This window comes from Xenopus tropicalis, chromosome 5 (assembly GCF_000004195.4).
Source record: "Xenopus tropicalis strain Nigerian chromosome 5, UCB_Xtro_10.0, whole genome shotgun sequence".
Taxonomy (NCBI): Eukaryota; Metazoa; Chordata; class Amphibia; order Anura; family Pipidae; genus Xenopus; species Xenopus tropicalis.
The window spans coordinates 158,096,026-158,168,114 of record NC_030681.2 but is presented as its reverse complement, the minus strand read 5'-3'; the positions used below and the strand labels follow the sequence as shown (position 1 = coordinate 158,168,114).

The following is a 72,089-nucleotide window of genomic DNA, read 5'->3' as shown; positions in this document are numbered from 1 at the left end:
ACATTCACATCAGTCCCTGCCCCAGTGAGCTTACAATCTAAGGTCCCTATCCCATTCCCATCAGTCCCTGCCCCAGTGAGCTTACAATCTAAGGTCCCTATCACATTCCCATCAGTCCCTGCCCCAGTGAGCTTACAATCTAAGGTCCCTATCACATTCACATCAGTCCCTGCCCCAGTGAGCTTACAATCTAAGGTCCCTATCACTTTCCCATCAGCCCCTGCCCCAGTGAGCTTACAATCTAAGGTCCCTATCCCATTCCCATCAGTCCCTGCCCCAGTGAGCTTACAATCTAAGGCCCCTATCCCATTCCCATCAGCCCCTGCCCCAGTGAGCTTACAATCTAAGGTCCCTATCACATTCCCATCAGTCTCTGCACTGGCGGAGCTTACAATCTAAGGCCCCTATCACATTCCCATCAGTCTCTGCCCCAGTGAGCTTACAATCTAAGGTCCCTATCACATTCACATCAGTCCCTGTCCCAGTGAGCTTACAATCTAAGGTCCCTATCACATTCACATCAGTCCCTGCCCCAGTGAGCTTACAATCTAAGGTCCCTATCACATTCACATCAGTCTCTGCACCGGCGGAGCTTACAATCTAAGGTCCCTATCACATTCCCATCAGTCTCTGCCCCAGTGAGCTTACAATCTAAGGTCCCTATCACATTCACATCAGTCCCTGTCCCAGTGAGCTTACAATCTAAGGTCCCTATCACATTCCCATCAGTCTCTGCCCCAGTGAGCTTACAATCTAAGGTCCCTATCACATTCACATCAGTCCCTGTCCCAGTGAGCTTACAATCTAAGGTCCCTATCACATTCCCATCAGTCCCTGCCCCAGTGGAGCTTACAATCTAAGGTCCCTATCACATTCCCATCAGTCCCTGCCCCAGTGAGCTTACAATCTAAGGTCCCTATCACATTCACATCAGTCCCTGCCCCAGTGAGCTTACAATCTAAGGTCCCTATCACATTCACATCAGTCCCTGCCCCAGTGAGCTTACAATCTAAGGTCCCTATCACATTCCCATCAGTCCCTGCCCCAGTGAGCTTACAATCTAAGGTCCCTATCACATTCACATCAGTCTCTGCACCGGCGGAGCTTACAATCTAAGGTCCCTATCACATTCCCATCAGTCTCTGCCCCAGTGAGCTTACAATCTAAGGTCCCTATCACATTCACATCAGTCCCTGTCCCAGTGAGCTTACAATCTAAGGTCCCTATCACATTCACATCAGTCCCTGCCCCAGTGAGCTTACAATCTAAGGTCCCTATCACATTCACATCAGTCTCTGCCCCAGTGAGCTTACAATCTAAGGTCCCTATCACATTCACATCAGTCCCTGTCCCAGTGAGCTTACAATCTAAGGTCCCTATCACATTCACATCAGTCCCTGCCCCAGTGAGCTTACAATCTAAGGTCCCTATCACATTCACATCAGTCTCTGCACCGGCGGAGCTTACAATCTAAGGTCCCTATCACACTTCTCACACTAGGGTTACTTTTATCAGAAGCCAGTTAACCACCTGCGATTGTAATTGCATAGTTTTGGAGTGTGGAAGGAAAACAGAGTACATGGAGGAATCCCACTCTGAAGCGAATAAACAAAATACTTCCATATATTGTCCAGGCCAGGACTTGGGTAAGTCTCAGCTAGATAGTTGGACGGCCCAAATTAAAAGTCCAGGACAGAGGTGGTGGCTTTATCAGGCTGTGGAAGGAGAACCAATGACCTGGTCATGTTCACTAAAACCCACCCACCCAATTTAATACATGTAGGGAACGTTCCTACTGCAATGTGTGTTGCCAGTAAACATTCAGTGTGGCAACAACCAAAAGCCATTCTGGAAATGTAAAATCAATGGTATCGGCTCTATGGTCCTCATCCCACTGTTGATTCTATGTTTGCTGGCACTAACAAGGATAAAAATACTGTAAACGATGGGCCTACTGTAAAACTTTGGGTTACTTGGGTTGCTTGGGACATTTGCTACTTCTCAATAAAGTGCTTTTAAAATCTAACTTATAACAGGCCTATTGAGTAACTCCCTACAAGTCCCAGTAGAGCATGGGTTACACCCAACTACTGCTATCATTTGGGCCTTTACTGTAGGATTGGAGAAAGGGATTCCACTCTGACTTCCAACACACTTCAAAGATCATGTAATAACTTGGGCACCAGTGGTTGCTAAAATAAAATATACTGTTTATTTGTTAGATCTACATAACAGACTCTTATCAATAGACTCTTAGATGTTACAGTGGAGCTACCAAAAGATCTCTCTATCACTTGTCCTATACACTTGACCCCAATGCTCTAAGTTGATGCTTACTTAACACTTGCTCCTTGTTGGAACATCTGGCTTCTCTACTATCTACGCTCTGTCTGGCTCTCACTCCTAGAGGAGTTGTTACTCCTAACTTTTCAAGTTTCTTCTCCATCTGAGGCCTCCTAACTTAGGCTGTAAAGCACCACCCAAGTGGAATCTAGAGAGAGACAGAACCTTGAAGTTTTTCCTGTTATGGCTTAAGGAACCACCACATTCCTGGCTACTAAAAAAAACTCTCAGTAACCCCAAGGCATGCCTCACCCATAGATGGAGGAATACCACCCTTTTAAACTGTAAACAATGCCAGCCCATAGCTGGAGTTAGATGTTACAGTGGTGCTACCAAAAGATCTCTCTATCCCTTTTCTTGTCCACTTGACCCCAATGCTCTAAGTTGATGTCTACAGTATGGTACTTAACACTTGCTCCCTGTTGGAGCATCTGGCTGCTCTACTAGCTACGCTCTGTCTGGCTCTAGTGGAGATGTTACTCCTACTTTTCCAATTTTCTTCTCCATCTGAGGCTTCCTGCCTCAGGCTACTTCTGGCTACTAAGAAACTCCAAGTAACCCCAATGAATGCCTCACCAATAGATGGAGGAATACCACTCTTTTAAACTGTAAACAATCCCAGCCCATAGCTGTAGTTAACCATTAATGGGATTTTAAGTAAAAAAAAAAACCTCTTAACTTTATACCCTTACACTAACCTAGTCTGTAGTGCCAAGTGCCTTAAAGAAATAAATGCAAACCTTAAGGGTCATCACTATTTACTTCCCAACCTATATCCTTACAGATCTTACCCAATCACCCCAATGTTCATCTAGATTTCAAAACAAATGCAAAAACTAACAATTCAATGGGTGAGCTGGAACAGAACCTTTACACTTGTAAATATACAAATGCGTTGAAGACCTGCAGTACATGGTTTTGTTTCAGTGAAGCCCATAAAGGAACACATTGCAGACATTACCTCTGTAGCCGGCCCTATAGATACAGATAAAACAATGTTAAACTACTACACATGTTTGGTGCATATCCAGGTTTTAGAAATATCGGTTTCTTTAGGGTAGGGGTCCCCAACCTTTTTGAACACGAGTAACATTTAAATATAAAAAAAACTTGGGGAGCAACACAAGCATGAAAAAGTTCCTGGGGGTAACCTAAAAAGTCTGTAATTGATTATTTTGTAAACCCCATGTGGACTGGAAGACCACAGGAGGCTCTGTTTGGCAGTACCCATGGTCTTTATGCCTCCAAAACTTGCCTCCAAGTTAGAAATTCAAGAATGAAGACCTGCTTTTAGGCACTGTGAGCAACATTAAAGGGGTGGTGAGCAACATGTTGCTCACGAGCCACTGGTTGGGGATCATTGCTTTAGGGATTGAGTAGATTTAAAAATTGAATGTGCTGATCTACCTCTACCATGTCAGCCAGTGCACTCCTCTTCACTTATTGCCGCTCCAATCATTACTGCGCTTTTCAATTACAATTGGAACAATAGAAAGCGGCCATGTCATGTATGGCCTCTTGTACAATCTCCATCTTCTCAGCCAGTGGGCTGGTTGGACAGAGATTGTACCCGGTCGCCCCTTGCAATTAAGCAACAAAGGAGATCCCAATTCCGAGCTGGTTCTGCTTAGTTTCATTCTTGCATAGGTCTAAGAACACAGCTGAGCTGTCTCTTGGATCATTAGTAGTAATGAGCGAATCTGTCCTGAAAAAAAATGTGAAACTCATTGAAGTCATAGGTGACTTTTTTATGTGCTACAAATTTTTTATGTGGGCGAATTCATGCCTGCCAAAAAATACACTCATCATTAATCATTATTTAACCCTTTTACTGCCAGCCGTTTTGGTTAAAGTGGAACTTGTATTGCCAGACAGTTTTTGAACATTTTGCACTGTTTCACTTTAGGGGCCTTTCCTTGGGGGGACTTTTAGTTTACCCAGGAAAACAATATATTGTTTTTTTCAGAACAACCTAAGCTTTCAAAATATGGTAGAATTTTTGTGTAATTCCAATTCTGTAACAGGATATAGGCTTCTAAATTTCTAAAAATGCAAAAAAAAATCAAATTTTCCATAATATAAACACACATACTAGAAACAAAAATTATTTTATGCATGAATATACAACTGATTTGGAAAGTCCCATGTCTCCTGAACGTGCCAATACCAAATATATGTAGTTTTAAGGAGATTTGTCACTTGTATAGGCCACAAACTCCCAGCAGTACACTACCAAATTTCCAAAGCACTGCTCCAGAAAGCTGCATACTTTAGATTTCAAGGACAAAAATTCCACTAACAGAAGGTTTATTATGTACATTTTTGGAAAGAACAGATTCTGGGGAATACAGAATAGGCACAACTGTCTGTTTACACCAAACTATCAAGTCGCAATGCTTTCCTAAAGTTATTGGTTTTTATCAAAATTTGTGATTTTTTTTAAAAAATCGCTTCAAAGCTTCCAGTCTATAGTATCTTATCTCCTACAGGTCATAAAGTAACCAAATAAAATACCATAAATATGAACACCAGGGGTCCACTGAACAGTTTGATGCCCAATATGTATAGGTTTACCTAAGTATGTGGCATGTAGGGGCCCAATGGGAACATACCCCCATATGATCTATCATTTCTGTCATTTCAGCTCCTGCAAAATCAACACATTTACATCATTTTATGTGGGATAAAGCTAGTAAAAAGTATGCTCACCCCAGAAAGTCATATATTTTTGGAAAGTACACATTCCCCCGAATCTACAATAGGTACCCATGTCTTTCTACTCCAAAGTACCAAGCCACACAGCTTTTCTAAAGTTAGCAATTTTGATGACATTTCCAAAAATCCCCTCAAAGCTTCCACTTTGCAGCATCTTATCTCCCACATAGTGTTAGGTACCAAGATAAAACACCCTAAATTTGAACACCAGGGGTCCCCTGAACAGTTTGATGCCCAATATGTATAGGTTTACCTAAGTATGTGGCATGTAGGGGCCCCAATGGGAACATACCCCCATATGATCTATCATTTCAATCAACACATTTACATCATTTATGTGGGATAATACTACAAAAAAAAGTACACTCACCCCAGAAAGCCATATATTTTTGGAAAGTACACATCCCCTCGAATCTATAATGGGTAAACATTTCTTTTTGCTCCAAAGTACCAAAGTACAGAGACCCCCAGAAAACCATATATTTTTGGAAAGTACACATTCTGATGAATTCAAAATAGGTAAAGTTATTTTTCTACACCAAAGTTACACCTGGCAAAGCTACGCTAAAAACAGATCAGGAATACTTATACAGGGATAAAATGCGATTAAACCACAAAAATTGTGCAAATCAGTGAAACAACAAAATAAGTCACATGACAATGTAATTAGTGGTCAGAATATCTGATCCAATAGTCACGCTGTCAAAATAAACAGTTTTTAGGTAAAAGAAACTAAAAACAAAGTGGTAAAATTAAAAAAAAAAACAGTGTTTGTGTATAAATGTGTGTACATGTGTAAAAGTTGTGTGACAGTGTGTAAGTGTGTATATGAGTGTAAATAAGTGTATAAAAGTGTGAAAAAAAACCTGCTAAATTGTGTGCTGTAAGTGTGTGTAAATGTATGTAAGTGTGTATAAATATATGTAAGTGTGTGTGTAAGTGTATAAATGCAAAATTAAAAACCAAACACCTTACCTGTCTGGAAGCACCCGATCGCCTCCTCCTCCAGGCTCCAGCGAAGCGATCGCGTCTGCTGCTTCCAGGAGGGTCCTGCGACAATCAAGTCACAGGAGGCACATGCCGCCACTGCAGAGAGAAGCCTTTAAATACCGATGACGTATGGGACACGTCGTTGGCATTTAAGCCCTTTTACTGCCACGACATATCCCATACGTCGTTGGCAGTAAAAAGGTTAAAAAACAAAACAGTACTACAAACCTACCTGCCAGGGTTTTACTTTATTTTTGAGGCTTTGTAGTTTGTCCCAGTGATTGGCCGGTGGCTGAGCAGAGTAGAGATTGTGCAGGGCGCGCGCCAGTGCATAGACTGCAGTGTAAACTCTATAAGTGACTCTGTAATGGTGATTCCCATACACTGATACATCTGCCTCACTCATAGTCTCATTCCCTGTGCAGTCTATGACTTTTTCCCCTGGGGCAGCCTTCAGCCAGCTGGGGGTATCCAGGAAATAACAATGAAACAATCCCTCCCATGTAGTTTGTGTTAATTCATTTTTAGGATTCTCGTTAGGAGAAAATGTAGAAAAAAATTCTTCAAAGCCGGGGATCTCTCCTTCCTGGATCAGCACCGACAGAGAGCCATTACATGTGGTTTCAATCTTCTTTTCTCTAAAATAAAATGTATTTGGGAAAAAGGATGATGTGATCCAGACTTTCCTTGGCATTTGATTGAATGAGAATAGATTAAAAAAGGCGAAAGTGTATTTAGTGCTAATAAACAAAACTATCACGTTAGCGCTGGTTCTTTCAATTGTTTCAATAACTGTATTTTGATAAAAGTTATCCAACCAAAATGTGTCATTAATTAAAGTATAAAAAGCTACACAGCCCCCAATATCAGAAAGCCCTTTACTTATCCTTTCCCGGGCTCTGTAACCAATGGCATCATCTGATATAATGAGTCCGACCCATTTCCAGCCAAAGTGCTTCAGTATCTGCACAATCCCATCCATTTCTGCCTCCTCATTGGGGATAGTTCTGTAGAATGATGGGAACTGGGTTCTATCATTGAAAATTGGATCCATGGAGCCGTAACTGATCTTTAAAAAGAAAAGAAATTACTGAAAAGATTCCAAAACAGTTTCAAAATGAGTGGATGTTGCCAATAGCAGGATAACTGGTTCCATTACATCTGTATCCTTATTACAGGCTAAGGGGGCCAAGCCTGAAGGCCAGTTAGGGGGGGATTTGGGGTGAGTGCTTATTTGTGCCCTGGGTACCCCTGGAACTATAGCGGGGTGACTGTTACCCCAATGTTTCTATATATCTGTAACCTTGTTATGGGCTAAGGGGGCCCAGCCTGAAGGCCAGTTAGGGGGGGATTTGGGGTGAGTGCTTATTTGTGCCCTGGGTACCCCTGGAACTATAGCGGGGTGACTGTTACCCCAATGTTTCTATATATCTGTAACCTTGTTATGGGCTAAGGGGGCCCAGCCTGAAGGCCAGTTAGGGGGGGATTTGGGGTGAGTGCTTATTTGTGCCTTGGGTACCCCTGGAACTATAGCGGGGTGACTGTTACCCCAATGTTTCTATATATCTGTAACCTTGTTATGGGCTAAGGGGGCCCAGCCTGAAGGCCAGTTAGGGGGGGATTTGGGGTGAGTGCTTATTTGTGCCCTGGGTACCCCTGGAACTATGACAGGGTGACTGTTACCCCAATGTTTCTATATATCTGTAACCTTGTTATGGGCTAAGTGGGCCCAGCCTGAAGGCCAGTTAGGGGGGGATTTGGGGTGAGTGCTTATTTGTGCCCTGGGTACCCCTGGAACTATAGCGGGGTGACTGTTACCCCAATGTTTCTATATATCTGTAACCTTGTTATGGGCTAAGGGGGCCCAGCCTGAAGGCCAGTTAGGGGGGGATTTGGGATGAGTGCTTATTTGTGCCCTGGGTACCCCTGGAACTATAGCGGGGTGACTGTTACCCCAATGTTTCTATATATCTGTAACCTTGTTATGGGCTAAGGGGGCCCAGCCTGAAGGCCAGTTAGGGGGGGATTTGGGGTGAGTGCTTATTTGTGCCCTGGGTACCCCTGGAACTATAGCGGGGTGACTGTTACCCCAATGTTTCTATATATCTTTAACCTTGTTATGGGCTAAGGGGGCCCAGCCTGAAGGCCAGTTAGGGGGAGATTTGGGGTGAGAGTCAGCAGGTTTGTCCATCTTTAGTCTTGAAAAGATCATGGGCAGACTTAATTATTCACCCATATTTTAAAGACTAGAGATGGATGCAAACATTTTTCAGCTGAAGGACAATGACACAAGGTATTTGTATCACTATGGCTCACCATACTGGCACAAATATCTGATACAAATGGTGTATTTCCTTTTTGAATTCTTTAATAATGACTGGTGGTGAATAAATGAATTCAGATAATGGCAATTACTTTTGTATCATTGTCTTAAGAGCTGGAGCGGTAAGTAGAGAGAAGAGAATATCACTGTTAGCATTAACATTAGCTGTATGTTATACATGAAATAATAATAATACCTGGGGGTATTTAAAAAGTCTTACAATCTGGGCAATGACATACGTTGTACTGGTGGAAAAGTCTCCCAAAAAGCCCAGCAGCTTTCCATTGTTCCAACAGTTATAATTAGGAACTGTACGTTGGGTTCCAGACATGATGCCCAGGGTGCCGGAACCAGCCCGAACCTCTGCTCCGCAGGAGTCATATATTTGGTAACCCAGTGAAATATTCGGTAAAATCTGTGGGTTCTTATTTATCTCATCAATCGCAAACATGAAGGCCAAGTAATGGCGGTAATACCGGAAAAATGGCCTGTGTGATATCATTAAAATATAATTTAAAAAAAAATTACCAGAAGGAAGACATATCATAAAATCATAGGCAATACATTATTGTGTCTTAGACAAAAATCATTGCGTTTTATAAGAAGGCAGATTTTTTTGTGAATTAAATCACATTGACTCCAACCGCTTGCAAGTGTAATTGTGTATTAAAATATAATTATGTATATAACAATATAAGACACAGGCAGGAATCATTCACCTTTTCACTCACCTTTTCTGTTTTCTCATCAAATTCAATCTTTCCAGTAGCAGGACAATTTTTTGGACCAAAAGAATATTAAATCTGTCATATTTTTGTGACATTACGAAAACATGCTACATACATTTCTACCAAGGCAATTAAATCAGCTCAATGTTACCTTCTCCCCTTTCCAAAACACACACAATATTTTACTACAGATTTTTAATTTTTGGCAATTTTTGGACAAATTGAGATACAGAATCCTGAAGAACACAAACTGTAAAATGTATTGGTAAATAGAAACATATAACTAGTATATAACAGTTAGTAGACAATAATAGTACATAGAGAAATCAGCTGAGAATGAGAGTATATATATATACTGCATCTTGTATGTGACTGTATATAACAGGGATATTACTGTACTTACATTAAGGAGAAAATGTACTTACGCTGCACATGAAACTCTTTCTGGATGGAAGTTAAATAAATGTTGAGGCCTCAAATAAGCTTCATGTAACTGGATAAAGGCACCGATAATCAAGTCTCCAGCTTTGAAGTTTGTTGAGTAGCTGTGAGCCTGTAGGGCACATCCGGCTCCAGGAAGGGGTTCAGTTTCGGACACCACCGGCAGTATATGCAGGAGAATAACCATAAGGAACATGATACGTCTCTCGTGGGCACGCAAGGTGGAAATGAATCACACACAGGGAACATCACAGATATTTATGCTTCCTGCGCTGATTGTTTTTTAGCAACCTAAACTGTATTTTTAAATCCAGCAAATCATGATAATTACTACTTTTCTTTTTTGGATGCAAAATGTGCTCCATTGAGGTTTGTTGTTTGTTGATGAACTTTTTCCATCAGCCTATTCACAGCTCTATAGCCCCACTGGCATTGGGGCTACTAATAGAATTTGGATTGAAGATATGATTGAAAACCTTTAATATTTTCAAGTTCAGATGTTCTCTGTCTGGGGGTCTGCACACCCACTTGAAGCATTACAGATAATATTTGGGCTAAAGCTTTTCCCATAAAATATATAAATTCACAGCAGCGCTGCAGAAGATTTACCATTAAATAATATGTAGTTTAGTATAAATATAAAGTTGTAAGGGGTACCGGGGGTCCGGCACGCTTTCCTACCTTGATGCACGCCAGTCCCCGTCTCCTCTGCTGAGGCGCGCTCCTGCACGTGTCCTTCCTAGGTGCGTACTGGCCTTAGGCACGCATGTGCAATAGCGCTGGCTTCACTCGCCGATGCCTCGTGCTGTCAATATTGATTGCCTGTTTTTTTACTTTTTGCCTGAATTTTGACTTTGTATCTCTGCTGCCTGCCACCGACCTTTGCCTGACATGACTTCGCCTCCGCCTGATCCCTTTCAGTACCATGTTCACTGGAATACCTTGGATGTGTGTAGGATCCCTGTCTGCTCTGCCACAGAAAGTCCGGGGCCCCAAAAGGGCATTGGTGAATACCAGGGTCGGCAGGGCTCTCCTGCAACATCTAAAAGGTACTCCTGGAAGTTTCCTGGCTCCTAAGCATACAGTCCATAACAGTTAGCTTAGGCCAACATGGAGCCCTCTCACACTGCCGCTACTGGTTCCTTGGAAAATGTCCTGCAAGTGCTCCTCAAGCATCTGGAGTTCCAGGAGGCTCAACAAGCTCATCTGTCCCAGTCCTTTCAACTTCTTGCCTCTTGTATGGATGCCCTCCAAGGGGTGCAAGGTGCTTCTGCTCTGTCTCCTCCAGTTTCCACCTAAGTGACTCCTTCACCTGTGGTACAGCATTCGGAGCCAAAGATTCCTGCTCCTATGTGCTATGTGGGGGATCCTGAAGTTTGTGTTATGGACTGTAGGGTAGAGAAGCCCATAAACTGCCAGGAATACCTTTTAGGTGTAGCAGGAGAGCCCTTCCAACTCCAGTGTTCCCCAATGCCCTTTTGGGGCCCCGGGCTTTCTGTGGCGGAGCAGACGGGGACCCTACACATGGGCGATCGCTCACGGTATAGCGCCACGCATAATTGCACGCACCCAGGAACAGTGCGCGCCGGGGCGAGCTGAAGAAGGATGCGCCGTGAAGCTCGCCTACATGGAGGAGCATGGGGACCGGTGCGCATAGAGGTAGGAACATGGGCCAGACACCCAGGCCTCCTTACAGTACCCCCCTCTCAGGAGCACCCACTGGGAGTTTTCCCGGGAAACATTTTGTGGAAGAGCTTTACCAAGCGTGGAGCATGGGTATTTTTAGCTACCACCCAACATCTCTCCTCAGGAGCAAACCCCTTCCAATGAATAAGGTATTGAACATTACCTCTAACCTTATGGCAATCTACAATCTCCTGGACCTCAAATTCTTGATGCCCATCAACAGAAACCAGTGATGGAGGAGGAGAGGCAGAAGAAAAGGCATTGCTAACTACTGGTTTCAGGCATGGAAGGAGTTTGAAATATTCATACTTGGAAGGGAGCTCGAGCTTAACACAAACTGGATTGATGACCTCCCTAACTTGGAAAGGACCAATATAACGAGGACCCAACTTGGCACAAGGGACACAAAGCTTAATATTCTTAGAAGATAACCATATGGAATCTCCGACTGCAAACAAGGAGCGGGTCTACAGTGCTTATCTGCTGCCTTCTTTTGACAAAGAGATGCCTTCACCAAAGCCTGATGAGCTGAGGACCAGATATTTTTGAAATCATGCACCGCAGCTTCAGTGGCAGGAACATCCACTTTGAGCACAGTAGGAGGTAGAGAAAGAGGATTCCATCCATAAACAAAAACAAATGCAGAAGAACCTAAAGCTTTGTGTTGGAGATTATTATGAGCAAACTCAGCCCAGGGGAGAAGTTCAGACCAGTTATCATGATATTGAGAGATAAAACAGTGAAGAAACTGCTCCAGGACTTGATTGGTTCTTTCAGTTTGACCATTACTCTGAGGATGATAAGCTGAAGAAAAATTTAGGCCAATTCCCAACAATCTGCAAAATGCACACCAAAAGCGGGAGACAAACTGGACCCATCGGTCAGATACAATGGAAGACAGGAAACCATGGAGATGGAAAATCTCTTTAACGAAGATATTTGCCAGGAGAGCTGCAGACAGGACCTTCCTAAGAGGAACGAAGTGGGCCATCTTGGTAAATCGATCTACGACCACCAGGATAGTGGTAAATTCTGCTGACTTTGGGAAATCTACAATAAAGTCCATTGATATATCTGCCCAGGGTCGGCTTGGAACAGGCAGCGGATGGAGGAGACCACAGGAGAGACAACGAGGAATCTTCTGCTCTTCACAAACAGAACATGCAGCCACATAATGGGAAACATCTTGGACAAGAGAAGGCCACCAGAAGTATCTGGAAATTAGTTCAAGTGTCTTCTTAACTCCCGGATGACCTGCAATCTTAGAAGATTGTCCCCACCCGAGGATCAGAGAGACCTTAGCCTGAAGGACGAAAGTCTTACCAGACGGGCACTTAGGAGTACTTTCAGAAGCTGGCAGGACTAGGGACCCTGGAGCCACCACATGTTCAGGAGGAATAATAGGACAAGGAGGAACTAAAGGAGCTTCTTCTGAAGACAGGGATCTGGACAGGGCATCAGCCTTGACGTTCTTGGACCCAGGTCTTTACAAAATAATGAAGTTGAACCTAGAAAAGAATAATGCCCATCTAGTTTGTTGTGGGTTCAGTCTTTTAGCGGAAGAAATATGTTCTAGGTTCTTATGGTCAGTAAGAATGGTAACAGGCTGAGAAGCACCTTCTAGGAGTTAACCTCATTCCTCTAAGGCCAACTTAATGGCCAATAGCTCTCGATTGCCAATATCATAGTTTCTCTCGGAAGACAATAATTTCCGAGAAAAAAAGCACAGGGGTGAAGAAGACCTTGGAAATCTATTCACTGGGATAAAATAGCTCCTACCCCGGTATCAGAAGCATCAACCTCCAAGGTAAATGGACGAGAAGTGTCAAGATCAGGACCGGAGCTCAGGCAAAGGCTGATTTCAGAGATTCGAAGGCCTGTTGGGCCACAGTAGACCAGAGTGACTTAGAATCCTTATGAGTGAGAGCTGTGATGGGAGCTATGATCTGAGAAAAACCTTTAATAAATCTTCTGTAGAAGTTGGCAAAGTCAAGAAATCATTGTATGGCTCTTAGGCCTACTTGAGTAGGCCATTCAGATACTGCAGAGACTTTAACAGGATCCATATCAAAGCCTGAAGAAGAGACAGTATACCCAAGGAAGGAAATCTTAGACTTATGGAACTCACTAGTGATGAGCGAATTTTTTTGGCAGGCATGGATTCGCAGCGAATTCCTGCATTTTGCCATTGGTGAATTGTTTCACAAAAGTTCCGTGAAAATTTGGCGCGGAAAAATTTGTTGTACAGAATTTTTTTGGCGCGCGTCAAATCTGGCGCAGTTGCAACAAAAATGGTCTCGGTTGCATCAAAAAAAGGGAGCGGTCACATCAAAAAACGTGGGTGACAAAAAAATAGACGCGAGCAACAAAAAAGGACATTCGATGATTAAAAAAGAAATCTCCTCGGAGTGTAACCACCTCACCCGTAGGTGGTCAATGAAGTTCCCCGCTGCCCCAGAGTATGCTTGACAAGGGGAAGACTTGGAGCAAAAGGAAAGGGTAGCAGGGACAAAGACTCTTGAAGCTTGAGTGTCTGGGAGTGAAACAATTCTGCCTAGGAGAGACTCCCAACTCGGACCTAGGCGGGAGCTTTCCCTGATGCTGAGGCTTTACAGGGCAAGCCTTAAGTAGATGACCATTCTGACCACAATAGAAACAAAGGCCCGCTGACTTTCTGTTCTGTCCTCCCTACGTATTACCCTGGGGCAGTGTGTAGTTTGACATACAGGTAAACTCCTCCCTCCATCAGTTCACTGAGACAGGTTGGTAGGCTTCAGTTTATTAACAAAGGGGAAGGTGTGAAACTGGGGAAACAGAAATATGGCAGTATTTACTATACAGCATAATAAAGTACAGTAAACAAACATTATGGTTCATATAATGTACAATCATATAAAGGTGAGAGGCATCCGAGTGGGGGGTAAGGCCTAGATGCCTGGGCAAGAACAGATGTGCAATGAGGTAACTGCACATAAACAGTTATAAACGAGATTTAAGGTATATACAAGGAAAATATATGCTTATATTAATGATCTAGGGGCTAGAGATGGATAATACCTAACAACAATGCTTCCACAGGGCTGGATGGGGTAGGATTTATGCAGGATTGCTATTGCACTGTTAACACTGCTAAGATGGCAGCTATAATGAACCTTTTCCTGTATTACACACGGTCACATGGTAAAGTATGGTAGGCTGAAAAGGACATTTTTTTAAGCAATCACAACCTATACCTTAAGAAACCACAAGGTGGTGCTATGAAACAACAAAACAATGCTGGAGGCATAACACTTTCTACGGTTCCTTTCTTCTGGGGACAGGCGAGTGGCTCCTAGTTGCATGGTCTCTTCGGCCTGAAAACTCGGTGTAGAAGAGGATTCAGGAAGCAGCACCAAGGAAGCAGGTGACCTACGGACTCATGATTTCTGGGACTGTCTCTCCATAATTCTAGAGTCAATGCGAATAACAAGAGACACTAACTGCTCAAACTGTGTAGGCAAATCCCTTGCGGCCAGTTCATCCTTGATACCTTCATTCAGACCTTGCCAGAAAGCTGCGACCAGCGCATCATTGTTCCAGGAAAATTCAGCCGCCAATGTACAGAAATCAATGGAATATTCTGCAGCAGACATAGTGCCCTGTGTTAACCTTAAAAGGAGGGTAGAGGCGTTTATCTTTCAGCCAGGGGCATCAAAGATCTCAAGGAAGGTGGAAATGAAAGCCGAAGCATTGTGAACTAAGGGATCATCTCGCTCCCAGAGTGGTGACACCCAGGCCAGAGCTTTGCCATGGAGCAGTGCAATAATGTATGCCACAAAAGACTTCTCAGAAGGGAACATGAAAGGAGACAGTTCAAATTGAATGGAGCACTGGTTTAGAAAACCACAACAAACCTCGGGATCCCTGGCATAGTGCATAGGAGCAGGAATTTTTGGCTCAGAGTAATGTACCACAGCAGGAGGACTGAAACCTGAGGAGGTGGAGCAGAAGCACCTTGCTCCCCTTGGAGAGAATCCAGGCAGCTGGTGAAGAGCTGAAGGGACTGGGAGAGATGAGCCTGTTGAGCCTCTTGAAAATACAGGCGCTTGAGGAGTGCTTCCAAGACATTCTCCAGAGAACCAGTAGCGGCAGTATGAGAGGGCTCTATGTTGGCCCAAGCTAACTGTTATGGACTGTAGGGTAGAGGAGTCCATAAATTGCCAGGAATACCTTTTAGGTGTAGCAGAAGAGCCCTGCCAACTCCGGTGTTCACCGACGTCCTTTTGGGGCCCCGGGCTTTCTACGGCGGAGTGGACGGGGATCCTACACACCGCCAAAGTATTCCAGTGAGCACAGTACAAGAAGGGATCAGGCAGAGGCGTAGTCAAGTCAGGCAAAAGTCGGTGGCAGGCAGCAGAGATTCAAAGGGTCAAAATACAGGTCAAATACATACATACAAGTCAAAACCAGCAAAGCAAATGATTAATCAAAACAGAAAGCCTTTTTAAATTCAAATTTGGCGCGTAATTGTGCATGCGTGCGCGCCCAGGAGCAGTGCACGCCAGGGCGTGCAGAAGAAGGACACGCCGTGAAGCACAGCTTAGTGGAGGAGCCCGGGGACCACCACGCATATCGGTAGGAAAGCGCGCCAGTTCTCCTTACAGTTTGCCACAGTTTCTTCTCAGTTGCCTCTCAAGTTCCCCTCAGAGAAATCCAAGGTGGCATACTTTACTGTATTGCATTGCTCCATGGTAAGGCACAGGCATTGGCATCACCTCTGTGGGTCCAGGTCCTCAAGCTGAAGAGCCTATGCAACTAGGGGCCACTTGCTTATCTCCTGAAGAGAGGATTTGTAGAAGGACTGCTGGTCTTTGTTTGTATTGTGGACAGAGAGGGCATCTATTTAAGGCCTGTCCTGTAAGGCCTCAATGTCAGAAAATGCTCCCACCTAGTTCTGAGTGGGGAGACTCTCATAGACAGTATTGATTCACTCCCAGATACACAGGTTTCTAGAATTTTTGTACCCACTACCCTATCCTATTGCTCTAAGTCCTTCCCCTGTCAAGCATTCTTGGACTCTGGGGCAGCAGGTAATTTCATTGATATTTCCTTTGCCAGGAAGTGTGGCTTTCCCTCTACATGCCACTTTCAGCTCATGCAGTTGACGGTCGACCTGTATCTCCAGGGCTGTTAACATCCTCCACAGTTCTGCTGCAATTACAGGTGGGGTGGTTACACTCTGAAGAGATTTTGTTCCTCATCATCAATGTCCTGCTACTCCCCTTATCCCTGGCCTCCTGTGGCTTAGACTGCATAACCCAGTCATTGACTGGACCACCGGTGATCTCACGGCCTGGGGATCCTCCTGTCATTCTAAGTGAGAATCTCTAGAGGTTTTATTAGGAAATCTAGTTCTCCTGCTGGTGCTGGCTTCTTCTTCGTATAAAAGAAGGATGGGAGTCTCAGACCATGTATTGACTACCATGGCCTCAATAAAATCACAGTAAAAAATCACTCATTCTAGAACTCTTTGACAGATTAAAGGAAGCTAAGGTTTTCTCCAAACTTGATCTTCAGGGTGCTGCAGTCGTATGTTGTGGTATAACTTGACGACATCCTGGTGTTTTCCTCTTCCTTGGCCGAACATATTCTTCAAGTCAAGTCAGTTGTACAACGTCTCAGAGAGAATAATCTTTATGCAAAACTGGAGAAGTGCGAGTTTCACAAGTCCAAAATCTCCTTCCAAGGCTATATTGTTTTGTCATCTGGCTTTGAGATGGATCCTACCAAGGCTTCTGTGGTTACCAAATGGCCTACCCCTGTAGGTCTGAAGGCCATACAATGTTTCCTTGGCTTCGTCAATTTCTACAGACGGTTCATTAAAGGTTTTTCCCCATATTGTGGCTCCCATCATGGCTCTCACGCATAAAAACTCTAAGTCACTCTGGTCTCCTGAAGCCCAAAGAGCTTTTGTATCTTTAAAGGCAGCTTTTGCTTCTGCTCCAGTGCTAACCCATTCAGATACGTCTCGTCCATTTACCTTGGAAGTTGATGCCTCTGATACGGGAGTTGGAGCTATCCGATCCCAGTGAATTGGATTTCCAAGGCCCCCTTCATCCATGTGACTTTTTCTCCCGGAAGCTGTCACCTGCTGAGAGAAACTATGATATTGGCAATCGGGAGCTACTGGCCATAAAGTTGGCACTGGAGGAATGGTGTCATCTACTTGAGGAAGCTTTGGTAAGGTTACAATCCTTACCGACCATAAGAACCTGGAATACATCTCTTCTGCTAAAAGACTGAACCCCCGACAAGCTAGATGGGCATTATTCTTCTGAAGAAGCTTCTTCAGTTCCTCCCTGTCCAATTATAGACCTGAGCGAGTGGTGGTTCCTGTGTCTTTAGTCAAGCAGGCTTCTGAGAATTTGCCGGAGTGCCCATCTGGTAAGACTTTTGTCCCTCAGGCCCTCTGGTGGGGTCATTCCTCTAAAGTTGCAGGCCATCCGGGGGTTAAGAAGACACTCAATCTCATTTCCAGATACTTTTGGTGGCCTTCTCTTGTCCAAGATGTTTCCCACTATGTTTCTGCATGTTCTGTTTGTGCCCAGGAGAAGGTTCCTTGGTGTCTTCCCTGTTATCTTCTTCATCTGCTGCCTGTTCCACTGTCAAAATAAACAGATTTTAGAGAAAAACAAAAGACAAAGGTGTAAAATGAATAAAAAAAGGCCACTTACCTGGAGGTAGAAGGATGCAGGGAACACATGGGGAGTCATGGATGGTCCTCTATACAGAGTCCTGCACAGCAGGAAGTGAGTGGGCAGCGCTGTGGGGGCAAGGAAGGAGCAGGACTTGGAGGTTGGTCCTGTGACAATCACATTGCAGGACAGACATGACAGCCCCCCTGGCTCATTGCTGCCTCTGCAGAGAGAAACCTTCCAAAGAACGTATGCCATATGGGCTTGGCAGATAAAGCCTTTTTCTGCAAGCACATATGGCGTACGTGCTTGGCAGTGAAAGGATTACATGGTGAAACAGCTTTTCTAGAACAAACACATGACTTTAGCTAAAAAAAAAACTAATCACACTTGAAAATAAGAGGCTGCAATTGAAAACATTACTTAATGATAAAGTTTGCAAGCTTACATGAGAAGAAATTTATTAATTCATTAAAAATTACCACAGATGCCGAAAAGGCCTTTGACAGAGTATCCTGGGATTCCTGGACAGAACATTAGCCGACTTTGGCCTGGGACACATAATGAGACATAAAATATTAGCTTTGTATGAAAATCCTTCTGCAAGAATGAATGGCTTTCTCCTAGAGTACAGATCTTCAATGGGACAAGACAAGGTTGCCCTCTTTCAACTATATTATTAATTTTAGAAATGGAAACACTGCTAGCTCATAGCAGGAATAATCCTAACATTTCTGGTCTCATAACCACAGGCAGAGAATTTCCCTCCCCAATGTGATGTCCCTCATTAAAATGTTTGGAGACCTGTCTAACTTTAAAGTAAACTACTCCAAGTCGGAGATATTAAACATTAACACCCCTGACTCTATGATTAAAACCCTAAAGCAAAACTTTCCATTTAAATGGGCTCCACCAAGCATTAAATACTTAGGGGGTCAAAATCCAAGCAAACTTGGAAAAGGCATATCAAGACAACTATATCTCTGCTGACTACAAATGAGTATTAATTATTGTAGAAAAATACAATTATCATGGTTTGGGAGAATTCAGGCTGTAAAAATGATTCTTATTTCCAAAATAACATCATTATTTTACTGTGCAATGAAGGATCAGTCACTTTCTTCTTCTGTATAATTGGATATATAGGAACTTTGGCCCTACTAAGTTTCATTGCTGCATTTCTAGCCAAGGACTTCCCTGACCGATTTAATGAGGCTAAAAACATTCCAGTAGTCCAGCTCACCTATTGGAGTTTACTTTCCCCAGGAAGGCTGTCCTGTGAAAAGGTATTTAATTGTATGGAAAGGTGTATAAGGGTCTCTCAGAGCAGGAAGGATACCTGTCTGTGTTAGGAATCCCAGAGGGGCTGGGGGTGCTTCCTGACACTGCAAGGAGCAGAGGGAGCCCAGATTGAGAAAGCGACCAAGAGACTGAGGATCTAAGGAGCTAAGAGGAAAGCCAGGAGGCTGAGCAAATCCCCAGAAGTGTTGTGAGTACAGGGGTGACCCCAACCATTGTGTTTCCTCACTGGTAGTCCACAAGGGGCCCAGGTTAGTGAGGGAACTCTTCTAATGTGTGAAGGTAGCACCCAGAGGGCAGGATTTATTTTTATGATTTGTTTTGTATGCTGAAATGGGCCCCCCTGTGTATATAAACTGCCTTAAATCTAGGAAAGTGTCTGTCCTGTCATTTCAGCTCCTGCAAAATCAACACATTTACATCATTACATGTGGGATAAAGCTAGTATAAAGTACGCTCACCCCAGAAAGTCATATATTTTTGGAAAGTACACATTCCCCCAAATCTAAAATGGGTACCCATGTCTTTCTACTCCAAAGTACCAAGTCGCAAAGCTTTTCTAAAGTTGGCAATTTTGATGACATTTCCAAAAATCCCCTCAAAGCTTCCACTTTGCAGCATCTTATCTCCCACATAGCATTAGGTACCAAGATAAAACACCATAAATTTGAATTCCAGGGGTCCACTGAACAGTTTGATGCCCAATATGTATAGGTTTACCAAAATATGTGGCATGTAGGGGCCCCAATGGGGAACATACCCCCATATGATCTGTCATTTCAGCTCCTACAAAATCAACACATTTATATCCTTTATGTGGGATAATGCTACAAAAAAAGTACACTCACCCCAGAAAGTCATATATTTTTGGAAAGTACACATTCCCCCAAATCTATAATGGGTACACATTCTTTTTACTCCAAAGTACCAAGAAGTAAAGCTTACCTAAGTTTGACAATTTTTTTGACATTTCAGAAAATTGCCTCACACAATTTCTTGCATACAAAGGCAACTCACCCCAAATAGGAACACCTAAGGTCTACTGAACAGTTTGATGCCCAATATGCATAGATATACCAAAGTCTGTGGTATGTGCTGAACCCAAAATAAAAATAGCGCATATGGATTTCTCGCCTGCCAACTCAGCTTTTGCACACAGAGCCACTGACAGCGTATTATGTGCCATAAGACCCCCTAACTATATAGAAAAACCCAGAAAACCATATATTTTTGTAAAGTTACTCTTTGAACGACTTGGAGCCGTGAGTGCTTTCTTTGGATATTATATGCATGCGATTTGGTGAGCACCCGGAATATGACTTACAAGTATGTATGTATATCTTTGTATTTATATGTTTATTTATAAAGCGCTACTTATGTACGCAGCGCTGTACAGTAGAATACATTAATACAAACAGGGTGTTAATAAGATAATAGATAAATACAAAGTGTAACAATAAATACAGATATATACAAGATAAATACAGCTGCAAGAAGTTAAGAGTCGAGGACACAAGAGGAAGGAGGTCCCTGCCCCGTAGAGCTTACAATCTATATGGGAGGGTAACTTACAGACACAAATAGGCAAATGCGGTATAAGTGCTGTAGGTCACAGTGGGTGACATTACAATATAAGTGCTGAGTGCCGTCAAGGAGAATTATATATATATATATATATATATATATAATATATTTTATAATATATATATATAATATAAGTGTGCTAAAGTGTGCAAAAAAACTGTTCTAAACTGTGTGCTGTGTGTGTGTGTAAATGCATGTAATGTATGTAAGAGTGTGTGTAAGTGTGTATAGTACTGTAAATAAAGGGCACTTACCAGTCCTGGAGGTAGATGGATGATCAGATCACTTGGAGGGGTCCTGCAGTCTTCTGGAGGGTCTTCTGTGCAGTGCTCCAGCAGCAGGAACTGAGTGGGCATCACTGGAGGGACAGGGGAGGAAGCAGGGGAGAAAGTTTAGAAAGCCAAAGGAGCTTGGAGGTCAGTCCTGTGACAATCGCATTGCAGGGCGGACATGACAGCCCCCCTGGCTTGTTGCCCAGAGCCTGTCATAGCTAAAAACTCTCTGCAGAAGCGGCACATGCCTCTTCTGCAGAGAGAATCTTTATCTGCCAAACAACATGTGAGGCATATCGTTGGCATTTAAAGCCTTTTTATGCAATGACGTGCACGTCCTTCTGCAAGGACGTGCCCCTCAGCATACTGTATCAATAATACATGTCAAATTATTTTTTTTGCGAAGTGCTTGCTGAACTATCTACACAATATAAAGAAGAAAAAAAAGGAAGGAAAGGCAGTAAGCAAAAATTCATGAGAAAAGCAAATCAGCAAGTGTTAAATTGAAATCAATGTAAGATATGTACCTACAGTATATTTGGATTCATCAGAAAGTTTTTTCTTGAGGACCTTTTTATGTCTTGGTATCTTTCCTTGCAATGCTGCTTCTTGGACAGACACCAACACTGTTGGCATGGTCAGCTATGTCCTTCCAGTATTTAGTTTTCAGGGCAGTAGCAGTTTTAGCAGAATATTTACCAATTATTCGGTCAAACAATGGCCCTAATTTTTCAATAAGAGCTTCATTTTCAAACTCTTTAAATTTCAGATTTCTCAGTCCATTCTCATGCTGTTTTTTCTTGGTTTGTTTTGGTGAGAAGGGGGTGTCAAGTTCCTCACTTTCCACTTCACTTAGTTTTGTAAGTCTGTAAGTTCAGTATCAAATTCAAAGCATCATATCTCCCACATAACATTAGGTAACAAGAATAAACATCCTAAATATGAAAGCCAAGAGGCCACTGAACAGTTTGATGCCCATTGTGCATAGGATCAGCACTGTATCTGGAACTTAGAGACCCCAAAAGGAAGTTAGTACATACAAATTGCCCCGGAGATCTCTTCAGCTTCTGAAAATTCGACACATTTACATTTTTTGTGGGGTAAAAACACAAAAAATACATTGACCCCCCCAAAATCATATATCTTTGGACAGTACACATTCAGGTGAATTCAAAATGGGTACCCATGTCCTTCTACTCCAAACAAGTCGCAGTGCTTTCCAAAAATTGGCAGTTTTGATGAAATACCTGAAAATCACATGAAACCTTCCACTTTCAAGCATCTCCCACATAACATTAGGTACCAAGAAACACACCCTAAATATGAAAGCCAAGGGCCCACTGAACAGTTTGATGCCCCATTGTGCATAGATTTACTAAACTATATGGCATAGAAAATCACCCAAATACACACTGACAGATGCTCAAATATTTGGGAATGTTTCTTAAGTATAAAACAATGACACAACCATTTGGATACACATGGGACTATCCATACTGCTGTGTTTTTCTTGCCTGGAACTCCCTTTCCCCCTTTTCCCTTTCCTTAAAAATTTCCAACTTATCATTTAAAACTAGCTAGTGACGGCAGACAGTTGACAGCGGATAGATAGCTCGAAAAGGGGCACGTTTGAATAGTTCTTGTTTTACATTTCTTATATGTCTATAACTTATGATTCACCAAACAAGTGTATAACTCTACGCTCGATACTGCATTATGTAAAATGATGGTAATGATTAAGTTGGATTATTGTTAAAACCCAATAAAAATAAAAATTTTTAAAAAAAAAGAAAATCACCCAAATAAAATAGTGCATTTGAATTTTCACATATGACTCTCTGGCTCATGCAATTTTTGCATCTGGTTTGTGTATAATGTGCCACAAGACCCTCTAAAAATATGAAGACCCTAGAAAACCATACATTTTCCAAACTATGCTAAACAGAATGGTTTTATGACATTTCTGAAAATTGTCACAAAGCTTGCATTTACCCCATTATGTACCCCCATATTTTGTAATGTATCAACTTAAAACCTTCTAAATATGAACGCCAGGGGTCTACTGAACAGTTTGATGCCCAATATGCATAGATTTACCAAACTATGTGGGGTACAGGGGCACCCAAATAAAAATAGTGCATTTAAATTTTCACATATGATGCTACGGCTCATGCAGTTTTTGCACCCGGTATGTGTATTATGTGCCATAAGATCCCCTAACAGTATAGAGACCCTAGAAATCCTATCATTTTCTGAAAGTACACATACATCTTTCTAAGGCAAACTAGCAAACTACCAAACTATAAAGCTATGCTAAACAGTTTTTTATAATATTTCTGAAAATCCTCACAAAGTTTGCATTTTGCCAGATTATGTACCCCCACATTTCGTAACGTGCCAACATAAAACACTCTATATATAAACGCCAGGTGTTCTACTGAACAGTTTGATGCCAAATATGCATAGATTTACCAAACTATGTGGGGTACAGAGGAAGCCAAAATTATTTACAGCAGACAAAATGTCCATGGACAAAGACAAGTAATAAAGAACAATGTGAAATGCAATAAAATCCCTAAAATCCCCCAAAAAATACTAAAATCAATGGACCCTAGTGATATCTGCAGTCAGAATCACAGTGTGAGTATTTTGGCTTGGACAAATTTGTTTTACAGACAAAGTCAAGCAAACAACACCTATGCATAACGGAAAATGCAATAAAATGACTAAAAATGCACCAAAATCACAGAAAATGTAATAAAAACACCAAAATAATACACAATAGGTATTGCACAGTGTGGTTAGAAAATACTCTATCCGTAATGGTAATAAAACATTTTTTTCAGGCAAGAAAAAAACAATGCAATAAAAAAATCCACAAAATTGTGTAAGGGTGTGTGTGTACACTTGGCAAAATGCATGGTGTGTGCATGTGCAAGTAAGTGTGAGTGCTGTAAGTGCTATGAATGTGTGAAACCCCCCCAACATGTATGTGTAAGTGTGTATTAGTGTAATAAGTGTGTGTTTGTGCATTTATGTAACATTAACCTTGGACAAGCAGGCTGGAGATTGCAGGTGGGATGCAGGAGGGACCCAGGGACAGCATCAGATGTCTTGATGTGGTGAGTGGGCGTGCAGGAAGGAAGGGGGGAGAACAGGAGAAGGCAGACGGGTCCTTCCAGGGGCCACTCATTCCCCGCCTCTGCTCATTGCCTAGGGGCTGGGGAATGAGCGGGGAGCAAAGGAGCGGCTTTAAAAGCCGGGAGACTTCCTTGACTTTAAAAGGACCAATGTAATGAGGACCCAAGTTAGGGCAAGGGACACAAAGCTTGATATGCTTAGAAGATAACCATACAGAATCTCCAACTGTGAAACAAGGAGTGGGTCTACAATGCTTATCTGCTGCCTTCTTTTGGAGAGAGGGCGCATTCACCAGAGCTTTGATGAGCTGAAGACCAGATAGACTTGAATTCATGAACAGCATCTTCAGCAGCAGGAAAATCCACTTTGAGTACAGGAGAAGGTAGAAAAAGAGGATTCCATCCATAAACACAAACTAATGGAGAACCTAAGGCTTTGTGTCAAAGATTATTATGAGCGAATTCAGCCTAGGGGACCAGTTTTTATGGTTTTGAGAAATAAAACAATGAAGAACTGTTCGAGGAGTTGATTGGTTCTTTTCAATTTGACCATTACTCTGAGGATGATATGCTGAAGAAAAATGTAAACCAATACCCAACAATTTACAAAAGGCACGCCAAAAAGCGGGAGACAAACTGGACCCCTCGATTGGATACAATAGAAGACAGAAAGCCATGGAGACAGAAATTCCCTTTAGTGAAGATACTTGCCAGGAGAGCTGCAGATGGAAGCTTCTTCAGAGAAATAAAGTGGGCCATCTTGGAAAATCGATCTACAACCACCAGGATTGAAGGAGACCACAGGGGAGACACAGAGGAATCTTCTGCTGGGAACAAACAGAACATGCAGAAACATAATGGGAAACATCTTGGACAAGAGAAGGCCACCAAAAGTATCTGGAAATGAGATTGAGTGTCTTCTTAACCCCCAGATGGCCTGCAACCTTAGAGGAATGACCTGAACAGAGGATCTGAGAAACCTTAGCCTGAGGGACAAAAGTCTTACCAGACGGGCACTCCAACAAATTCTCAGAAGCCGGCCCAACTAAGTACACAGGAGCCACCACTCACTCAGGAGGTGTAATTGGACAGGGAGGAACTGAGGACACTTCTTCCAAAGACAGGGATCTGGACAGGGCATCAGCTTTGATGTTCTTGGACCTAGGTCTATAAGAAATAATGAAATTGAACCTAGAGAAGAATAATGGCCATCTAGCTGGTCGTGGGTTCAGTCTTTTAGCGGAAGAAACGTATTCCAGGTTCTTATAGTCAGTAAGAATTGTAACAAGCTGTAAAGCACCTTCTAGGAGATGACACCATTCTTCCAAGGCCAACTTAATGGCCAATAGCTCTCGATTGCCAGTATCATAATTTCTCTCGGCAGATGATCATTTCCGGGAAAAAAAGACACAGAAGGGTGAAGAGGACCCTGGAAATCAATTTTCTGGGATAAAATAGCTCCTACCCCAGTATCAGAGGCGTCAACCTCCAATATAAGTGGACGAGAAGTATCTGGATGGATCAGGACTGGAGCAGAGGCAAAAGCTGCCTTTAGTGATTCAAAGGCCTTTTGGGCCATAGGAGACCAGATTGACTTTGAATCCTTATGAGTGAGGGCAGTGATGGGAGCCACAATCTGGGAAAAATGTTTCATAAATAGTCTGTGGAAGTTGGCAAAGCCAAGAAATTGTTGTATGACCTTTAGACATACAGGAGTAGGCCACTTAGTAACTGCAGAAACCTAGTCAGGATCCATCTTAAAGCCAGAAGAAGAGACAATATACCCAAGGAAGGAGATCTTAGACTTATGGAATTCACACTTTTCCAGTTTAGCATAGAGATTATTCTCTCTGAGGCACTGTAACACAGACTTGACTTGAGGAATATGTTCTGAGAAGGAGGAGAGGAGAACACCAGAATGTCATCAAGGTATACCACACCACACGATTGCAACATATCACAAATATGTCTTGGAAGACAGTGCGGGCATTGCACAGACCAAAGGGCATGACTAAATACTCATAGTGGCCATCATGAGTATTAATTGCAGTTTTCCACTCATCCCCCTGGCAGATGAATGCCAATGAATGGACAGAGTTCTGCCTTTTGCTTCAACACTACTTCCTGTTACAGTTAGAGCTGCATCACTTCCTGTCAGCTGATCTCTGAGGGAGCACACAGCCCATCACTAAATGGCGGCTCAAGGGAAAGGATGTAAAAGGGCAATATTTACTGATATATATATTCCAGTTTGGGGAGATTCTTTAATAGGCCACTTAACATAATATAAACTGTCTGTTGGTTACGTATTCATTCTGGGGGTGGAGTTTTCCAAAATAAGTAAACAACACATGATCTCGCACATGTATAATATACTTTAATCCTTATCAGTACCCTCCCTGGCATAGCATAGTAACTGAACCACCAATTGCATTCCAAACAGCAGGAATGGCCCATTTTTGGGGGTGCAACAGATGTTTAGGGAACATTCTCCCCCACAATAGTGCAGACAATTCTGGACTCTGAACATAAGACATAGGCAAACACTCTTTAATGCATTGATTTTTTTGTGCATTTTATTTTCTTCTCACTGCTGCCCACGGGGCATTAACGTGTATTATTTAGTGCTGACATTCGCCTTTGGGCCCGTTTTAACTCTGATGAAAAAATAATCTCCTCACTGGAATGGACTTTGTCTTAAAATTCACACGTGAAAATGATATTTAAGCATCGGCTAAAGCTGTTGGATAGTGACATTACTGGGAACCGAGTGCTGCTGTACGTGTCTATTTCTACCCAAAGGAGCCATGATCATAATGCTGATCATATTGCTGCTTGAATTGTTACTGGTTTGGGGCAATCAGCTCATTCCCAGACCCGGATGCACATTGAGAGGCCACAGTTATCCAACCAGATATGAAGCCGGGGACTTTGTTATTGGAGCTTTTATCCAGTTAAGTGATTCCACTATTACACCAGTAAAAAAGTAAAAAAGGTGATTGACACAACTTCATGTTCAATGTCATGTTGCACCCAGATGACCAAAATACATCACGGACACCTGGTCCATTTTGCACCCAAAGTGACACATCTTTTTCCCATTGAAAGGACAAATGCAACATTGAAGGCTGCTCTTATAAAACACCAATTCATAAGAAGTAAATTACAGTTCTTCAGCTGTTGTTGAACATCAAAAATCTCACCATTTGATTAATATGCTCCCAGAAAATTGGTGAGCTTTATTTGAACTTATGATAAATGTACCTATACATGATGTCCATATCACCCCAAAACAAGAATTATTTGTCCATATATTGCAATATACTTCAAGCTTCAGTGGCCCAGACCCAATCCCCACAGGGTACTCTCCCTCCCCCGTCACACTGAAGGTAAGTTTAATTTACACATGCTCGGGGGAGGGGGGCAGACGGGTGGTGGTGGCCCCTGCGGGGGGGTGTGAAGTACACAGCAGGATCCACTGGGGGGTGCATGGGCCCCTGAGACAGTAGCCTTGCTAGCCCAGTCCCATTACAGCTGATGAGGGAGGGGGTAGGAGCAGGAGGTACGAGTGTGGGAAAGTGAGTGTGCAGGGGGGCGGGGCTTGGGGTGCTATTGCAAGCACATGCAGGTGGGCAGCAGGGATGCGAGTGGCCTAGGGATGCTCAACTGTCAAATCTTGCCCTGGTGCTATTACCTTCAAGGTACAGTTTAACCCCAGGTGTTGGTTGGTGCGAAAAATTTCTGAAATGGACCCCACACAACTTTTTTCTCACTCCAAATACTGTGTCTTTTCTCACTCCTACCGCGCTACTTTTGTTTTACACACTCTACTTATTTCTTATTCCAAATACATTGAGGTGAATTTGGTGTTTTTTTCTTGTAATTTTTTTGTAGCAGAAAAACTTTGCCGACGACTAAATGACGGAATTTTGCGGCGAAAAAAAATCTAGCTATGGATATCAAACCTGGTACAATTTCATAGCTATGTTAGTAAATAAGCCCCACAGAGACAGAATATACAATTCCCATGCCATTTATTAATCACAGTTAGGTTAGGGAAATGTTTTATGGTTTTGTAAATTTAAATAAATTGGAAAGAATGGCATTTGGCCAAAATGTTGCCAACTCCAAAAATCTATTAAACTATTAGCCTTCATTTATTTTTAAGTTGCAAATAGTTTTGAACACATTTTATTGAAATTAACATTATTTGGTGAGAACTGTAGAACTGTATATCGGCAGATTGATAAGGTGTTAATAAGCTTTATTATTTTCTGATAGTGGTTTTTCTTGAATTCAGTTCAGGTCTAAGATAAATAATGTAACATTTAGGGGCAAATATACAGCCCAATAACCCAGCACTGGAGGCTAAGATGGCAAATATCTCAACTGCCACCATTCTACTGCCCTTACTGCTCAGGTATGCAGGGACAAATGCCCCCCACACGCTACAGAACCCCAACATACTGAAAGTGATGTTTTTAGCCTCATTAAATCGGTCAGGGAAATCCTTGGCTAGAAATGCAGCAATGAAACTCAGTAGGGCCAACGTCCCTATATATCCAATTATACAGAAGAAGAAAGTGACTGATCCTTCATTACAAAGCAAAACAATTGTGTCCATTTCAGAAAACATATCAGCTTCCAGGAATGGGGGATTGGAGGCCATCCACACAGTCGAGATTAACATCTCTCCAAAAGAACATACAATGACTAATACAATGGCCAGTTGGGTTCCTACATACTTCTTCAGCTTGCTCCCAGGCTTTGTGGCATTGAAGGCAATAATAACTGTGAGAGTTTTAGCCAACACAGAAGAAACAGAAATAGTAAATACAATCCCAAATGTCACTTGTCGGAGGAGACAACATATCTGAGTTGGGCGCCCAATGAATAATAAAGTGCAGAGGAAACACAACATGAGAGAGATGAGGAGGAGACAGCTGAGATTTTGGTTATTGGCTCTCACTATAGGAGTCTCCCAATATTTCACAAAGATTCCCAAAACTACAGAAGCTGTGATGAAGAGGATGAAGGCAATGGCAGTTAAACTGGTCCCCAGGGTATCTATATAGGAAAGATAGTTTGTAGCTTTTGGGATGCAGGCAGTTCTTTTTCTATCCGGCATCTGATATGCAGGGCATTTCAAGCAGATCAAAGCATCTAAAAAAATAAAATATTCATGTAACTGATATATTTGTTACTTCAAAAAACTTGGTTCAAACATTGAAAGGCACAGGGATATTATTCAGTTGTGTTATAAATAAAAGTATGAGGCCTGTTATCCAGACTGCTAGGGACCTGGGGGTTTAGACATTAAATAAACCCAATAGGATTTGTCTGCCTCCAATAAGAAATAATTATATCTTAGTTGGGATCAATTACAGGTACTGTTTTATTATTACAGAGAAAAGGGAATCATTTAACCATTAAATAAACCCAATAGGGCTGTTCTGCCCCAATAAGGGGTAATTATATCTTAGTTGGGATCAAGTACAGGTACTGTTTTATTATTACAGAGAAAAGGGAATCATTTAACCATTAAATAAACCCAATAGGGCTGTTCTGCCCCCAATAAGGGGTAATTATATCTTAGTTGGGATCAATTACAGGTACTGTTTTATTATTACAGAGAAAAGGGAATCATTTAACCATTAAATAAACCCAATAGGGCTGTTCTGCCCCAATAAGGGGTAATTATATCTTAGTTGGGATCAAGTACAGGTACTGTTTTATATTACAGAGAAAAGAAAATCATTTAACCATTAAATAAACCAATAGGGTTGTTCTGCCCCCAATAAGGGGTAATTATATTTTAGTCGGATCAAGTACAGGTACAGTTTAATTTTTACAGATTAAAAGTAAAAATGTAAAAACATTGAATTATTTGATTATAAAAAGGAGTGTATGAGAGATGCCCTTTCCACAGTCCAGAGCTTTGGGATAATGAGGTTTCTGGATAAGGATCCCATACCTGTATTTACAAATACTTGCCAGTGTTTCTCTCCTCTTACACTCACTTTAGTTTCCTTGCTTAGAGAATTGTTGCCAGATGAGTGAATAATAAAAATAATGTGCCAATTTTGCCAAAATGTGCAATTTGATTCCATCCTGGATATCAAAGCACTTCTTTTAATAACAATGGAGCAAAGTCAACCAACCACCAACCAACCAGCCCAGCCAGCTGTACACACCTAGCTCAGAGGGTAAGATCAACTGACCACTTACCATGCTGCACTAGTAACTGCCAATCCACTCTGTGGAGATCTCCCTCCAGCTGTACATACTTACAGTAGTTCAGAGAGTAAGGTCAACCAACCACTTTTTCTTAGGCTTTGATATTATGGGCACTGTAGTGACAACTTGCCACTCTACTATGCTGCTTCCATAGCAGCCCTTCCAAGCATGTGGAGACCCAGCTCAAAGACCCCAGCTCCAAGCAAAGGCCAACTGCCCACTCTGCTATGCTGCTTCCACAGCCCATCCCTTTGTGTAGAGACCTTCCTCCAACCACGCAAGCCCAGCTCACAAGGGCCCAGCTCAGGGAAAAGGTCAACCAACCACCTTTTCTCAGGCTTTGATATTATGGTCACTGTAGTGACAACTAGCTACAGAAATAAATAACTGATAACCTTGTCATGAATGGGGGCTATTAGTTTCTCGCTTGCTTGTACCCCTACTCCTTGATTGCCCTCACCCCCCAGGTGATCATCAAATAATATATTGACAATGGGGAGCTGCTTTTTGCCCAGAATATCAAAACTAAGCTCTATAAATTAAAGGCTAGCATTGAGCCAGGGAGCTTAGTGATCAGCTTAAATATATAGATATAATAAACCTACCTCTACCCCCCGTGCAAAGGGAAGCTACAAAAAGCAGGCCTGTATGATATAATCTCGGGGGTTGCTAATTTTTATATATTTGAAATTACATCTACTTCACAATTGCAAGCTGAGTGCCATGAAGCTGCAAGAGACATTTTTATACAAATCTTTTTGCAGAGGAAATGCTTGCCAATAATCAGCCACCATCTGCCTTTCTGAGCTACCTGACATGCCAGCCACCCAAACGCTAGGGGTTGGGTGGGAAAGTGTAACCAGGCAGCCAATTGTCACCACTTCTTGGGGACCCATACCCGTCAAGCACCTGCCTCACTATCCGTCTGCTACATCCCAACCAAGCTACAAACAGCAGGCTCTTTTTTTTTCTAAGTACCCATTAGTATCTGGACACCTACTAGACATAATAACAGAGGATTATACTATATGTAGGTTCTGTCCACAGTAGCAGCAGATGGTCCTCTGAGCAAAAGCTGAAGTCCATGACTCAATAAAGCTCAGTAAAAGGTAAGAATCCAACTACAGGCTGCTTAATCAAGTAACTATATCTATAGAAATACCATGCAATGCTGGCTTTGCCCTATTCTGACTCTCTGACTAAGCTCGACCTCCCTCTCTGTATACCCCAACTACAGCTCTCTGTATACTCTAATGCAGGGATCCCCAACCATTATTACTCATGAGCAACATTTCAATCAAAAAAAGGCTGGGGAGCAACACAAGTACAACAACTTTCCTAGTAGGTGACCAATAAGGACTCAGATTGGTTAATTAGTAGCCCAATGTGGCCTGGTTGACTAGAGGCTCTGTTTAGCAGTACACATGGCCTTTATGCCTCCAAAACATGCCTCCAAGTCAGAAATTCAAAATTTCATGTTGCTCACGAGCCACTGGTTGCTCTAATGAGTTGCAGTAGCTGCAGCTCAGTATCACAGCCTGGATTTCTATATATATGTCTATGAGTCACAACAACTCCTTGCTTCCCACCCAATTTTGCGATGCGAAAGTGAAGCAAAACGGGAAGCGAAGCGAAAACAGGACAGATTTGCTCATCACTAACAGAGAGAGCTCTGCTCAGAAGATAAGGAAGTGAACTGCCTCTTCTTTGAATGTTTTACACTGACTCTGACTTTAATTCTCCTTCATATGAAGCTTTCTGCTTTATTTATTCCCCTTCACTTTTAAATATTTCTTCTGTTTTGTTTTCGGCTCTTTTTTCTCCCCATTGTGAACTCCCCTTTTCTATTTGCTTTCCAAGCCCAATATGTATTTCATATATTTGACCTAATATGTAGTTGATATATTTTCACTGTTGACTTGTTCAGCTATTATTTTGCTTACCGGTTGTGTTGGACATTTCCCCATCTGCACACTTGGCACAGTCATAGCAACAAGATGGCTTCCCTTCTATTTTAGCTTTCCTGTATCCTGGGGCACAGGGCTCATTGCACAGAGACTGTGGGATCTGCATTTGTACAATAAAAATATTAAATCTTGGACTATAAGGAACACTGAAAACCAAATCAAGTTTCCACAGTAAATTGTGGGTCCTTGTCAAAATACAATATATATATTGGAACATTTTCTAATTGGGCCAGTGTGGTTAGTGGGTACCACAGGGGTCAGTCCTTGGGCCTTTGCTTTTTAACTAGTTTATTAATGACCTGGAGGGGGGCATAGAGAGTACTGTTTCTATTTTTGCTGATGACACAAAATTGTGCAAAACTATAAGTTCCATGCAGGATGCTGCCGCTTTGCAGAGCGATTTGACAAAATTGGAAAACTGTTCAGCAAACTGGGAAATGAGGTTCATTGTTAATAAAGTGCAAAGTTTTGCCCTTTGGTAGAAATAATAGAAATGCAAGTTATACACTAAATGGGAGTGTGTTGGGGGTATCCTTAATGGAGAAGGATCTAGGGGTTTGTGTAGATAACAAGTTGTCTAATTCCAGGCAGTGTCATTCTGTGGCTACTAAAGCAAATAAAGTGCTGTATTATGAACAGAGAAGCAGTACTTGGCTTCACAAGGTGTTTTTCTTCTACTTAGTTCCCACCTTTTCCTTGACTCAGGAATCCATTTGGCACACAGGTGCCTGGCCTAGAATGAAACACACACCTCTTGTATCTAATCCTTTCAAGTCACTATCACTGTGGCCCTGACTTATGAGGTACCACTGGGGTACCCTTTACTTTCTCCTGCTGCTAAGCTAACTGGTCTACTGCTATCTCTCACCATCTACAATGAGTTCCAGTGAATGTGACCTACCCACTACCTCGCTAACTTATGTTAAAATATAAGGACTTAATTTGGCTTGAAGGCTTTTATACAGGTCAAGGGACGGCAAGGTGACTCCTAATATCCTCATATTTCTTTATTCATTATAATACACCAGTTTATAAGTCATGTGACAGAAATTACATTACACTATGCACCAATTATAACTGATGACATCACTAAGCAAAATTTATAAGAATATCATTTACAGAATATCCATGACTTTTTGTATTATAAAGTGAATGAAGTACCCCCCATTGTAAAATATAGGGATATTATAAGTCCCCGAGGAGTTCCTTATAATATATAGTGAATAAAGTGCCCCCTATTGTAACATATAGGGATATTATAAGCCCCCGAGGAGTTCCTTATAATATATAGTGAATAAAGTGCCCCCTATTGTAACATATAGGGATATTATAAGCCCCCGAGGGGTTCCTTATAATATATAGTAAATAAAGTGCCCCCTATTGTAACATATAGGGATATTATAAACCCCCGAGGAGTTCCTTATAATATATAGTGAATAAAGTGCCCCCTATTGTAACATATAGGGATTATAAGTCCCGAGGAGTTCCTTATAATATATAGTGAATAAAGTGCCTCCTATTGTAACATATAGGGATATTATAAGTACCCCGAGGAGTTCCTTATAATATATAGTGAATAAAGTGCCCCTATTGTAACATATAGGGATATATAAGCCCACCGAGAGTTCCTTATAATATATAGGGAATAAAGTGCCCCCTATTGTAACATATAGGGATATTATAAGTCCCCGAGGGGTTCCTTCATAATATAATAGTGAATAAAGTGCCCCCTATTGTAACATATAGGCATATTATAAGTCCAGAGGAGTTTCTCTTACCATTTTTGAATGTGGACCAAACAAATCATCGCTGCTGTTGATGTAAAAATGTGTCCCGTTTTGATGCATAGAAATTTCCAATTTTAGTTTTTAACATATACTTGTTCGGTAAGAAAATCCACTTTATAATGTCAAACCTGGCTGGTGGGTCTCCATATTGGACTGAGCGAAGTGGGTGCCACCATTGGTTATAAAACTTACATTCCGAACCGAGGCATTCAGCTGGAAAGAAAGAACTAAAATGAAGCTAATAAGAAAGAATAATTACTTTATGATCATTTTGTCACGGATATTATCTGCCTTAACTGGACGTGCATGTATAATTCAGCTCGTTAGGTAATGGATACACACAGACATAAGTATCCATGAACATTCTTTTATTGATTGGATGTTTCTGATAAAGGCTGAAGGGCACAGGGGTCTGAAAAAACAAATCCACAGGAGTAAGGTCAGATTTTATGCAATACACGAATATGAATTTGCTACTATGCTTGATACTCCCCCAAATCGCTATATAATTAATCATAAGCAAATGTTTTGCCAGGCATGGTTTCGTTGTGAAATTCAGCATTTTGCCATTGGTAGATTTGTTCGGGAAATGGGTGCAAAAATTGGCGCAAATAAATTTTGCTGAGTGAGGAAAAAAGTTGCGGTTGCATTAAATTCATCACAGTTGCAGCAAAAAGTTTGCAGTCGCATAAAAAAATGGCGCTGTAGCTGCAATTTGCCAATTTTTGGTTGTTTTGTGAATTTTCCGGATGAAACGAAACAAGACAGATACACTCATCACTAACAAAGAATAGTGATGTGCAAATTTTGTTCGCCAGGCATGGATTTGCAGCGAATAAAAATACTGTAAATGATGGGGCTACTGTAAAATGTTGGGCTACTTCAACTGCTTGGGACATTTATTTACTTCTCAATAAAGTGTTGTTAACAGGCCTATTGAGTAACTCCCTACAAGTCCCAGTAGAGCATGGGTTACACCCAACTACTGCTATCAGTTGGGCCTTTACTGTAGGGTTGGAGGAAGGGATTCCGACACACTTCATAGATCATGTAACAACTTGGGCACCAGTGGTTGGTAAAACAAAATGTACTGTTTATTTGTTAGATCTACATAACAGACTCTTATCAATAGACTCTTAGGGGCATATTTATTATGCTGTGTATAACTAATTCACCGTAAAAAGCTGTATAAAATAAATGGAAAAGATCGCCATCTGAACGCCGGATATTACGCCAGATATTACGCCGTTATTTTCCATAAGTTCCGGAGGAAGAAAAAATGTGTAAAAATTACGCCAATTTTATGCCGGTTTTACGCTGTTTTTACACGGCGAAGCCTGGCGATGTGTGGCGCATTTTCTCACCGTTTTTTACACAGCATAATAAATATGCCCCTTCGATGTTACAGTGGTGCTACTAAAAGATCTCTCTATCCCTTGTCCTATCCACTTGACCCCAATGCTCTAAGTTGATGCTTACGTAACACTTTCTCCTTGTTGGAGCATCTGGCTTCTCTACTATCTACACTCTGTCTGGCTCTCACTCCTAGAGGAGTTGTTACTCCTACTTTTCCAATTTTCTTCTCCATCTGTGGCCTCCTGCCTTAGGCTGTAAAGAACCACCCAAGTGGGATCTAGAGAGAGACAGAACCTTGAAGTTTTTCCTGTTATGGCTTAAGGAACCACCATACATTCCTGGCTACTAAAAAAAAAACTCTCAGTAACCCCAAGGCATGCCTCACCAATAGATGGAGGAATACCACCCTTTTAAACTGTAAACAATGCCAGCCCATGTTACAATGGTGCTACTAAAAGATCTCTCTATCCCTTGTCCTATCCACTTGACCCCAATGCTCTAAGTTGATGTCTACAGTATGGTACTTAACACTTGCTCCTTGTTGGAGCATCTGGCTGCTCTACTAGCTACGCTCTGTCTGGCTCTCACTCCTAGAGTAGTTGTTACTCCTACTTTTCCAATTTTCTTCTCCATCTGAGGCCTCCTGCCTCAGGCTACTTCTGGCTACTAAGAAACTCCAAGTAACCCCAATGCATGCCTCACCAATAGATGGAGGAATTCCACCCTTTTAAACTGTAAAGAATCCCAGCCCATAGCTGTAGTTAACTATTAATGGGATTTTAAGTAAAAAAAAACCTCTTAACCTTATACCCTTACACTAGCCTAGTCTGTAGTGCCAAATGCCTTAAAGAAATAAATGCAAACCTTAAGGGTCATCACTATTTACTTCCCAACCTATATCCTTACAGATCTTACCCAATCACCCCAATGTTTATCTAGATTTCAAAAGAAATGCAAAAACTAACAATTCAATGGGTGAGTTGGAACGGAACCTTTACACCTGTAAATATACAAATGCTTTGAAGACCTGCAGTACATAGTTTTGTTTCAGTGAAGCCCATAAAGGAACACATTGCAGACATTACCTCTGTAGCCGGCCTTATAGGCACAGATAAAACCATGTAAAACTACTACAAACACATGTTTGGTGCATATACAGGTTTTATAAATATCGATTGCTTTAGGGTTGGGGTCCCCAAACTTTTTGAACTCATGAGTAACATTTAAATATAAAAAAAACAAAAAAAAGGCTTTAATTGATTATTTTGTAGACCCTATATGGACTGGAAGACCACAGGAGGCTCTGTTTGGCAGTACCCATGGTCTTTATGCCTCCAAAACTTGCCTCCAAGTTAGAAGTTCAAGAATGAAGACCTGCTTCGAGACTACAGGGAGCAACATTAAAGGGGTGGTGAGCAACATGTTGCTCATGAGCCACTGGTTGGGGATCACTGCTTTAGGGACTGAGTAGATTTAAAAATTGAATGTGCTGATCTACCTCTACCATGTCAGCCAGAGCACTCCTCTTCACTTATTGCCACTCCAATCATTAGTGCACTTTTCAAAAACAATTGGGACAATAGAAAGTGACCATGTCATGTACGGCCTCTTGTACAATCTCCATCTTCTCAGCCAGTGGGCTGGTTGGACAGAGATTGTACCCGGCCGCCCCTTGCAATTCAGCTACAAAGGAGAACGCAATTCCAAGCTGGTTCTGCTTAGTTTCATTCTTGGATAGGTAAGAACACAGCTGAGCTTTCTTTTGGATCATCAGTAGTGGTGAGTGTATCTGTCCCGTTTCATTTGGCCTAAAAATTTTGCAAAACTGCTGAAAAATTCACGAAATGACAAACAAAAAAATGCAAAACTCATTGAAGTCAATAGGCGACTTTTTTATGTGCTACAAATTTTTTACATGGGCGAATCCATGCCTGCTGAAAAAATTCGCTCATCACTAATCATTATTTAAAAAACAAAACAGTACTATAAACCTACCTGCCAGGGTTTTACTTTATTTTTGAGACTTTGTAGTTTGTCCCAGTGATTGGCCGGTGGCTGAGCAGAGTAGAGATTGTGCAGGGCGCGCGCCAGTGCATAGACTGCAGTGTAAACTCTATAAGTGACTCTGTAATTGTGATCCCCATACACTGATACATCTGCCTCACTCATAGTCTCGTTCCCTGTGCAGTCTATAACTTTTGCACCTAGGACAGTCCTTATCAAGCTGGGGTTATCCAGGAAATAACAATGAAACAATCCCTCCCATGTAGTTTGTGTTAATTCATTTTTGGGATTTTCGTTAGGAGAAAATGTAGAAAAAAATTCTTCAAACCCGGGGATCTCTCCTTCCTGGATCAGCACCGACAGAGAGCCATTAAATGTGGTTTCAATCTTCTTTTTTCTAAAATAAAAAGTATTTGGGAAAAAGGATGATGTGATCCAGACTTTCCTTGGCATTTGATTGAATGAAAATAGATTAAAAAAGGCAAAAGTGTATTTAGTGCTAATAAACAAAACAATCACGTTAGCGCTGGTTCTTTCAATTGTTTCAATAACTGTATTTTCATAAAAGTCATCCAAACAAAATGTGTCATTAATTAAAATATAAAAAGCCAAACAGCCCCCAATATCAGAAAGCCCTTTACTTATCCTTTCCCGGGCTCTGTACCCTGTGTCATCATTGGATATAATGAGTCCGACCCATTTCCAGCCAAAGTGCTTCAGTATCTGCACAATCCCATCAATTTCTGCCTCCTCATTGGGGATAGTTCTGTAGAATGATGGGAACTGGGTTCTGTCACTGAAAATGGGATCTGTAGAGCCGTAACTGATCTTTAAAAAAATAACAATTACAGAAAAGATTCCAAAATAGTTTCAAAATAAGTGGATGTTGGCAATAGCAGGATAACTATATCTGTTACAGGCTATATTACAGGCTAAGTGAGCCCAGCCTGAAGTGTGCCCTGGGTACCCCTGGAACTATAGCGGGGTGACTGTTACCCCAATGTTTCTATATATCTGTAACCTTGTTATGGGCTAAGGGGGCCCAGCCTGAAGGCCAGTTAGGGGGGGATTTGGGGTGAGTGCTTATTTGTGCCCTGGGTACCCCTGGAACTATAGCGGGGTGACTGTTACCCCAATGTTTCTATATATCTGTAACCTTGTTATGGGCTAAGGGGGCCCAGCCTGAAGGCCAGTTAGGGGGGGATTTGGGGTGAGTGCTTATTTGTGCCCTGGGTACCCCTGGAACTATAGCGGGGTGACTGTTACCCCAATGTTTCTATATATCTGTAACCTTGTTATGGGCTAAGGGGGCCCAGCCTGAAGGCCAGTTAGGGGGGATTTGGGGTGAGTGCTTATTCGTGCCCTGGGTACCCCTTGAACTATAGCAGGGTGACTGTTACCCCAATGTTTCTATATATCTGTAACCTTTTATATGGGCTAAGGGGGCCCAGCCTGAAGGCCAGTTAGGGGGGATTTGGGGTGAGTGCTTATTTGTGCCCTGGGTACCCCTGGAACTATAGCAGGGTGACTGTTACCCCAATGTTTCTATATATCTGTAACCTTGTTATGGGCTAAGGGGGCCCAGCCTGAAGGCCAGTTAGGGGGAGATTTGGGGTGAGTGCTTATTTGTGCCCTGGGTACCCCTGGAACTATAGCAGGGTGACTGTTACCCCAATGTTTCTATATATCTGTAACCTTGTTATGGGCTAAGGGGGCCCAGCCTGAAGGCCAGTTAGGGGGAGATTTGGGGTGAGTGTCAGCAGGTTTATCCATCTTTAGTCTTGAAAAGATCATGGGCAGACTTAATTATTCACCCATATTTTAAAGACTAGAGATGGATGCAAACATTTTTCAGCTGAAGGACAATGACACAAGGTATTTGTATTGCTATGGCTCACCATACTGGCACAAATATCTGATACAAATGGTGTATTTCCTTTTTGAATTATTTAATAATGACTGAATAATGAATAAATGGTGAATAAATAAATTCAGATAATGGCAATTACCGTTGTATCATTGTCTTAAGAGCTGGAGCGGTAAGTAGAGAGAAGAGAATATCACTGTTAGTATTAACATTAGCTGTATGTTATACATGAAATAATAATAATACCTGGGGGTATTTAAAAAGTCTTACAATCTGGGCAATGACATACGTTGTACTGGTGGAAAAGTCTCCCAAAAAGCCCAGCAGCTTTCCATTGTTCCAACAGTTATAATTAGGAATTGTACGTTGGGTTCCAGACATGATGCCCAGGGTGCCGGAACCAGCCCTAACTTCTGCTCCGCAGGAGTCATATATTTGGTAACCCAGTGAAATATTCGGTAAAATCTGTGGGTTCTTATTTATCTCATCAATCGCAAACATGAAGGCCAAGTAATGGCGGTAATATCGGAAAAATGGCCTGTGTGACATCATTAAAATGGGATTTTAAAAAAGTTGCCAGAAGGAAAAAATATTATAATATTATAGGCAATCTTTTATTGTCAGATTAGTGTCAAATTCAGCGGGGAGATAAAAATCATTGAGATTTATAACAAGGCAGATTTAGTGAATTCAATCATATTTACTCCAAGAGTTATTGTTTACAAAAATATAATTATGTATAAAATAATATAAAACAAAGGCAGCAATAATTCACCTTTTCATTCACCGTTTCTCATCAAATTCGATCTTTCCAGTAGCACGACAATTTTTAGGACCAAAACAATATTATTATTATTATTTTTGTGACATTAAGAAAACATGCTACATACATTTCTACCAAGGCAATTGAATCAGCTCAATGTTACCTTCTCCCCTTTCCAAAACACACACAATATTTTACTACAGATTTTTAAATTTTGGCAATCTTTGGACAAATTGAGATACAGAATCCTGAAGAACACAAACTGTAAAATGTATTGGTAAATAGAAACATATAACTAGTATATAACAGTTAGTAGACAATAATAGTACATAGAGAAATCAGCTGAGACTGCATCTTGTACGTGACTGTATATAACAGGGATATTACTGTACTTACATTTAGGGGAAAATGTACTTACGTTGCACATGAAACTCTTTCTGGATGGACGTTAAATAAATGTATAGGCCTCAAATAAGCTTCATGTAACTGGATAAAGGCACCAATAATCAAGTCTCCAGCTTTGTAGTTTGTTGAGTAGCTGTGAGCCTGTAGGGCACATCCGGCTCCAGGAAGGGGATCAGTTTGAGACACCACCGGCAGTATATGCAGGAGAATAACCATAAGGAACATGATACGTCTCTCGTGGGCACGCAAGGTGGAAATGAATCACAAACAGGGAACATCACAGATATTTATCCTTCCTGCTCTGATTGTTTTTTACAACCTGAACTGTATTTTTAAATCCAGCCAATCATGATAATTACTACTTTTCTTTTTTGGACACAAAATGTGCTCCATTGAGGTTTGTTGTTTGTTGATGAACTTTTTCCATGAGCCTATTCACAGCTCTATAGCCCCACTGGCATTGGGGCTACTAATAGAATTTGGATTGATGATATGGTTGAAAACCTTTAATATTATCAAGTTCAGATGTTCTCTGTCTGGGGGGGTCGCATACCCAATCAAAGCATTACAGCTAACATTTGGGCTAAAGCTTTTCCCATAAAATAAATAAATTCACAGCAGCGCAGTAGAAGACTTATCATTAAATAATATGTAGTGCCGTATAAATATAAAGTGTAGCATTAAAGATATATAAAGTGATATAAAAAAGTACAGTGTGACCTCCACCAATGCACCCAGTGAGCCATACAACTCACCAAATGTAAATAAATGAAGCCCAGTTTCCAAGTTTGAGAATATGGGTTGACTTTGCCTATGACAACTCCCATTTTTCATGGCGAAAATTGGTTGCCTAGCAACCACAGCAAACATACACCATTGTGAATGCAATACAGGGTATCATAGGCGCTACCAGAGGGAGTATGGTAATAAGGCAGAAAAGGTACAAGATCAACATAAGAGCAGTGTCCTTAATCATATATATGATAAAGACTGCACTCACCCATCCTCAAAATATATTGTAAGCCACGTCCCCCTCCTATTACAGAGACTTTGCATAGGGGAACAGGTAGCTAATAGACCCTGCTACAGATCACTGGTGGGCTTACACAATTATGCACACCAAGTATCCGTGTCAGTAGGCCCCCAAGCACCATTACTAGTCAAGGTGATTAGGCTTATCAGGACAATCCAATGCCAAATACAGGCACTTCAACTCAAAGACATAAGGAACTCAAATCCAGACTGGAAAAATGTGCATCTCATGAATGCCCATAAAGGGTCACAAACCAAAATGGAGTCTCAGTGCCATATGAAATTCTGATTTGTGATCCTTTATGGGTATTAATGAGATGCACATTATTCCCAGCAGGATCTGAGTTTGTTATGCCTTTGAAGTGAAATGCTTGTATTTGGTATTGGATTGTCCTGATAAGAGTTGGTAAATCTGCCCCTATGTGGCTGATTTTCTAAAACTCAAATCTAAGGTCTTTAGTCATTTACGAAAATCATGGCAAAAAATTTGAATTGAATATTTTACATTAAAAATGAAGTTTTAAAGAGAACCATGTACCTGCCTTGAATCCTAAGCTATACCTCAACATATTTCTAAGTGATAACCCAGTAAATGATACGTAAAGATTTGCCTTTCAAACATATAGAAACAGCGACAGACAAAGAAGGGTGGTTCATCTTGATAAAATGTAAACTAGCAGATTTACTATTGCCAATGCTTATGTCCCAAATACGGGCCAGTTTTCCTACATCAGAGACTTCATTAAGGTTTAGGAGGGGCTTTTGATACTGGGAGGTGACCTTAACCTTTCTTTTAAGCCACTAATCGATTCTTTGTCCAATAGGAGCAACATGTCATACAAAGGCCTTAAAGAAACAAAACTATTCTCAGAAATGCTCCTATTGGATGTACTTAACCCCCCAAAAAGAGAATACTCTTTCTCTAATCTCTACACTTTCTCTACTCTAATCTCTAATCTCTCAGACCACTGCCTCTCAATGATTCTTTATTGCATTAATACCAAAATAAGAATCAGATACAGTCCTTGATTGCCGATATTGTCCACAATAATTCATCAGCAGAAATCTCCATGGCAACTCTCTGGGAAACCCTAAAGTGTTAATTAAGAGGTCAACTGAAAGCACTGAGTAGCAATCTAAAAAAGGGGGAAAAAAAAACAAAGAAATTAGTAGGTTAACCCTTTCACTGCCAGCTAATTTGGTCAAGCGGACCATTTTTAAACTTTTAGCACTCTTTCAATTTAGTGGCCTTTCCTCGGGGGGACTTTTAGTTTACTCAAGAAAAAAAATATATTGTTTTTTTCAGGACAACCTAAACTTTCAAAATATGTGCAAATTTTTGTGTAATTCCAATTCTGTTAATTAATTAGCCTTATCCTCGCTTACCTAAATATTATTACCCGCTGTGTAGATTACCTCACCAAATAATGTGAAATAAGTGAATGATTGTTAATAATAAGTGAATAATTAGTAATGAGCAGCTGCCTACCTCCAAACTAATCCCAAACCAAATCAAAACTTTATCTTAAACCAGAGTTGGCGCTCTCATAAAACAAATTGCCAAAATGTGTGAATTAATTCAAATAATATATATTTATTAGTGAAATTACAATAAAATCATATACACATGATAATACCTCATAAAAAATCCAGATAGATCAAATCAATGCACCAGATAAACCAACATTTATTAGAAGAACTAAGATAAGTCAATAATAGCCAGCGTAATAGTTCATAACATAGTTAAAAAATTAGGGAATCAATATAAAGTCAGCACAATCAGATTAAAAATTGAGTATATAAATAGAATGCATCTGTATAAAAATGGAGATATATAATATATAGATAATGCACATATGCCCTATCCTGAGTTACACAGTAATTAAAACTCCAGCAGCATCTGTTTGCCAAATCCGGCACACAGTGAAAAGCCGATCGGTCCTTAAGATGCTTCCCCAATAAAACTCAATCAGGGGAGAAACTAATGGAAGAGATTAGATTCTCTAGTAAGCGCACTAGTCTGGAGCGTATATAGTTATTAGTACCGCTAAGTATTCTAAAAATAGTGCGCACTGATAACACTTGAAAGTTAACCCAAGTAAAAATAAATATAAAGTAGGCAGTGGGTCCCCCCGTGCTTTACAAAAAAATCAAATATTACCCTTGGTCCCGGCCGGGAACTTACTAAAGGGTCGCCCCGTCGGAGGAACCCGCTTACACACACGGCGCAGCGCCGTAAGGTCCCTAATGCTGACGTCACAGCTGTGAGCCGAAGTAGAGACTACGGGTCCTCCTAGGTGACAGAATCCAACGCGTTTCGCGCACCTGCGCTTAATCATGGAATGTAAGAGCATGGGGATTACTACTCACTTATATACCTCCCCACTACAGGCAGAACCACCCCTTAATCAAACCACAAATCTTAACCCTTCAATGCATGGGCGTCCACAGAAGGGGGCAAGAGGGGGCACTTGCCCCCCCCTGGAAAAGTAGCAAAAAAAACAAAAACCTTACTCCGTTTCTGCACTTTCCCCTCAAGCCCGTTTTTGCTGTGCTCCGATTGGATCTTTCTTCTTGTGGATTCACCAATCAGAGCACAGCTTCCTTGACAGACAGTAAAATTGACCAATCAGAGCACAGATGCACACAGGGATCGGGAGATTTTGCAAACTGGAAACAGAAATAAAGACTGAAAAGATGAATCTACAGCTGTAACTTTACCTGAGAACCAACTCTCAACTTTTGCTGCAGTTTTCATCCCACAGGTACTATACCCAGGTACTATACCCAGGCACTATAACAGGCACTATACCCAGGCACTATACCCAGGCACTATACCCAGGCACTATACCCAGGCACTATACCCAGGTACTATACCCAGGCACTATACACAGGTACTATACCCAGGTACTATACCCAGGCACTATACCCAGGCACTATACCCAGGCACTATACCCAGGTACTATACCCAGGCACTATACACAGGTACTATACCCAGGTACTATACCCAGGCACTATACCCAGGCACTATACACAGGTACTATACCCAGGTACTATACCCAGGCACTATACCCAGGCACTATACCCAGGTACTATACACAGGCACTATACCCAGGTACTATACAGTTCTAAAGAATCACTAGCTGACATTAAATTGTTTAATTTATAATCTATCCCCTACCCTAACACATGGAGGGTAAGTTAACTCTTTCCCTCTGAAAAAGCTCATTGTGTGTTTATATATGTGTTGTTGTTTTTTGCACTTACTATTTTTTTTTTTTTTGTCATTGTTTTGTTCATTTATAGTAAGTTACAGTGGGGCCAATGTTGTGTATCAGTGCCAGTGTTATAGTGCCAGGCCTGAATATCTGCCATCAGTACCCACTGCTCCTCATGGCATATAATGTGCTGGTTTTGTAACTACGGACTGTGTCTCACTGTATATAATGGGGAGTCAGTACCCACTGCCTTTCTTGCTATAAAACTAACATAAACACATCTAAAGGGGTGGTTCACTTTTAAGTTAACCTTTAGTATGTTATAAAATGGCCTATTCCTAGCAACTTTGCAATTGGTCTTCCTAATTAATTTTTTTGAATAATTTGCCTTTCTCTTCTGCCTCTATACAGATTTCAAATGGGGCCAAAAAATATTGCTCTGCGAGGCTACAATTTTATTATTATTATAATTTTGTATTACTTATTTTTCCAAGTAGGCCCCTTAACTATTCATATTCCCATCTCTTGTTTAAATCACTACCTGGTTGCTAGGGTAAATAAGACCCTAGCAACCAGATAGCTGCTGAAATACCAAATGGAGAGCTGCTGAACAAAAAGCTAAATAACTGAAAAACCATTAAAAATAAAAGTGAATTCGAATGCGAACTACCCCTTTAAGCTAACTGATCCCAAACACAAATGTTTGCAGATCCCCTAACAGAAGTGCGCGTATGAATACTTTTACTACTAATACTAAACTTTTAGGGTAAAAAAAAAAAGCACCCCCACCCACACTTTTGTACAGTATCCCTGGGAGTCAGTGGGAACGGCAAGAGGTAGTTGGGAGGTTAACTTTTTACGTCAGCAGTGAATCCACTAAGTGTCACATTAGCTATAGGTCAGTCTGTGTATGGGCCATATTTAGCCTCCCCTAGAGCGCCAACTCTGGTTTAAGATAATTCCAATTCTGTAACAAGATATAGGCTTCTCAATGTCTAAAGAAAAAAAAAATCAAATTTTCCATAATATAAACACATGTAAGCGAACCAAAAATTATTTTATGCACAAACTGATTTAGAAAGTCCCATGTTTCCTGAACGCACCAGTACCAAACATATATAGTTTTATGGAGATTTCTCACTTGTATAGGTCAAAAACTCCCAGCAGTACACTACAAAATTTCCAAAGCACTGCTTCAGAAAGCTGCATACTTTAGGTTTCATGGCCTAAACATCCAATAACAGAAGGTTTATCCCAGAAATTATACATTTTTGGAAAGAACAGATTCTGGGGAATCTAGAATAGGCACAATTGTCTGTCTACTCCAAAATACCAAGTTGTTATGCTTTCCTAAAGTTATTGGTTATTATAGAAATTTTTGAAAAATCGCTTCCAGTCTATAGCATCTTATCTTCTACAGGTCATAAGGTAGCCAGATAAAACATCCTAAATATGAATGCCTGAACAGTTTGATGCCCAATATACATAGGTTTATCTAAGTGTGTGGAATGTAGGGGCCCTAAAATGAAAACACCCCTATATGCTCTACCATTTCTGTCATTTCAGCTCCTGGAAAATCAACACATTTACATCATTTTATGAGGGATAAAGCTACAAAAAAGTACGCCAGAAAAAGTCACCCCAGAAAGCCATATATTTTTGGAAAGTACACATTCCGGTGAATTTAAAATGGGTACCCATGTCTTTCTATTCCAAAGTACCAAGCCACAAAGCTTTCCTAAAGTTGGCAATTTTGATGACATTTCCAACAATCACCTCAAAGCTTCCGCTTTGCAGCATCTTATCTCCCACGTATCATTAGGTACCAAAATAAAACACCCCAAATTTGAACACAAGGGGTCAACTGAACAGTTTGATGCCCAATATGTATAATTTTATCTAAGTATGTGGCATTTAAGGGCCCCAATGGGAACATACCCTATATGATCTATCATTTCTGTAATTTCAGCTCCTGGAAAATCAACACATTTACCTCATTTTATGAGGGATTAGGCTACAAAAAAGTACACTCACCCCTGAAGGCCATATATTTTTGGAAAGTACACATTCCCCTGAATACAAAATGGGTATACATGTCTTTCTACTCCAAAATACCAAGCTGCAAAGCTTTCCTAATGTTGACAATTTTGATGACATTTCCAAAAATCACCTCAATACTTCCACTATGCAGCATTTTATTTTCTACAGGTCATTAGGTAACCATATTAATCACCCTAAATATGAACCCCAGAAGTCTACTGAACAGTTTGATGTCCACTGTACATAGGTTTATCAAAGCACATGGCACTTAGAGACCCCCAAATATACCTTGTGCACACTAATTTCATGGCTTACCTTAAACTAATTCATAAACACATGACAGTTTTATGTAGGGTAAAAGCTGCAGAAATGTAGGGTAGCCCCTGAAAACCATATATTTTTGGAAAGTATACATTCAGACAAATCCAAAATTTCTTTCTACCCCAAACTACCAAATGGTTTTGATAGCATTTCTGAAAATCACCCACATATATTGCAATTCACCTCATTTATCTTGCACAGGTTTTACATACAAAGGCAAATCACCCCAAATAGGAACACCAGAGGTCTACTGAACAGTTTGATGCCCAATATGCATAGATATACCAAAGTATGTACTGGAATATGTACAGACCTCAAATTAAATGCAGTTTTTGCAAAAAGAGCTGCATGACTGAGTATTACGTGTCGTACGAACACCATATATTTTTGGAAAGTTCACATTCTGATGAATCCAACATGGGTAAAGAAGCCTTTCTACACCAAGGTACCAATCTGCAAAGCTTTCCTAAAGTTAGTGCTTAAATTTGTTGTAATTTGCTGCATTTATCTTACAAAATTTCTTACACACAATGAAATATCACCCTAAATATGAATGCCAGAGGTATACTAAACAATTTGATGCCCAATATGCAAAGATTTAGTATTTGTGTCATGTCTATCAGAAGTTTCCTACATATGCTTTCTGACTCCCACTGTGAAACCAGGGCCTGCCTGCCATGAGCATGGTTTGCTATTGCAAGCGGGCCCTCTTTTCACAGTGGGAGACTAAAAGCAGCTACTTGTAGTGTCAGCTATCAGTCTCACACTGTGACATGCATTGCACGCGGACCCTCTTTTTACAGTGGGAGACTGGAAGCAGCTTATTTGCCTTCATCAACTTATTTCAACTTATTTTATTTCAGGAGATACTGGCTACCAGTGTTATCGGTGGCTAATGACTGCAATAACCAGGCCACGTACAAGGGCTGAATCTGCTTTTAATAAAGCACATGTGAGAGCTCGGTCTGTAATTGAGCAAACTTTTGGGGTTGTGAAAAGCCACCTTGGATGTCTGGACAAGTCAGGAGGAAGCCTGATGTACAGCCCCAGTAAAGTGGCCCAAATTGTTGTAGCATGTGCTGTGCTGCACAATTTTGCTAACTGGCATGGATTGCCTGGGTTTGGGGCTGAGGACCTAGATGACCCAATTCATGCCATATATTGTGTACAAAGTGCAGATGACAGAGGCAATGGAGTACAGGGAGAAATCGTAAACAATTACTTTGCGTGTAAGTACCTAAAATCTTTACTAGAATAAATAACAAACACAAAACAACATCTGAAACAGTACTCTTTTTATTTGGAGTGAAAATAGTTGCACACTTTAAAAATAAAAAAATTAAAAAATGCTCATTAATTTTATTGAGCTCAGCAGTAGTGAGTGGCAATATGTAACATTTCTGCATTGACAGTAACTATGATTCACTAACTGCTCATAATGAAGTAATTAAAACTGCAACAGCTAACTTGAAAATAGTTGTACTGTATATGAAAACATAACTGGATCTTATCCACTATGGCTCACGTCCCTTGGAGCGGGGGAGTCCCCCCTACAATAAATAGTCAAAATATAAATTTTTATTTACATAGCACTATAATCACATGGGACTAATGTTTGGTAACATTGTTGGTTAATACCAAATTTTGGCATGCAAAATAGAAATATAAAATGTTTGTAAAAAACATAAAAATAACTCTTTTCTTGCAAATTTAGAGTGAGCAACTCACTCACTCACTAATTAAACACTTCAAACAAATCTGCCCCTCAGCATATCAACAAAACATGGCAAATTATTTTTTTTGCAAAGTTGGCGAGTTGTACTTGAAGAAGTGCTTGCTAAACTATCTGCACTATCTTTCCTACAAGAGCATATTGGCGCTACTCAACTGCTATCTATAACACTTAGCAACTTTTTGTTCAAGTCCTGTTGACAATTACTTACGTTATCTAAAATTGCATTTTGTTTTTTTCAACAAAGTAATATGCTGTTCCTTGACCTTTAAGTCTTGCTCATGCATCTGTAACAGAGCTGCCTCATATGGGGCTTGTCGTCCCTGACTCTTGTAGTAACATGTTGGGGCAATACACAGATCAAGATGGACATCATGCATTTTTTTTCATGAGAGATTTTTGATAATTGATAAGAGTGTTATGGAAATGATTTTTTTTCACGGTCAAGTATTTGTGGGGTAACAGTAGTATTTGTGGATTTGACCTCACGTTTATGAAGTGCTTGTTGTGGGCATTGTGAGGGGTTAGCATTGTTATCATTACCAGCCTCATTGGCATCAGCAGAAAATACAGCATAAACACTTACATTTCAAGACACTGTCTTGCATTATCATCAACAATAAAGCTTCTCTTTTCCATTTCAGGAGATTGTTGGGGTTCCCTGCGGAACTGACTTGCTGACTTTCCAACCCAGTGACCCCTTGGTCCTTGATCTAAAAAAAGAATATATTTTTTTCAATGTTTTCGATGATGTTCATGATGACATGAAACATACAAGTTGATGGAGAATAATGTTATTCTGTTTTTTTGGACATTACAAAGTTTATGTCTTGGTATCATTCCTTGCAATGCTGCTTCTTGGACAGACACCAACACTGTTGACATGGGCAGCTATGTCCTTCCAGTATTTAGTTTTCAGGGCTTTAGCAGTTTTAGCAGCATATTTGCCAATTATTCTGTCAAACAATGGCCCTAATTTTTCAATAAGAGCTTCATTTTCAAACTCTATAAATTTCAGATTTCTCAGTCTGATCTAATGCTGTTTTTTCTTGGTTTGTTTGGGTGAGGAGGGGGTGTCAAGTTCCTCACATTCTACACTTGCTTCCTCAGGACAATAATCTTTGTCTGTAAGTTCAATATGAGATAAATCTGGGCTGCTAATGTAGCGAGGCCTCTCTCATTATCACTGTTGGACAAATGTGAAGTTGCAGAAGTTTGAATGTTTTGACATGTTTGTTTTTTTTGTGTTGAGCTTCTGTTCTGTCATCTACTAACACCTGAGCTCTCACTGCTGTCATTAAGGGGAATAGCTATTTCAATTTTTCCATTAACACTAATATTTGCATGTCTGGTGGTTTGGGTTAAATCTCTGATATACAAGTTGCTTTCTTCCTTTCTGTTTGCAATTGTGAGTTTTCTGTGTTGTGGCCTCTGCTGCTGTTTTTTACTGTGTTCTTTCCTTTTTGGCATTTGTGAGTACTCCTGCCTCCATCTACTGTCACCTCTATCATACCCCAGCATACCATGCCTACCTTGCTCATCCTTCATTTTTTTTACTACCGCCACTGTCTGCAAAATCGCTGTTGCCCCTCCTCTCTGTTGTTTGCCTTGCCAAGGGGTTCCTTTTAAGTGCTTCAGGTGGTGATTGCGCAGCTGCATTATCCGTGTCCTCCATCTTGCGACTCACAGCGGAAATGTGGAAAATGGCGGAAGTCATGTTATATGTGACATGTAACAGCATGCTACGAAATAAGGCATAAATATATTGCATACTTTAAAATGTCTTTTTTTGTGAATTGATCATTAATTCTCCAAATATAAGAAGTGATAATATTTTTAATGCATGCTAAAAATAACCCTTGTTTTTTCAGCCTTCAGTGAATCAGACCCACAGGATCACAGGGGGACTAGAGCCAACATTAATTCTCACTTTCTAGCATTTTTGGGAGCTCTTTTCTTTTAGCAAACAAGGAAAAGTTGTGCTCACCACTTAATTTTCAACCATTAGGCAGGGGTGCAATGAGGCTGTTACCACAAAATACATATAGACAACAACATGAGGTAATCTGCGCTCACCCATTATCAATATATATAGGGCATAAAGCTGCAATATATGGACAAATAATCACTGTTTTGCTGAAAGGGGAGGGCATTGCTTGGTAGCTTAATGCACCGAATGTCTTACTGTCCTATATAATATTTTGAGACAACTTGCAATCGGTCTTCATTTTTTATAGTTTTTTTTTTTTAGATATTTCACATTTTGTCCAGCAGCTTTTCATTTCAGAGTTTCAGCAGCTATCTGGTTGCTAGGGTCCAAATTACCTTAGTAACCAGGGAGTGGTTTGAATGAGAGACTGGTATATTAATAGGAGAGGACCTGAATAGAGAAATAAATTATAAAAAGTGACAATAACAATAAAACTGTAGCCTCACAGAGCAAAAGTTGTTTGACTGATAGGGTTGTGACCCCCATTTAAAGGATGGAAAGTGTCAGAAGAAGAAAGAAAATAATTTAAAATCTATAAGAAATAAACATAGAAGACCAATTGAAAAGTTTATTAGAAATGACCATTCTATAACATGCTAAAAATTAACCCCTTCAAGTGCCAGCAGAATTTCACATTTTGGTTCCCCTCAGAGCCAGATGTTTTGTAAACATTCTGTACTCTCACATTTTAGGGTCATTTTCCGGGGGGAGGGTTAAGTTTAGGTAGGCAAACTATATATCATTTGTTTCAAGAGAACCTGAGTTTTTCAAATCTGACTGAGTTTTTGTGTATTTCCATTTCTGGAACACGATTTAGAGCTTGAAATACAAAAAAAAAAGAAAAATTTATATTTTTCATGATATGGGGATTTATACCAGAAACATATTTTATTTTATGGACAAAAATTCAACTGATTTGGAAAGCCTCATGACTCCCAAATGTCGCAATACCTGATATATATATATATATATATATATATATATATATATATATATACTGTATATATATATATAGTTTTATGGAGATTTCTGACTTCTATAGATCAAAAACTCCCAGCAGTATATTACCAAATTTTCAAAGCATTACAGCAGAATACGGCATACTTTAGCTTCAAAAGCCAAAAATCTTGGAACATTAGGTTTAACTCAGAAAACCATATATTTTGGAAAAGTACACATTCTGCCGAATCCGAAATGGGTAACTATGTCTTCCAACTCCTAAGTACCAAACAGCAATGCTTTACTGAATTTAGCAGTTTCTATAAAAGATTATGAAAATTCTACAAAAAATATCACCTCAAAGCTTCCAATTTCAAGCATTATATCTCCCACAAAACATTAGGTAACAAGAAAATACATCCTAAATATGAAAGCCAAGAGACCACTGAACAGTTTGATGCCCACTGTGCATAGGATCACCAATGTATCTGCAATTTAGAGACCCCAAAAGTAAGTTAGTACATACAAATTGCCCCAGAGATCTCTTCAGCTTCTGAAAATTCGACACATTTACTGCATTTTTTGTGGGGTAAAAAGACAAAAAAAATACATTGACCCCCCAAAACCATGTATTTTTGGACAGTACACATTCAGCTGAATTCAAAATGGGTACCTATGTCTTTCTACTCCAAACTACATAGTAGCAATGCTTTCCCAACTTTGGCGGTTTTGATAAAATACAGTACCTGAAAATCACATCAAACCTTCCACGTTCAAGCGCCTTATCTCCCACATAACATTAGGTATCAAGAAAACACATCCTAAATATGAAAGTCAAGGGTCCACTAAACAGTTTGATGCCTATTGTGCATAGATTCACCAAACTATGTGGTGTACAGAAGCACCCAAATAAAGATAATGCATATGAATTTTCACATATGACGCTCTGGCTCATGCAATATTTGCACCCGGTATGTGTATTATGTGCCATAAGACCCCCTAATAATATGGAGACCTTAGAAAACCATATATTTTCCGAAAGTACACATTCTGACAAAACAAAAATGGGTAAACATGGGTACATCTTTCATTTGAAAACTACCAAACTACAAAGCAATGCTAAACATAACGGTTTTTTATGACATTTCTGAAAATCATCACAAAGCTTGCATTTTACCCCATTATGTACACCCATATTTTGTAATGTATCAACATAAAACATTCTAAATATGAATGCCAGGGATCTACTGAACAGTTTGATGCCCTATATGCATAGATTTATGAAACTATGTGTTGTACAGGGACATCCAAATAAAAATAGTGCATATGAATTTTCACATATAATGCTCTGGCTTGTGCAATTTGTGCACCCGGTATGTGTATTATGTGGCATAAGACCCCCTAACAGTACCGAGATCCTAGAAAACCATATATTTTCCAAAAGTACACATTCTGAAAAAACAAAAATGGGTAAATACATCTTTCTACTGCAAATTACCAAACTACAAATCTATGCTAAACAGAAAGGTTTTTATAACATTTCTGAAAATCATCACAAAGCTTGCATTTTCCACATTTATGTACCCCACATTTCATAATGTATTAACATAAAACACTCTATATATGAACGCCAGGGGTCTACTGAACAGTTTGATGCCCAATATGCATAGATTTACCAAACTATGTGGTGTACAGAGGAAGCCTAATTGATATACAGCAGACAAAATGTCTATGTGCAAAGACAAGTTATAATATATATATATATATATATATATATATATATATATATATATATATATATATATATATATATATATATATATATATATATATATATATATTGTGAAATACAATAAACTCGCTAAAATCCCCAAAAAAATCAATGGTGTCTGGTGATATCTGCAGTCAGAATCACAGTTTGAGTATTTTGGCTTGGGTAAATTTGTTTTACAGACAAAGGGAACAACAACTATGCATAATGGAAAATGCAATAAAATGCACCAAAATCACAGAAAATTTAATAAAAACACCAAAATAATACACTAAAGGTATTGCAGTGTGGTTAGCAAATAGCAAATCCGTAATGGAAATAAAACATTTTTCAGGCAAGAAAAAAAACAATGCGATAAAAAAAATCCACTAAATTGCGTAGGTGTGTGTACACTTGGCAAAATGCATGTTGTGCGGATGTGCAAGTAAGTGTGAGTGCTATAAGTGCTGTGAATGTGTGAACCCCCCAAAATGTATGTGTGTAAGTGTTTATTAGTGTAATAAGGTGTGTTTGTATGTGTATGTGACAGATGGGATGCAGGAAGGACCCAGGGACAGCAGCAGATGTCTTGATGTGGTGAGTGGGCATGCAGGAAGGAAGGGGGTGAACAGGAAAAGGCAGGCAGGTCCTGCCAGGGGCCACTTGTTCCCACCTCTGCTCATTGCCTAGGGGCTGGGGAATGAGCAGGGAACGAAGGAGCAGCTTTAAAAGCCGCTCCACCACTCCCAAACCCGGAAGTGCAGCAGAATTTAGAATCTACCATCTGTGTCACTTGGTTACTTTTATCCACAGAACGTAGATTCTACGTTCTGTGGCAATTAAAGGGTTAATATTTTATAAAAGTCTTTCTTGTAAATAAAACAGACAGATTTCTATTAATAACTACCCTGGGTGTCAGTGTCTTTCACTTTGGAAAAGGCATTTTTATATCAGTAAATTCCCACAATGGCAAATATTATTTATAGGGCGGTTAATATAAATATTTATCCCAAAATTATCTACTGTGTTTATATTATCCTTATCCAAAAAAAGGGCAAAACCAGCATGAGAGGGTCAAACTACAATGCACTTGAATATTGAGATAAGATAAGTGCAACAAACCTCAAAGATTTTGCCCTTAAGACAAACACCCCTACAATAATCCAAAGTTTTTATTAAAATAGAACATTTGATTACCTAAGATGAACCTTTATTTTCAAAACAATAGAGACCATGGGATTCTCAGATACCTTTATTATAGGCTTTCAGTCAGTTTTATTCTACCCCACCAGCTCATATTTTTTTTCCTTACAGTAAGAAAACAGCACAAGTCAGAGCTGCCCCTTATGCCCAATTTTATTTGCAGTTATTTGGAACAACTAGCACCAGCAATAATATATTATTGAACAAGTATTCCTAACCTTAATGTTGAGGAGGAAATGTATGAATTAGGCCTTTCCATTGATAATATATTACGTACATAACGTACATACAGAAATATATTATATATACTCTGCACAGGTGTAAAAACACGCCTAGTTTCACTCACATCAGAAATAATGTAGCTAGTCACTATTATGGACTGTATGCTTAGGAGCCCGAAACTGCCAGTAATAACCCCTTAGGTGAGGCAGGAGAGCCCTGCTGACCCCGGTTTTCACCAACGCTTATTTAGGGCCCAGGGATTTGCACATGCGAGTATGTGCCAGAGCGTGATGAAGAATAGAGATGTAGCGAACTGTTCGCCGGTGAACTAATTCGCGCGAACATCGGGTGTTCGCAAGTCCGCAAATTCGCGAACTTTTCGTGATGTTCGCAATTTGGGTTCGCCGGCACCGAAAAAAACTTACGATAACGGTACGAATGCTCCGAAAAAGTCGCAAAACTTACGATAACGGTACGAAAGCTCAGAAAAAGTCGCAAAACTTACGATAACGTTACGAAAGATCCGAAAAAGTCGCAAAACTTACGATAACGGTACGAAAGCTCCGAAAAAGTCGCAAAACTTACGATAACGTTACGAAAGATCCGAAAAAGTCGCAAAACTTACGATAACGGTACGAAAGCTCCGAAAAAGTCGCAAAACTTACGATAACTTTACGAAAGCGCCGGAAAATACGAAAAAGTCGCAAAATTACCGATCATTTCGAAAAACGGCATGTGTCAATTTTTCAGAGGTTTTTGCCCTTGATCCCCCTCCTGCATGCCACTGTCCAGGTCGTGGCACCCTTTAAACAACTTTAAAATCACTTTTCTGGGCAGAAATGGATTTTCTAGGTTTTAAAGTTCGCCTTCCCATTGAAGTCTATGGGGTTCGCAAAGTTCGCGAATATTCGCAATTTTCGGCGGAAGTTCGCGAACAGGTTCGCGAACTTTTTTTTTGAGGTTCGCTACATCCCTAATGAAGAAGGGTGCATGCAGGAGTACATTGTATCACAGGAACGCGAGGAGTGCTCCTTACAGTATCGCCCCCACTCAGGAGCACTCACGAGGGCTCCCAAGGTTTCCCGGGAAACTTCCTTGACTTTGAAAGGACCAATGTAATGAGGACCCAACTTAGCACAAGGGACACAAAGCTTGATATGCTTAGAAGATAACCATACAGAATCTCCAACTGTGAAACAAGGAGCGGGTCTACAATGCTTATCTGCTGCCTTCTTTTGAGAGAGAGGCACATTCACCAGAGCTTGATGAGCTGAAGACCAGATAGACTTGAAATCATGAACAGCATCTTCAGCAGCAGGAAAATTCACTTTGAGTACAGAAGAAGGTAGAGAAAGAGGATTCCGTCCATAAACACAAACAAATGGAGAACCTAAGGCTTTGTGTCAAAGATTATTATGAGCAAAGTCAGCCTAGGGGACCAGATTTTATGGTTTTGAGAAATAAAACAGCAAAGAAACTGTTCGAGGAGTTGATTGGTTCTTTCAGTTTGACCATTACTCTGAGGATGATATGCTGAAGAAAAATGTAAACCAATACCCAACAATTTACAAAAGGCACACCAAAAGTGGGAGACAAACTGGACCCCTAGGTCTAAAAGGGATAACAAAATTTAACCTAGAGAAGAATAATGTCCATCTAGCTAGTTGTGGGTTCAGTCTTTTAGCGGAAGAAATGTATTCCATGTTCTTATGGTCAGTAAGAATAATAACAGGCTGTAAAGCACCTTCTAGGAGATAACACCATTAAGTTGGCTATTGGCCAACTTAATGGCCAATAGCTCTGGATTGCCAGTTCATAATTTCTCTCGGCAGATGATAATTTCCGGGAGAAAAAGGCACAGGGGTGAAGAGGACCTTGGAAATCAATTTTCTGGGATAAAATAGCTCTTACCCCAGTATCAGAGGCGTTAACCTCCAATATAAGTGGACGAGAAGCTCTCTTGGATGTATTCCTTCATGGCTTGAGTCCCAGGGACTGATAATGGATACGCTCTATCCCTTGGAGGCATAGTGCCAGGGACCAGTTCAATGGGGCAATCATAAGGCCCCATAAAATATACTATGTTAGTAGTATGTGCTATTGGGTAATCCTAAATGGAAAACTGCCATTTCAATTACTAAGGGCCGCCCCCTGGGATCATAGGATTCACAGTGCACACAAACAAGCCAAGGCACACATACATGCTAGGCCCCATCAGCCAATGAATGGGCAGAGTTCTGCCTTTTGCTCCCACACTTCTTCCTGTTACAGTTAGAGCTGCATCATTTCCTGTCAGCTGATCTCTGAGGGAGCACACAGCCCATCACTAAATGGCGGCTCAAGGGAAAGGATGTAAAAGGGCAATATTTACTGATATATTCCAGTTTGGGGAGATTCTTTAATAGGCCACTTAACATAATATAAACTGTTGGTTATGTATTCATTCTGGGGGTATAGTTTTCCTTTTAGTACTGTATGATATAGTTAACAACATTGGTAAACAAAATAAGTAAACAACATATGATCTCGGACATGTATAATATACTTTAATCCTATCGGTTTCCCCTCCCTGGCATAGCATAGTAACACCAATTGCATTTTTTGGGGGTGCAACAGATGTTTAGGGAACATTCTCCCCCACAATAGTGCAGACAATTCTGGACTCTGAACATAAGACATAGGCAAACACTCTTTAATACATTGATTTATTTATTTTTTTTGTGCATTTTATTTCTCACTGCTGCCCACGGGGCATTAACATGTATTATTTAGTGCTGACATTCACCTTTGGGCCCGTTTTAACTCTGATGAAAAAATAATCTCCTCACTGGAATGGACTTAAAATTCACACGTGAAAATGATATTTAAGCGTCGGCTAAAGCTGTTGGATAGTGACATTACTGGGAACCGAGTGCTACTGTACGTGTCTATTTCTACCCAAAGGAACCATGATCATAATGCTGATCATATTGCTGCTTGAATTGTTACTGGTTTGGGGCAATCAGCTCATTCCCAGACCCGGATGCACATTGAGAGGCCACAGTTATCCAACCAGATATGAAGCCGGGGACTTTGTTATTGCAGCTTTTATCCAGTTATGTGATTCCCCTATTACACCAATAAATAGATTTAAAGTTCATCCAGCTGAATATAACTGTAACCGGTAAGTACTTGGGTCTTTGTTATTTACGGAGATGTTACAGAAGCTACAGCAACACTGACACTGCTCTAATTACCCCGATATGTAGGAAAAGGTTCCTTCCCCAGTAGCACTAGCACTCTCTCATGGTTTCTAGGCTTAACTCACATTCACTGGGAATTTAAACACATAACAGTAAATCAGGCAATCCTGTGCCAGACTGTAATCTGTCATCTACTGCCCCTGGTGCAGACATGGGGTTCTTGTGGCACTGCTGGTTCTGACTACATGTACCATAGGGGCAAAGTAGCAAGAGTCAGCTCTGCTCCAGCCAAGACTCCATTTCCCAAATAGCCAAATATTCCCTGTATGTGCTGTGACTAACAGAGCCAAGAAAATAAAAGTGTCACTGCCCCTTTACGATAACTCTGCTTCTAAAAACCCAATGAATAAAAAGCAGCAATATTTAAAGTGACGGAAACACCAAAAACTGTTGCCCTGCACTGGCAAAAGCTGTGTGTTTGCATAATAAAAACAAATGTATTTTATATAAATGAGCTTCTGTGGGGCCACAGGGCTGACCATTCAAGCTGAAAAAAGGAGAAAAAACACAGGTTCCCTAGCAGATAACAGATAAGCTGTGTACAATACAATGGTGTTTGACAGAGCTTATATGTTATCTGCTAGGGAACATGTGCTATTTACCCCTATTTCAGGTGTATTGTCAAAGTATTTTTTAAGTTGTAATGAGCCAAAATATCACTGGTGAAAATCTGCCGTCTAATTATACAAACATCAAATGGCTGAAATAGTTCTGGTAATAGAAAAAAAACTGCTGTACAGGGTGTAACTACAGAAGGAGGAGAGACCCTTTGGTTACAGAGGGGCCAGGAGTGTATCGGAACCAGTAATTTAAGAGCAATATCAATATATCTTGGTAGAACGGTTCAACTTAGCAATGTACTAGGGCGCTAAAATTGGATTTGCTGTGGGGCCCAGTAACATCTAGTAATGGCGCTGCTGGTGTATCAGCCCTTGAGCAACTTCATTGTAAATTCCATTTGTAACTAATGGGAACTAGTTAAGAAAAGAAATCACCCCTCACAGCAATAACAGCTATATGCACCCACTTATAGGGAACCCGGGTTTTTCTTCCTTCCTAAATCCTCCGGTTTTTCAATGGAGGTTTTCCCATAATCTCAATCTTCAGTAATATATGATCTCTTGAACCTGATATTTCTGATCCTTATAAATAGGCTACTTTATACATCACTATTCCCATCCCGACCCACTCTTTTGGGCTCACTTTTAAAATGTTTGCTAACAGAACTAACCTTAGATATTGCCGCCCATTATATGTAGGTATGGAGGCCTGGGAAGAAAACTGTAGGTCATGGAACTTCAAGGTGACTTATAATATCCCCATATTTTAAAAAGGTGGTGTACTATTCAATATATATATTACTGTATGTAGCATAACTGGGAAAATTATACAAGAAAGGTATATCCCTCCCAGAATCCTCTGTGAAAAGGGCACATGAGGCGGTAAAAATGAGGGACTTCTCAACTGAGTTCTGATTGACCTTTTCTCTTGTTAAAAGGTGTGGTCCAAGAGTAACTGCCCTCCTCTGTGCTGGGAGAAAGGAGAATGGTTTTGTGGGAATTTGTTATTTTGCTGGACAATGAAGGGAATGTATTTACAAAGTAGCCAATTCCCTGGTAGCAAGAAGTGGCTACTAACTGCTGCCATAAAGACTTGGGAGAGAGCTCTGGCTACTTCTGAAAGACCACTGAGAATCTCTAAAGGACTGTGAGTGCAAGTTTTAGTTTTGGATTAAGTTGCCCAAGTGGACCTGTGGGTCCCCCTTAGAGAAGGACAGTTCCTTTATCATTACGAGGGCTAATTATTGGCTTCACTGAGGGTTCAGATGTGGGAACTTTCATTTTCTGTCTAAGCGGCAAGTCCAGTTTGAACCCTGTATCTTATCTGTGTGAAAGGAGCTGCTGCTATTACTACTTACAGTAAAGCTCGATTACCCCACTATATATATATATATATGTGTGTGTGTGACTGGAGGACAGCAGTAGCACAGTTGAACTATGTGGCTGAGAGGTTCCTTGAAAGCTAATGTGTCAACCCACCACCTGGTTAGGTGCTTTACAGTAACCTGGAAGCTTTAAATGTTTGTTGTCTTTGACTTGTAGTGGAACATCTCAACCACTGTGCTTTTTTTTGATAACCAATCATGTTCCCACCTTAATGAGAAGTGGAGACGGAGATTTGACATTAGTCCAGTTGGAGTCCAATTGGATTTTCAGGTTGGACACTTTAGCCCCATGTGGCTTGAATAAAATGTTGCTGTTATCAATCTTTATTCAACTATGAAGATTCTCATTCATCCAGGCCATGCTTTACAGTATCTAGTAGAATTAAGTCTAAAGCAAATGGAGTTTTCTTGAAAATATTTTACCACTAATTCAAGTGGCTTCTTCAGTTCAGCAGAGTGGTAGGGATTACCCAGTCATTTAATCCCTTAAAGGAACAGTTCAGTGTAAAATTGAAACTAGGTCAAATAGACAGACTGCGCAAAATAAAAAAAATATTTTTAATATAGTTAGTTAAGCAAAAATTTAATCTATAAGGGCTGGAGTGGGCAGGTGTCTCTTACATGATAGCCAGAACACTACTTCCTGTTTTACAGCTGTCTAAGCTGTTAGCAGCCAGTAACCAATCAGTTACTTGAGGACGGGCAATATGGAACATAACTAGTGATGAGTGAAGCCAATTCTTTTTGGCTTAAGACAATTCTTTAGATGTGCAAGACAATTCTTTTTTGATGTGCAACGATTGTTTTGATGCTCGCAACAATTTTTGAAATCCTTATGAAATTTTCCATAGCCAATTTTGTTGCCCGCTTCATGGAAAAAATCTGCCAATGGCTAAACGTGGTAATTTGCTGCAAATCCATGCAATTTTTTCGCCCAGCTCTAGACATAACTGTCAGTTAGTTTGCTTTTGAATCTAACCTGCATGCTCACAAACTAACTGACTGTTATGTCGCATGTGGTCCCCCTCAAGCCACTGACTGGCAGGAGAACTGAAAGCAGGAAGTAGTGTTCTGGCTATTATGTTAGACATCTGCCCACTCCAGCCTTTATAGATTGCATTTTTGCCTAACTATATTAGAAATATTTTTATTTTGTGCTGTCAGTTGGGAGTTGGCTGGGACTGACAGTGGTGTGAAAGTGTGATCCAGTCACAGTGGTACCATGATTCCCTTTTCTCTGTAATAATAAAACAGTACCTGTACTTGATCCCAACTAAGATATAGTTACCCCTTATTGGGGGCAGAACAGCCCTATTGGGTTTATTTAATGGTTAAATGATTCCCTTTTCTCTGTAATAATAAAACAGTACCTGTACTTGATCCCAACTAAGATATAATTACCCCTTATTGGGGGCAGAACAGCCCTATTGGGTTTATTTAATGGTTAAATGATTCCCTTTTCTCTGTAATAATAAAACAGTACCTGTACTTGATCCCAACTAAGATATAATTACCCCTTATTGGGGCAGAACAGCCCTATTGGGTTTATTTAATGGTTAAATTATTCCCTTTTCTCTGTAATAATAAAACAGTACCTGTACTTGATCCCAACTAAGATATAATTACCCTTATTGGGGGCAGAACAGCCCTATTGGGTTTATTTAATGGTTAAATGATTCCCTTTTCTCTGTAATAATAAAACAGTACCTGTACTTGATCCCAACTAAGATATAATTACCCCTTATTGGGGGCAGAACAGCCCTATTGGGTTTATTTAATGGTTAAATGATTCCCTTTTCTCTGTAATAATAAAACAGTACCTGTACTTGATCCCAACTAATTTATAATTACCCCTTATTGGGGGCAGAACAGTCCTATTGGGTTTATTTAATGGTTAACCCTTTCCCTGCCAAGCACGTAGGTACTACGGTGTTTTAAAAAAGGCAGTTTCCTGCCGACACCGTAGTACCTACGTTTTCTTTCCCTGTGACATTCTCTCTGCATCGGCGGCAAAAGCCGCCGGTGCAGAGATACAGATGTGCCCCAAACCCTTCGGCAACGAGCCGAGGGGGTTGGGGGGGATGGTCCTGCGATGCGATTATCGCAGGACCATCCTACAAGCAGCAGATGCGATCGCATCGCATCTGCTGCTTGTACAGCTTCCTGCATCCCCCCTGAGCCGCCTCCCACTTACTTACTTCCGACGAGTGGAGCATGGAGGAGCAGGGAACCGATCAGATCTTCAGGACAGGTAAGTGTGACTTTATTTTTGTTTATACACACTTTTACACACACTTACATACATTTATATACATTTATACACACATACAACACAATTTAGCACAGGTTGTTTTTTTTTTTTTTTTTCCCATTTTGCACACTTATATACACTCATATACACTCATATACACACTGTCACACAACTTTTACATGTGCACATGTATACACAAACTCACAAAAAACTTTTTAAAAAATTTTCAATTTTTTTTAATTTTACTTCTTTTTTTTTATTATTTCCCCCAAAAACTGTTTATTTTGACAGCGTGACTATTGGATCAGATATTCTGACCACTAATTATGCTGTTGTGTGACTTATTTTGTTGTTTCATTGATTTGCACATTTTTATCCCTATATTAGTATTCCTGATCTGTTTTAGCGTAGCTTTGCCAGGTGTAACTTTGGTGTACAAAAATAACTTTACCTATTTTGAATTCATCAGAATGTGTACTTTCCAAAAATATATGGTTTTCTGGGGGTCCCTGTGTAGTTTGGTGGTTTTACTGCATATAATAGGCTGTCAGGGGGCTCTGTGTGCAAAAGCTGAGCTGGCAGGCAAGAAATCCTTATGCGCTATTTTCATTTTGGTGTCAGTACATACTGCAGACTTTGGTATATCTATGCATATTGGGCATCAATCTGTTCAGTAGGCCTCTGGTGTTCCTATTTGGGGTGAGCTGCCTTTGTACGCAAGAAATTGTGTGAGATAAATGCGGCAAACTACAACATTTTTATGCGATTTTCTCAATAGTCATAAAAACCACTAACTTAAGGAAAGCTTTGCAGATGGGTACTTTGGTGTAGAAAGGACTCTTTACCCTTGTTGGATTTGTCAGAATGTGTACTTTCCAAAAATATATGGTTTTCTGGGGGTCCCTGTGTAGTTTGGCGGTCTTACTGCATATAATAGGCTGTCAGGGGGCTCTGTGTGCAAAAGCTGAGCTGGCAGGAGGGAAATCCTTATGCGTTATTTTCATTTTGGGGTCAGTACATACCGCAGACTTTGGTATATCTATGCATATTGGGCATCAAACTGTTCAGTAGGCCTCTGGTGTTCCTATTTGGGGTGAGCTGCCTTTGTACGCAAGAAATTGTGTGAGATAAATGCGGCAAACTGCAAAATTTTTATACGATTTTCTCAAATATCATAAAAACTACTAACTTTAGGAAAGCTTTGCAGATTGGTACTTTGCTGTAGAAAGGACTCTTTACCCTTGTTGGATTTGTCAGAATGTGTACTTTCCAAAAATATAGGGATTTTAGGGGTCACCCTACATTTCTGCAGCTTCTACCCCTCATAAAACTGCCATGTGTTTATGAATTACGTAAAGATAAGCCATGAAATTAGTGTGCACAAGGTATATTTGGGGGTCTCTAAGTGCCATGTGCTTTGATAAACCTATGTACAGTGGGCATCAAACTGTTCAGTAGACCTCTGGGGTTCATATTTAGGGTGTTTTATCTTGGTACCTAATGACCTGTAGAAAATAAGATGCTGTATAGTGGAAGTTTTGAGGTGATTTTTGGAAATGCCATAAAAATCATCAAACTTAGGAAAGGTTTATGGCTTGGTACTTTGGAGTAGAAAGACATGGGTACCCATTTTAGATTCGGGGGGATGTGTACTTTCCAGAAATATATGACTTTCTGGGGTGAATGTACTTTTTACTAGCATTATCCCACATATAATGATGTAAATGTATTGATTTTGCAGAAGCTGAAATGACAGAAATGATAGTTCATATGGGAGTATGTTCTCATTGGGGCCCCTACATGCCACATACTTAGGTAAACCTATACATATTGGGCATCAAACTGTTCAGTGGGCCCCTGGCATTCATATTTAGGGTGTTTTATCTTGGTACCTAATGCTATGTGGGAGATAAGATTCTGGAAACTGGAAGCTTTGAGTGGATTTTTGGAAATGTTATCAAAATTACCAACTTTAGGAAAGCTTTGCGGCTTGGAACTTTGGAGTAGAAAGACATGGGTACCCATTTTAGATTCGGAGAATGTGTACTTTCCAAAAATATATGGCTTTCTGGGGTGAATGTACTTTTTACTAGCTTTATCCCACATGTAATGATGTAAATGTTGATTTTGCAGAAGCTGAAATGACAGAAATGACAGTACATATGGGTATATGTTCACATTGGGGCCCCTACATGCCACATACTTGGGTAAACCTATACATATTGGGCATCAAACCGTTCAGTAGACCTCTGGGGTTCATATTTAGGGTGTTTTGTCTTGGTACCTAATGACCTGTAGAAAATAAGATGCTGCATAGTGGAAGTTTTGAGGTGATTTTTGGAAATTAACTGTAGAAAGACATGGGTACCCATTTTAGATTCGGGGGAATGTGTACTTTCCAAAAATATATGACTTTCTGGGGAATGTACTTTTTACTAGCTTTATCCCAAATGTGCAGAAGCTGAAATGACAGTACATGGGTATATGTTCACATTGGGGCCCCTACATGCCACATACTTAGGTAAACCTATACATATTGGGCATCAAACTGTTCAGTAGACCTCTTTCATATTTAGGGTGTTTTGTCTTGGTACCTAATGACCTGTAGAAAATAAGATACTGCATAGTGGAAGTTTTGAGGTGATTTTTGGCCATAAAAAATCGTCAAACTTAGGAAAGCTTTATGGCTTGGTACTGTGGACCCATTTTAGATTTGGGGGAATGTGTACTTTCCAAAAATATATGACTTTCTGGGGTGAATGTACTTTTTACTAGCTTTATCCCACATGTAATGATGTAAATGTTGATTTTGCAGAAGCTGAAATGACAGAAATGACAGTACATTTGGGTATATGTTCACATTGGGGCCCCTACATGCCACATACTTAGGTAAACCTATACATATTGGGCATCAAACTGTTCAGTAGACCTCTGGGGTTTATATTTAGGGTGTTTTGTCTTGGTACCTAATGACCTGTAGAAAATAAGATGCTGCATAGTGGAAGTTTTGAGGTGATTTTTGGAAATGCCATAAAAATCGTCAAACTTAGGAAAGCTTTATGGCTTGGTACTGTGGAGTAGAAAGACATGGGTACCCATTTTAGATTTGGGGGAATGTGTACTTTCCAAAAATATATGACTTTCTGGGGTGAATGTACTTTTTACTAGCATTATCCCACATATAATGATGTAAATTTATTGATTTTGCAGAAGCTGAAATGATAGATCATATGGGGGTATGTTCTCATTGGGGCCCCTACATGCCACATACTTAGGTAAACCTATACATATTGGGCATCAAACTGTTAAGTGGGCCCTGGTGTTCATATTTAGGGTGTTTTATCTTGGTACCTAATGCTATGTGGGAGATAAGATGCTGGAAACTGGAAGCTTTGAGTGGATTTTTGGAAATGTTATCAAAATTGCCAACTTTAGGAAAGCTTTGCGGCTTGGTACTGTGGAGTAGAATACATGGGTACCCATTTTAGATTCGGGGGAATGTGTACTTTCCAAAAATATATGGCTTTCTGGGGTGAATGTAATGATGTAAATGTTGATTTTGCAGAAGCTGAAATGACAGAAATGACAGTACATATGGGTGTATGTTCACATTGGGGCCCCTACATGCCACATACTTAGCTAAACCTATACATATTGGGCATCAAACTGTTCAGTGGACCCCTGGCATTCATATTTAGGGTGTTTATTTGGTTACTTTATGACCTTTAGGAGTTAAGATACTATAGACTGGAAGCTTTGAAGCGATTTTAAAAATATTTCACAAATTTTGATAAAAACCAATAACTTTAGGAAAGCATTGCGACTTGATAGTTTGGAATAGACAGACAGTTCTACCTATTCTGGATTCCCCAGAATCTCTTCTTTCTAAAAATGTGAAATTTTCTGGGATAAACTTTCTGTTAGCGGAATTTTGGGCCTTAAAATCTAAAGTATGCAGCTTTCTGGAGCAGTGCTTTGGAAATTTGGTAGTGTACTGCTGGGAGTTTTTGACCTATACAAGTGAGAAGTCTCCATAAAACTATATATATTTGGTATTGGCACGTTCAGGAGACATGGGACTTTCCAAATCAGGTGTATTTTCATGCATAAAATAATTTTTGTTTCTGGTATGTGTGTTTATATTATGGAAAATATAATTTTTTTTCATTTTTTAGACATTTAGAAGCCTATATCTTGTTACAAAATTGGAATTACACAAAAATTCTACCATATTTTAAAAGCTTAGGTTGTCCTGAAAAAAACAATATATTGTTTTCCTGGGTAAACTAAAAGTTCCCCCATGGAAAGGCCCCTAAAGTGAAACAGTGCAAAATGTTCAAAAACTGTCTGGCAGTAGAAGTTCCGCTTTGTTCAAAATGGCTGGCAGTGAAAGGGTTAAATTATTCCCTTTTCTCTGTAATAATAAAACAGTACCTGTACTTGATCCCAACTAAGATATAATTACCCTTATTGGGGGCAGAACAGCCCTATTGGGTTTATTTAATGGTTAAATGATTCCCTTTTCTCTGTAATAATAAAACAGTACCTGTACTTGATCCCAACTAAGATATAATTACCCCTTATTGGGGGCAGAACAGCCCTATTGGGTTTATTTAATGGTTAAATGATTCCCTTTTCTCTGTAATAATAAAACAGTACCTGTACTTGATCCCAACTAAGATATAATCAATCCCTATTAGATGCAAAACAAGCCTGTGGGGTTTAATTAATGTTTTATTGATTTTTTAGTAGACTTAAGGTATGGACACCATTGGTCCTTTCAAAACTTGATGTATGAGGTTGATTTTTTCAGTTTTTCCATCTCCTACTATATTCTCTTCCAAGTCTTTATTGCTGTGACAATTCTGCCAGTAACTATTGGTCCCACTGAGGGTCTTTAAAGGGGATGCGGTGATACTGGTCTGTAGCTTCAAAACAATAAAAGATGAATTACAATCTTTTCTGATGGTGAACATCCCCTTTAATAAATCTAAATATGAAGGAGTGCTTTAAATACACTGTATTGGGCCCAAAGTACTGATAATCTTCTTCATTTACATGACTATGGTGCATAACACTGCTCATGATTACAATGGAGATCCCTTAGGCATCTGTTACATTTACTTTTTTGAATATAAGCGGCGGCCTCCTATACACAGGGCAACTGTGCTGCTTTTTCTGTATTTTTAAGAGTTGGGCTCTTTGCCTGCTATTTCTGCCCTACAGTATATTGATCTGATTAATGGAAAGTTACTATATCTCACAGGGCATCACTTGAATATTATCGCCATTATATGGCTTTCCTGTTTGCGGTTGAAGAGATAAATAGAAGTTCAAGGATTTTACCCAATATTTCCCTGGGATACAGGATATTTGACTCCTGTGAACATGAACCTAAATCTCTCTATGATGCGCTGGCCGTAATGTCTGGGGCAGAATACCAAGTTCCCAATTATGATTGCTGGGAGAAGGCAAAGCTGATGGGATATGTGGGAGACGTGCCTTCTAGCACTAAATTCTCCTTGGCCCAACTAATATCAATGTTTAGATTCCCACAGGCAAGTACATCCACAATTTTCTGTCTTAATATGAAGCCCAGGAGAAGCTCTGTGTTTATTTGCCTATTTTTTTGTTCCAGATTCTGTTGTACAGACCCAGTCCTTCCAGGGCCGTTAGGTATTACTGTGACACAAAGGGGTGGGCATGGTGCTGTGACACAAAGGGGTGGGCATGGTGATGTAAGGGGGCATGTCAATGTCTACAAATGGCCACATTTCCCATTAATCCAGGAAATTCCTGCCCGGGCAGTTTTGAACCAGGCAGCCCATCTTCAAAACCGGACAGGTGGCGATGTTACTGCCTCTGTCCCACCCGGGTATATCCAAAGAGAATGGTGGCAACCCTATTAGGTATGCTTATGTACATATACCATATATACAGTGCTTTGCTAAAGTATTCACCCCCTTGGCACATAAGTCACACAATTAGTGAAATGAAGTCCCCCTTTGCAAGTGTCATACGATCTGTCAGTATAAACACACCCTTTCTGAAAGGCCCCAGAGGCATCAACACCACTAAGAAAGAGCCATCACACCATGAAGACAAAGTAGCTCTCCAAAGAAGTCAGGGCCAAAGTTGTTGATAAGTACAAGTCAGGTTTGGGTTATAAAAAGATATCCAAATCTTTGAGGAACCCCTGGAGCACCATCAAATCCATCATCTTCAAATGGTAAGAACATGGTACCACAACAAACCTGCCAAGAGAGCTCCCCCCCACCAATACTCCCAGAGCAGGCAAGGAGAGGCAGCACAGAGACCACAGTTAACCCTGAAGGAGTTGCAGAGTTCCATAGCAGAGACTGTTAAGGCACGTTTTGAATTTGCCAAAAGGCATATGAGCAACTCCCCAACTGTATGAGAGGAAGGTGCTCTGGTCAGATGAGACTAAAATGGAACTCTTTGGCCACCAAGGAACATGCTAAGTCTGGCGCAAACCCAACATGTCCCATCATCCCAAGAACACCATTGCAGCATCATGCTGTGCGGATGTTTTCAGCAGCAGGGACTGGGGAACTGGTCTGAGTCAAGGTAAAGATGGATGGTGCTAAAAACAGGGATATCCTTGAGCAAAACCTGTGTCAGTCTGCCTGTGATTTGAGACTGGGACGGAGGTTCCAGCAGGACAATGAGCCGAAGCTACTGCTAAAGCAACACTCGAGGGGTTTGAGGGGAAACATATAAATGTGTTGGAATGGCTTAGTGAAACTTCAGACCTCAATCCAATTGAGAATCTGTGGTCAGACTTGAAGATTGCTGTTCACAAGCGAAAACCATCCAACATGAAGGAGCTGGAGCCTTGAGAGATGGGTAAAAATCCCAGTGGCAAAATGTGGCTCATAGAGACTTATCCAAAGCCACTTGCAGCTAAAGGGGCTCTATGAAGTATTGACTTTAAGGGGGGGGGGACAGTTATGCACACTGATGTTTTGTGTTATTTTGTTGTTTGCTTCACAAAAAAAAAAATACAACTTCAAAGTTGTAGGAGTGTTCTGTAAATAAAATGGTGCAAACTCTCAAAACATCCATTGAGTCCTATGGAAGCTTAGAATAGTAGAGGAATAGAATAGTCAGCCTGGCCTTGGACTTTCAGTGAGAAATTAATCCCCTCATTATTTTCAGTTGCACCCTGCTTCAAGGGGAACTTAATCCCCTCATTGTTTTCAGTTTTGCCCAGTTTCAAGGGGAACTTAATCCGCTCATTATTTTCAGTTTTGCCCAGTTTCAAGGGGAACTTAATCCGCTCATTGTTTTCAGTTTTGCCCAGTTTCAAGGGGAACTTAATCCGCTCATTATTTTCAGTTTCGCCCAGTTTCAAGGGGAACTTAATCCCCTCATTGTTTTCAGTTTCGCCCAGTTTCAAGGGGAACTTAATCCCCTCATTATTTTCAGTTTCGCCCAGTTTCAAGGGGAACTTAATCCCCTCATTGTTTTCAGTTTCGCCCAGTTTCAAGGGGAACTTAATCCCCTCATTTTCAGTTCGCCAGTTCAGGGATTATCCCTTTCAGTTTCGCCCAGTTTCAAGGGGAACTTAATCCCCTCATTATTTTCAGTTTCGCCCAGTTTCAAGGGGAACTTAATTCCCTCATTATTTTCAGTTTCGCCCAGTTTCAAGGGGAACTTAATCCCCTCATTATTTTCAGTTTCGCCCAGTTTCAAGGGGAACTTAATCCCCTCATTATTTTCAGTTTCGCCCAGTTTCAAGGGGAACTTAATCCGCTCATTGTTTTCAGTTTCACCCAGTTTCAAGGGAAATTCAGAATGTACTAAACAGCCCTGTAGCATCAGTTGATATTACAGACCAACATAATTTTCTACTTGATCATTTGCGACGACCCCTAAGCTGCTCAGGGAACAGTGGGCATATCACTTCTTACAAAATCCAAGATGGCGAGCTCCTGTGACTACTGTAAAGTTCTGGAACGTTACTTCGATAGAGATGCTGATAGGTGTTCCTTAACCCTTTAACTGCCAGCTGATTTGGTCAAAGTGGAACTTCTATTGCCAGACCGTTTTTGAACATTTTGCACTCTTTCACTTTAGGGGCCTTGCCTTGAGGGGACTTTTAGTTTACCTGTAAAAAATAATATATTGCTTTTTTCAGGACAACCTAATCTTTCAAAATATGCAAGAATGTTTGTGTAATTCCATTTCTGTAACAAGATAAAGCAGAGGTCTTCAAACTTCTTAAACAGGGGGCCAGTTCACAGTCCCTCAGACTTTTTTAGTCCTCAAACTACACCTCCCCCCCAGTGGTCCTCGGGCCCAGTGCGTCATGTCACCATGTCACACTGGCAGACACAAATGATGCTGGACGTATTGGCTGGTGGGACGTGGTGAAGTGACGTGTTGTGGCCGAGGACCATGGTGAGGCAGGCAGGTAGTAGCCAAGGGTGAGGACGCAGGGAAGGTGTGGGCCGGGTAAATGACCTTGGGGGGCCCACGGGCCATAGATTGAGGACCCCTGAGATAAAGGCTTCTAAATGTCTAAAAAATGAAGAAAAACAATATTTTCTATAATATAAACACATGAAAGATGAATTGTTTTATGCACAAATATACAACTTATTTAGAAATGTTTCTTGAACACACTAATATCAAATATATACAGTTTTATTGAGATTTCTCACTTGTATAGGTCAAAAACTCCCAGCAGTACACTACCAAATTCCCAAAGCACTGCTCCAGAAAGCTGCATACTTTAGATTTCAAGGCCAAAAATTCCACTAACAGAAGGTTTATCCCAGAAAATTACACATTTCTGGAAAGAACTGATTCTGGGGAATCCAGAAAAGGCTCAACTGTCTTTTTACTCCAAAATTGTCAAATTGCAATGCTTTCCTAAATGTACCAGTTTTTTATAAACATTTGTAAAATGTTTTAAACATAATTTCAAAGCTTACATTCTACAGCTTCTTATCTCCCACATAGCATTAAGTACAAGATAAAACACCCTAAATATGAACGCCAGGGGTCCACTGAACAGTTTGATGCCCAATATGTATAGGTTTACCTAAGTATGTGGCATGTAGGGGACCCAAAATGAAAACACCCCCATATGATCTATCATTTCTGTCATTCTAGCTTCTGCAAAATCAACTAATTTCCTGCATTTTATGGGGGTAAATCTATAAAAAACTAAGTTTACCCAAGAAAACGATATAATTTTGGAAAGTACACATTCCCCCAAATCTAAAATGGGTACCCATGTCTTTCTACTCAAAAGTACCAAGCCGCAAAGCTTTCCTAAATTTGGCAATTTTGATGACATTTCTGAAAAACCCGTCAAAACTTTCACTTTGCACTATCTTTTCTCTCACAGGACATTAGGTAACCATATAAAACACCCCAAATATGAACACCAGGAGTCCACTGAACAGTTTGATGCCCAATATGTATAGGTTTACCTAAGTATGTGGCATGTAGGGGCCCCAATGTGAACATTACCCCATATGATCACCCTAAATATGAACCCCAGAGGTCTACTGAACAGTTTGATGTCCAATATACATAGGTTTATCAAAGTATATACCTTGTGCACACTAATTTCTTGGCTTACATTTAAC

General features: G+C 40.5%; 1 protein-coding gene across 1 annotated transcript; it reads right to left on the bottom strand.

The window, feature by feature from the left end:
- Positions 1-28,033: 28,033 nt before the first annotated feature.
- Positions 28,034-40,806, bottom strand: LOC116411030 (vomeronasal type-2 receptor 26-like). Its single transcript, XM_031902797.1, has 6 exons — positions 40,595-40,806; positions 37,875-37,943; positions 37,146-37,350; positions 32,376-32,499; positions 28,467-29,358; positions 28,034-28,091 (listed from the first exon to the last, which is right to left on the bottom strand). The coding sequence occupies exons 1-6, from the start codon at positions 40,804-40,806 to the stop codon at positions 28,034-28,036; spliced, it is 1,560 nt and encodes a 519-aa protein (XP_031758657.1).
- Between the last annotated feature and the right edge of the window lie 31,283 nt (positions 40,807-72,089).

Bases quoted from the DNA above. Each gene is read 5' to 3' on its own strand.
- LOC116411030 (XM_031902797.1), bottom strand. From the start codon at position 40,806: ATGTTCCTTATGGTTATTCTCCTGCATATACTGCCGGTGGTGTCTCAA. The intron at 37,351-37,874 runs GTTTGAAGAATT...CAAAATTTTTAG, and splicing joins CAGGAAGGAGAGATCCCCGG to GCCAAATGAAACGGGACAGA. The intron at 28,092-28,466 runs ATAATAAAGCTT...GCAAAGTTTTTC, and splicing joins AGAAAAACCACTATCAGAAA to TGCTACAAAAAAATTACAAG.